The 72,089-nt window shown below is 32.2% G+C and overlaps 2 long non-coding RNA genes across 2 annotated transcripts; both read left to right on the forward strand.

The window, feature by feature from the left end:
• Positions 1–14,718: 14,718 nt before the first annotated feature.
• On the forward strand, positions 14,719–21,546 carry LOC143056946 (uncharacterized). The gene is made up of 3 exons (XR_012972575.1): positions 14,719–14,864; positions 16,898–18,573; positions 21,141–21,546. It is a non-coding gene; the product is annotated as an uncharacterized LOC143056946 (long non-coding RNA).
• Positions 21,547–34,074: 12,528 nt separating this feature from the next.
• LOC143056106 (uncharacterized) lies at positions 34,075–47,481 on the forward strand. The gene is made up of 2 exons (XR_012972243.1): positions 34,075–34,130; positions 45,701–47,481. It is a non-coding gene; the product is annotated as an uncharacterized LOC143056106 (long non-coding RNA).
• The last annotated feature ends 24,608 nt before the right edge of the window (positions 47,482–72,089 follow it).

Here is a 72,089-nt window from a genome sequence, read left to right on the forward strand (position 1 = left end):
ACATTTCACTATTCTTTATATTTTTTTTATCATATTTCTTTATTCTTAATTTTTCTGGTCCATATTTCTCTAATCTTCGTTTATTTTTTTGTCCATTATTCTCTTTTCTGTAAACCCCATCCAAATTCCTCGTATAAAAATATTGATTGATTAAATACATTTTCCATGGATTTTTTAAGATAGAAATAAATTACGACGGTGGACTTTTCAAGTACATATATAAGATATATATGGTGTAAACATTTAATCATGACTATATGATATTAATTAAGTGGTTCAAAGAAGTCTAAAAGCAAAAACACTGAATGTTTACGGTTTCAAAAAAATCGAAAAACTAAGAAAAAAAAAGATAAATATTTTATGTCACATGATATTTCTATAACTGTTAATGATGTATGTTAATTAGGACCAGTTAAAATAGTGGACACCTGTAAACATGTTATCGAAATAAAGTGTATAAAGATAACTATTGTAAATTACCAGATGTGCTTTATCTCTGAACCTAAAAATTTGAGGTGTCAGTTTAATCAGGACCATATGATATAAATCAAGTGGTTCAGAGAAATCGAAAAGCAATTATACTGAATGTTTTACGATTGTCATGTTTATAAGATAAGAAAATCCAAAAACTAAAAAAAAAGAAAGATAAATATTTTATGTATTGATATCAAACTTTTTAATCCAATTATCTTTACAGGTGCATCTATTCATAGTACCGCCTACTAGATTGAGTGACATATTTTCTGATTAATTGATTAAATATAAATAGTGTATCTTGGAGAATTCTTACAGTTGTTATAAGCATATCTTAGTAACAACTTATTAAAGTGGTCGAACTTTCGTTATAGTCTACTCTGGTTCAATGCAAGGCTTGTTCTGGAACGAAGACACTGTTGATGTGGAAATTATTGCTTTTCAGAATTGTCACAGACTTATTATCCAGTGGTCGGGTTTCGAGGGTTAGCGTTTCGAAAATACGAATTCGCGTCCACTTTCTAGTATCCACCTTAGAGGGTAGCCTAGTCCAGGGTTGTAGGTTCGCGTCCCATTTTCAGGGTTAAACGTTAACTGTTTATACTTGCGCGTTTTTAATTCACGTGGATTTTAAATCCTTGCATCTCACAAATAAACACGTTATAATAATTTAAAGGGACAATTAATAGTTTTTCTGAAACGTAGACTACATATAACTTTTATATAATATTTTTATTTAGTTCCTGCCATGCAATAAAACTAGATATAGCAGTTTGTCTGTACTCATAGTAGATTTTGAGGCCATATTTTTCAATTCCTTAAGATCATAATTTTTAAAAGAATGATTTTTTTTTGGGATCGAATCAGTCAATCAATGATTTACCTTTGTTTAACTTTCAATGTCGAATAAGTTGTCAGAACAGAAAAGATAAGTTATTATTTTAGAAAAAAAAAATCAATGTTGACATTCTTTTCCTATAAATAATCAAACACGCACACAATTCATGCGTTATCAATCTCTAGCTAATGCGTTAAATTGAAGTGCACATGCATAGGATTCAATGAGGTCGAATTATTCACTTGCAAGTGAAAAGTTAATCATGAATGTTTTTTTGCTTATTTTGAAAAATTTGAACCATACAAGCGAATTATTATTTCACTTTCTCATTTTCCTTAATGTATGAAAGAAAATTTCTGTTGTATACTTTTTATGTATCTCGTAGCTAGTGTCCCTTTAAAACATGATCATAACAAAATTTAAATGTTATCATAATATTAATTATGTTATGCTGCTTTAGTATGGATTGATAAGTCTTTGCTTAATTTTTGTATATACGAGTTGTCGAATGTTTGACTTTCCTGTGTGCATGCAATAATATAAATTCTACTCGTGAATGCACTTTTTAGCTTTTCTCATCTAATTTCAGGACACAGTAGTAAGTGCTTGGTATTTGACTTTCAAGCACCAGCATCATACTTACGGTATTCTGACCCTTAGCTGTTTCTCATTTGTTTTTCTTATTGATCCACTGTCCTTTTATACACTTTGACATTTTCGAAAGGCTAAGGATTTTCTACCTAAAGGATAGATTATTTAACTTAGTACTTTATTTGACTTTTGTAACTTTTTTTCATACGAGCGTCACTGGTGATTATTTGTAGATTTAACTCACGAAATATTGAAAAATTGGTATTTCCAGTAGTGTCTGTGCATTTACTCATGAACCGCTCAAGCAATGCTTATTAAATTTTAATATGTTGTGACTGATGAAAAAATTGAGGTCAAGTTTGATATTCACGATTTTCAGTTTTACCAGATAGGAGTTTTGGTCCTTGTTATATTGATAAATGTCAGGACACAAATAAATGTTTGAAAATCCTGTTTACTGTCATTCTCCCACCTCTTGTTCAAAATTGACCAATTTGTAACAAAGTAACAGGATGATCATTTAGTGGAGTGACTCCTTAACTTTTATACTTACTTGTGTAATGGGAGACAACTCACTTAATCAAAAGTCTTTACAGTAATTATTGCTGGCCTACATCTTGCTCGCAGAACCTACCGGTTGAATTGATGTTTATTTCCCTTGTTGAATTTTCATAATAAATGTATGATTGACACTGGATATTTTAAAGCAACCAATCAATCAAAAAGGCTGAAATTACATCAGCAAAAAAAATGCTTTCTTTTATTCTAGGTAAGTTTTAAAGGTTATGAATTATCTATAAGAGAAATCAGAGTGCCTGGTCTTTCTTTCTTCTTATACACTGATAGAAATAATTTGCTTGAATTCGATTTCTTATAAATATATATATATGTTGTGTACAAATTATAATTTGTATTTTGACTTTGTACAAATTGTAATTTGTACAAAAAGTGCTTGTACAAATTACAATTTGTACAGAAATTGACAAAAAGTCACTTATAACTTGTACAATAGTTCATAAAATGGCTTTTGGTGAAAAAAAACATTGATACACATTATATAATTGCAATTAAATGACCACACAGTACACCTTTGTTATAAAATTCAAAAAGTAGTTCTTGATAATTTGTTTGAGCAGGTGATCCATTTTTTGAGTTCTACATAAATCACCAAGTTTTCTTCTTATAAATAATCTGCCTAACCAATAAATAGCAAATCTGTTGACAAATTTGCAGATTTGGGCAAATAACTAGACCGATTTTGTACTTGGATTGTACAATCCAAGATGGCAGTATACCATGAATCTACCTTAATTATAAATATGTTTGAACGTCAAATTGAGTTGAATTGTATGTCTGTGATATATGCTGCTGAATTCCAGATATGGCCACATTAACCATTAGTATGTCTGTTTGCATTGCTACCCTTAACATTAAACAACTCTCATACAAATGGGCGTATAAGCAAGAAAGAGAGCAACATTAAACCCTACATTTACTAACGAATGCCTATGCCAGATCAGGAATATGTCAGTTGTTTTTCAGACTTTTTTTTATTAATGTTATTTTCCCATTTTTTGCAACAACAAAAAAAAACGCAAGGATCTTTGTGTTTAGATATGCCTGTGCATAAAACTTAATGGATATCAGATAAGACAATCTAAACTTGAAAAATTAAATAAAACTTATGCAGAATGGACAACGGACTGTTGTTGTTATATGAAAACTAGTCAGTTTAGTATTAATATCAAATAATCAGACCCGATGGCATTGAACCATCAATCTAGCTATTCAGAAACAAAAGTGAAGCGGAATAAGTCGTGTAAATTCAAACTTTTGATATACCTATCTCAGCTATAAATCATCACTTGTTTAAAGAAAGATTTGACAGTTTTCTTGGACTTTTTGAAATAACAAATTAGCGGCAAAAGTGTAATTTGTTATTAAATAAGGTTTGCTGTGTTGTCATTAATTACAATTCTATCATGTGAGTCAATGCTATTTTTCACCAAAATCTATTTTATAAATTATTGTACAAGTTATACATGTTATAAGTGAATTTTGGTCAAATATTGTACAAATTGTAATTTGTACAGGCATGTTTTGTACAAATTGTAATTTGTACAAAGTCAAAATACAAATTATAATTTGTACAATATTTTTGTACAAAATGATAACTTTTACACAACATATATATACCATTACAAATGTGCGATATCAAGAGTTCTCTGATAAGAACTACATTACAATGTATTGTATACATCTTTCTTTAGCTGTTTCTAAGAACACCTGGATTGAGTCATTCTCTTTTTGTTTATTCAATGTTTATCAATTACTAGCACGAAATTAACCTGGGAATGAAATACAAATAATTAAGCTGGTAGGTAATTTCATCTGCAGACATGATGGTTATCAGATTTAAGACACGCATTTGGTCTGTACAAGACTCATCAGTCTATTACAATGATAAAATCTACTTCAGAAAAGAGTTTGAATAGAAGAAACTAAGGATCTACAGTTTTAATCAATGAAGGTAAGATTTAAATAGGTGTGTATTTCATGCAAATATTTTTTAAGTGCAAATGTTTCCTTTGAAATTTTGTCAAGGAATATACCATTAAACAGTAGATACAAATTTTGTTACATACAATATTTTTTTAAATGAAAATTGAAGCCCCTCTGAATTTACATTTTGTAAATAAGAAGCAGTGCTGTCAAGCATGAATCAGACAATTACCAGGTAGTAAAGTTAAACAAGTTTTAACAAAAAATCAAATATGGAAAAATAATAAACAAATGTATTCTTTGCTGACACAGTACTGTGCTTCAACTACCCTTGGGACATGAAACATTATAAATTAAAATATGAATATTCCGCTAGTTTCAAAAATTAAGTTTGAATTTGGCATAGTGTCAAAAAGTAATTTGTATAGCCCTGATTAACCTTCACTGTTACTTCTACAAATTTTATGGATCAAAAAATGGTTCTCATGCAGTAGGTTTTTTTTCGTCTGGATATTTTGTTAAGTTTTTGTACAGTGCATTGCAATTAGCAAATGTACGCATTGTCTGTAGTACATGTATTATAACATGTACATGCATACCATTTATCTATAGCACATTGACAGATATAAATAAGAAGATGTGGTATAATTGCCAATAAGACAACTCTCTAGCAGAGATCAAATAATATAGTAGTTATCATTTTTTGTGGTAATGTTAAATGGGTTAGCTGAAGCTAACATGTAGCTGAAAACATGATAAAATAAATATCATGTGCTGTTTCAAGCTTTGAGTTCAATTTCAGTCAAAAGGTTCATTAAAAATAAGGAGATGTGGTATGAATGCCAATGAGACGAATATCCAACATAGGCAAATTGACATTGAAAAAAGGGTAGCATGCCATACAGGTCGTGTATAAATAAATATCATACTTATTATGTCTCCTTGCATGACAGTTAAATTTTCAAATTTTAAATGCGTGACTCATCGAACATTTTGAATATTAGATTTTAACTGCTGAGAGTTAATGCACAGGATATCGTGATGAAGTCTTGTTTCACTAATGATTTTACATGTTAAGATAATATATTCGTGTAAAAGCAAACTTTTTCTTTCTTTTTTTGATTGATCTGCATAAAGAAATTGGTCTTGCTATCTGACATTTCCGAAAATTGTTTTCCATTTTTGTAATGTCACAATAGCGTAATCAGATTTAACTTCACAGCTGAAGCTTGACCAATGAATACAAAAGACATGTAAGTCATTGTAAAAAATATAATTCATTTTGCAGTGAATGTATTTTGGCATTTTTCCTTGAAATATGACTTAATTGATGGAATAAAACTAGTGTTGTCAAATCGTACACTTTTGCCTAACCGGTTACTCGGATAATCGTTCGACCGATTAACCGGTTAACCGGTAGTTTGAGTTGGTGCTTGCAAGCCTTATCAGTAGTATCCTTCACATGGATATAAGATGTGGTATGAGTGTCAATTTAACAACCTGTTATCTAAGTCATAAATTTATGCTTTTAGAATTGAAGTTTTTCCTCTGGCATTATCAGGCTTGTCTGTGAGGATTCTTGCGAAGTTTGACTTTTGATAAGCAACTACACCGTATCAACTATAGCGTTTGTACTAACTTCAGATTGAAAAATAAAATAAAAAAAACTACTTGATGTCGTGGAATTGAATGTGTTTGAAAATTATTATTCTTTCCTTTTCACTTGTTGTCTCCGAAAATGATGTGGAGTGTTTCATTTTGAGTGATTAATTATAAAAAGAAGATGTGGTATGATTGCCAATGAGACAATTCTCCACAAGAGATCAAAATTACACAGAAATCAACAACTATAGGTCACCGTACGGCCTGTTTCTTTACTTTGTTTGCATGTTACTCGTATTATCACGTATGCATTGAGCACATTCACATTGGTTTGCATTTCACAATTTTTGAGTTAGCATTTCGTTTAAAGTAAGACTAAACCTTGCACGACGGAGGTTGCACATTTAGATGTAGGTGTACACAATATTAGATCAGAAACGAAATAATGAAGTAAATCGTAAAATTTAATCGCATTACTGATTTAGAGTTACTGCTAAAAAAAAACAAGTATACTAATTATGTTTCTTTAGATCCTGCCCCGAGCTGAGAGACAAATTCTAATTAATTTTATGTTGATGGGATTAACAATAGCAATCAATTTACAGTCAAATTAATTACCAAGACGACATTTTTAAGTAAAACCTAACCTTTAAATAATTTCAATACAAATTTATATAAAATCTATCAAAATTGAAAAAAAGTCCGGTTAACCGGTTAGCGTTTTTGGTATTCGGTATTCGGTCGTTCGACCGATTAACCGGTTAACCGGTTAACCGTTGACACCACTAAATAAAACGTCTGATTTGCAAACCTTCCTTATTATCTCAATAGGCTATTATAACTATTTGATCTACTCTTTATTTAGAAAACTTTATTAAAATATTAGAAGTTGCAATTTTTACCTTTCATACCTTTTGTTTCATTGATACAAAATAATATGAACACGTCCAGTGTCCGGTTTTATGTCATTTGAATAACTGTACACATTTGTGTACGTTCTGATTTGATAAGTGAAAATGTATTAAATAAATTAACAGTTTTCAGGTAAACTATTAACAAATGAATTCAATCAAATTGTGTAAGACACAAAAATACCGGTCCACACCATAAACAGTGATAGGGGTACAGTGGGTAGGGAACACGAGTTATTTTTAGTTCATGTTTGTGCAATAACGAACAATATTTCGTCAAACAAACGGTTTGCTATAATTTCGAAAATTTGCTATAAGTTCAAAAACTGTCGTTTTGTATTGGTATAGTTTTCGGATCTTTCATTTCCGTATTTAATGTAATAGAAAGTTTAGGCTTCAAAAGTCTATATAATAATTGACTTTCAACATTTCATGTGTCTCAAAAAGTATATAGATACAAAGCAAAATCATTTCTCAAAACATTACAAATAAAATCATTCTAAATGATACTGTGGTATTTTCATAAAATGGATACAAATGAACCGTTGTATAGCAAACATAAAATTCCCTCACAAAAAGTGATCACATACTATAGTTGTTGTCTAAGGCGTACCTTACACTTCAGGGAGATAACTCTGTAAAATCAGATGCACATTTCAATCACGTTGTTTTGTTAAGGAAATATTAAGCATCTCAATGATCAAAATGATTGTTTATCAAACTGCTATATATCCAATATATATATATCCGAGAAAGTAATTGGTTCAAGTTTAAAAAAAATATATTTTTTTCAAAGGTTCAAAGTAAATATTTTGTCAAAATTTTATGAAAATTCTACGAGCCAAACTAATTTTAGTCAAAGTGTAGGGAACCACCTTAAACGATATCTTAAGTTTATTTGGTTATCTAGTCTTTTTCGCATCCACGTTTACTCCATACTTCACTTTAATTTAGTCAACTAATAGTTGTCTCAACCACGTTTACTATGTATCTCATGTTTATTTGGTTAATTAATTCACGGAATATATATTGATTGTTGTATCTGTTTATATGTCTGCTTTAGTATGGACTTGATGGTTGATTTAATCGGTGTTACAGTACGTTACATTTTCAACTTTTCCAATCACTCTTTTTATGCATTATATTGGATGACATTGATGCTATCAAATCAGGGTATACGGCTTACAAAAAGGAATTTAAATAAATGCTATCCTAATTGTCATATTTCAACGTTATAAACAGGATCGACAGAACTGAAACTAATCCAACAAACAACAACTAACTTGAGTATTTGACGTGCATCCTGCTATATAAATATGGCTTTCATCTGATGAAATTGACCTGGGTGATTTTAATCTTTAATCCATAGAGAACATTCGTGTATATCATATTATAGTGTACCATATCACTGCATTCACCAGAAAAGAAAAAAACTGTCATTTTAACGTGGACATAAAATATTACAAAAACTTCGATTGTTAATGAAGTCCATAACTGTCCAAACAAGTCCATTTTTATCATAATTCCTTCAGACTTGATGACGACAAATAATCTACTTTTATCGTATGAAATACCTTTATAACAGTTGTTTTTGAAAAAAAATCGTGGTCTGATAGATAATTGATCGTATTAATTATTCCGATTCTTGTTCAAGTACTGCATAGAGAAAAGTTGGTTTGCATGGACCGAAGTTTATTATAAACAAGTATGGATTGTTTTGGGCTTACATACTAGGTTTGGCCTGTTGTATAGTCAAATTAAATCTATTTTGAATGAAACACTATTTAGATTTAACACACAAAGATAATTTGAAATTTAAATTAAAATTTACGCATAACATATTTAAGATTGATATTTTTGCAATACCTGATGAAACAACTGATAACGATCGACCAGTATGGATTTATATATCGTTAAGGACAAATAGTTATGTCACTTTTATTTAATTGTAAGTATTTCATATATTGGTAAAGATAAGCAAATAGAAAGAGAATTATATGGTTGCATCTGCATTGTAGCAAAAGTTATCATTATTTCGTACGAGTTTCTTGGCACCTTTTCAAATATTTCACTTATCATTCATATTTTTCATTCATTTTCCAAGCATTTTTTATTTAACATCTCCAACCTCAACTCGACACCTTAAAACATTGTAGCCCACCGTCAAGCGGGGGCTGGTTCACTGCCAGGAATGGGCCGTCAAATGAAGCTTCGCTTTGTCATTCTTTTGTCAGTTGTGTTGTTAAAGTTGAGCGTAGTGGCTTGTCAGCTGGTTTACTTTCCAGGAAAGAATCGCTTCCCGACAAGGTCCTGGATCAAAATTATTCGTAAGATAATTTATGATTTCCCAAGGCCAAACGATTTGATATGTTTTATATGTTTAGTAATGGAAATACGTTTTCATTTTATTTAGTGTAATTTTCATAATAAATATATTACATTAAAACCGTTTCGTTTAGTAGCAATGGTTTCGTGACAAAGTTATTATTGAATCTGCAGTATACTGACACTACACTAAGATAACATTCACCAGACAGGATCTTTTAACACATTTGACCTCAGATTTTTAACAGATGTTAAAGTTTAAAACTGTGAAGCTAATGAGCATATCGACACACAATTTTTCACAGTTTGATGTCCTGCGAAGATTCTCATACTACATGTAACTGATTGATTGATAATGGGAATCAAATGATTATTACAGAGTCTACAATGTCAAATTTCTCACAAATCATATTGTGCTATTACACATGTATTGCAAACTGCTTAACATGAGACTTATGGTTTAATCGACATTGAAACCAGCATCACAGTTGGATACAACCTTTAATAATATTAAATTTTACATGATTTCACTTCGACTATTGAACTATATTTAGATACACAGATTATTATGTGGGAAACTCGTGTCATTCTCGGATATAAAGTTATTGGGTAATTGGATGGGATGCTTACATGGTTGATCGGTTGTTGGTGTAGTTCAGTAGCAAATATTACATGCATATATACACGACGGGAAAAACATAAAACATATGTTGAAACAAAATTTCGAGTGTCAGTTTTACACAAATACACACAGGAAAAAAGAGTAAATAAATGGTAGATTATAGAATTGTACAATCATGGTTGATAGACGAGTTGATTATTACCAGCTGTTAAATGGTGCTGATGACTTTTCATTCACGTTATTTGTAAAAGCTTGTTTTTTATGCTTTTTGTAAATTATCACAAAATTATAACAAAACTAACTGCTTACATTTTAAGTTTTATATGACTATGTAATTCTCATGAAATGTTATACGTTCCACGTATAGAGAACACTATATTAAGTCATCAAACATGATGAAAAAGGGAAATAAGTCTAAAAATGGCTTTTGCAATGAAATTGGCAACCAAGCATATTATATATTGTTTTGTTTTTTTATATTTTGAGAATGCGTGTTGTTTCTGAACTCTACCTTTTGGTTTTGTTCTTTTTGTAAAATTCTATTTGTCCCTCATTACAAAACTTTCATATAAAGGATATTTGTTATATACATATAAAATCCCTTTTAAATACTTTTCATTGAATACATACTGTTATCAGCTTGTTTAATGTAAAAGAAAAGAAAAATTACTCACAATTTGTATTATAAATATAAAAGAATTTTATAGTATTAGAGTTTCATATTTTATAGCATGCAACTTATTCAAACTTGTCATACGAATTATCCCTTGCTTTAAACTAATGAGTGTCTTTAACTTGGAACATATTTGTTCATTTATGATCTATGAAATGTCTAACATGACATACTTTAAGGTCATAATTGAGTAAAATATGAATGTTTTTTGTTTGAATATTAGTAAAAGTGCAATAGTGAAATGATAGATCGCGTTTAACAGTATGGTAAAGACACATCACCATCGTATGCATGTGGCTTTCAATTTAACCCATTTACCAGAGATTGGTACTAGTAATGCATGTATTATCCGTTATGTTCAGCAATTTAAAAAAAATGTCAACTTTAGAAGTGAAACAAATGTGAACCAGTTTGTTGCCTGATTCGATTCACACAATAATAATAATTCTACAAGTAAACAAGAAATTCAACGTCTTTTTCCATCTATAGCATGAAATCAAACAGAACTTTAAAGGTTCAATTGCAGGAGGTCTCTATCTATTAATTGATATGTCTATGTTTATATCGTGTAATGTGACCATCAATAGTCTTCGAAGATCATCATAATGGCTACTAAGATGCTGTAAAGACTAAAATACTTACCAATGCGAATATGTAATATCGAGTCTTGTTAATTGTTTATTGCAGACTATAATTTGAAATAATATAAATCAAATATGAGCTATTGAGTCAAATTGCTAAGCACTAACGCAACAGTTAAATAAATGAGTACTTTAAATAGAATTAAAGAAAAATAATTATGGTACAAAAATCAATGATATGCGAAAACAACGATTTGTTTTTGTACATATATGTTGCATCACATCATTGTAAATCCTGTCAAAGTTTTATGACCCCGTTCAAACTAGGGACCTTGTCAATGATTGTCTTTTGTTATACTTTAAATGGTTTTTAAATACTCTCCTCCCAATTTAAACCTTCTGTAACTCCCACGGATTTTCAGAAGGTGTTTATTGAATTATGCTCTAAATTTAGATAGCCACAAAACATTGTTTGAAAACTTGTATTTCAAAGACAGTTTTAAATCTTAACTATTCAATAGACTTTTCATACTGTATAACATAATTCTTATTTTATACAATTCAAATTCTTAACATCGTTTGTAAATGTTTTCATGTTTTGACGACTTTCAGTTTTCCATTCGTGCATTTACCATTAAAATCCGTACATTCTAATAACTTATTATTTATTGATGTCCTTTACACGATCTAACATAAGGTAAATCATTCAGCAAAGTCATAAGACATGAGAGTAGGATTGGAACTGCTCAAACAGATTTTGACTTTGCCTATCATCTTACATGAAATAGGAATAAAGTCATATTAGAATCAGGTTTTACTTATTTATTTGAAAACCGAAACGATTATTTAGATTTCTTTATATGTACCCTATCCTGTAAAAGAAAATAGCTACTGTATTCACCATGGTCGTATATGTTTCTAATATCTTAGTTTAATTCTGTTAACGTGCGACGTAACCACGTTAGCTATATTCAAAAGATCTTCCTTCGTATGGACTGTTGACACTATTGTATCGTTCTCTTTTTCTGATATGACACAATTTGTAATGTACAAAAATGCCATACGAAAGCCAAAAATGAAAATTATTACTACAAAAGTGTGTGAAAAATAAAATTACAAAAATATTGAACTCCAATGAAAATCTAAAACGGAAAATCCCTAATCAAATGGGAAATCAAATGTTTAAACACATAAAACGATTAGACAACAACTGTCATATTCCTGACTTGGTACAGGTATTTTCAAATGTAGAAATTAGATAGACACATAATCATTGATTAGGTAGCAGGGAATTCATTTTTTTCATATAAATATTTACGTATAACCTGCTTATAGCATTGAAAAAAGATTAGCTTGATTTTGCTCTGACTCATTGCAGTATAAAGTAGTTAAAGACCAAACTAACATATGCCTGTTTTAATTTTTCCGTTAACTAATGAACTATTAATTGTTTTTATTGTTCGTTACGTTTAAATGAAATAATGTCTTTACTTGGAAAATTTTGATTCGCCTCGGTTTCAAAATCTTTCATAAAGTTTTACTCGAATTTTCCCTAAAATTCGAAATTGATTCGGGCAATACGACGGATTTTACATGTTGAACATGATCTGCTTACTCTTACTTAGCATCTGAGACGACTTCCCGTAAATGGAGGGGTTCGTGTTGGTAATGCTTTTCATGTTTTTTTATGCTATTGTTTATCTTTTGGTCCATAATCGTATTTTACCACTTTCAGTTCTGTTTCAAATAATGTGTTTTACTTTGAATGTCGTTTGTATTATTCGCCTTTCGTTTACTTCACAACTGAAATTGGAATGGTACTTGAAATTGTTATATCACTTATAGACAATGAGTTGTTTTGTTTTATTCGCATGGAAGTTTTGGAGAAGAAGAATTATCAATTTTTGAAGTGTTCAGATATACATCTACATTTGGTGAAAATGCACAAACGAACTCAACTACAATATGTCTAAACTACGCCGACAAAATATGTTTAGACTCGATGGTATCTTACATCCGGCAGGATGACGGAACATCATTAGACAGAGAAATGGTAGGTTTCTGCTTATTTCTTTATTTTATTTTTTAATATCGAAGAATGTATATGCATATACAAATATTTTCTATTGTGAGATGTTATATTTTCTACAAGCGTTCTAGATTTACGGAGATATCAGTAAAAATGCATGTCAAAATAACGAATTGAGCGAACCTTGCCTCGAATTTGTTTAATTTCTTGTTATATTATTCCCATTTTACAGAAAAAAAGTACAGAAAGAAAGATATTGACATGGTTTTTGCAAAACTAATCACTTTGATCACCTCAATACTTGTAATTCTGTGTTTATGGAATGCAAGAAATTGGTCATGTCAAAGTGGAATAAACCGGTTTTTTCAATGTGTACCACCCGGTTTTGTCCTAGATTTCACAATGCATAGCTTTGTTTTGTCAAAGAAAAAAAAACCAATAATCGTATTGACAATTCTACTTCAGCGTTAAAAAGGAGTTTGGTGGCTCGTTGGAAAATGAATTCTTTCAGAGGACATTCTTATTATTTATTTGAATCTCAGATCAAAATGAATAATAAGTAACATTTAAAATTCGAATTTATTCATGCTATTAAAACAAGTATCATGCATTTAAAAAAGATTTTTATAACTAATGGTAACTTCAAACTAAGTATAAATATATCATAATTCTGTTGGTTTTTTTTTTTAAAATAAATTGATAGATAATTGATTGGTATAATCATTTTGAATCTTGTTTTGCCATTTCAAATCATGCAATAATCAAATGGATTAAGATTTCTACATTTCATAGAAGGTGATTGTGATCTATCATATGATTGTGATCTATCATAAGTTTCAATTTAACATCAAACATGTCATATTCTGAAACATACTTGTGGAAAGCTAGATTTTTAAAGACAATCTATTATGAAATCTGAAACATTTTATCGTATATAATTTATATTGAGTTAGTTGACATGTAATTGATACAATCTAAGCCGTCCGTAGATATCGAAGATGACATTATTCTGGGAAATCCTTTTGATACAATCTGTATATATATATAGAGTCTATGACTTCGTCGAAGTTGATGGACATTGAAAGAACAGGGGGTTCTCCAATTATTTATGCGGTCTCAGGTAGGTTTTCACTATCTATTTCTTTTTTTGGGCTTCCATATATATTTCTATTTATATTTCTAAATGTTTCAAGAGTGATCGGATTTTGTTTTTGTTTTCAGAAATAAAAGATATAAAATCATAGTTTGATGACGTTTTATTGATAAACATCTATTTATATAAAGACAAATATGCGACTTACATAAGCTTTGATAAGGGTTTACATTCAGGACAACGAAAGTTTAAGACAATTAAAGGTTTCCCACGTATCTTTCAACAATGAAAATCATGCTTTGAATGTTATCAATTATTATATTTTTTATGATTTTCAACTAAATTGGAATATACATGTAAAACCGACTGTAAGCAGCTGGTTGGATATTGAAAATCGAATATCGAATATCAAATAACGAAATACTAGGTTTGACATGTTGTCTAGTCCATTTAAATTGATTTTAAATGAAATGAAATACTTTTAATTTAACACACAAAGATAAAGGACACGGAAATCAATATTTACGCATAACATATAGAAGATCAAACAACTGATAACTGTCGACCAGCAATGGATTTATAGTATCGTTAAGGCAAAATATTTATGTCTCTTCTATTTAATTGTAAGTATTTCATATATTGGTAAATATAAGCAGATAGATAGAGAATCATATGTTTGTATGTGCATTGTAGCAAAATTTATTTTTAATATCCTTATAACAATGTTCATGGAAATGTTCTAGTATCCGCGGTCATATCTATAGTTATTCTATCGATCGCCATTGTTTTTAAAAGTGTCGACAAAAAAATAAACATACTACATAATGCATATGTAATAATTTCTTTCGGTATATAGATATAGGAAGATGTGGTGTGAGTGCCAATGAGACAACTCTCCATACAAATAACAATTTCAAAAGTAAACCATTATAGGTTAAAGTACGGCCTTCAACACGGAGCCTTGGCTCACACCGAACAACAAGCTATAAAGGGCCCCAAAATTACTAGTGTAAAACCATTCAAACGGGAAAACCAACGGTCTAATCTATATAAACAAAACGAGAAACGAGAAACACGTATATATTACATAAACAAACGACAACTACTGTACATCAGATTCCTGACTTAGGACAGGTGCAAACATTTGCAGCAGGATTAAACGTTTTAATGGATCCAAACCTTCTCCCTTTTTCTGAAACAATAGCATAACATCACAACAAAGAAAAAACATAGATTGTTATTAAGGAATTATATTTCCGAAGGAATCAAAACTAATTACATGTGTTTAAAGAAATCTAACTGACGTAATTATTTGATTTTTCATACAGAAGGGGCCAAACGGAAGGCGCTTTTTTAAATTATCTATTCACCTAGATAATCATGTACACCAGTTTTGTTTAAGGATGTACTTAGGTGAGGTTTTTGAATTTGTGTCAAATGTTCAGACTCCTTGGTGTTTTTCCATACAAGACAATGTAAAATAGTTTGCCCCATAACACCCATTTATGTTTTTCATATTAGACTTAATAGCTCATGAAAGGCCATTTACCAAAATTTGAGAAGATTCTTAATTTTCTTTCTTTTGTTTTGAGATCCAAATAATACCAATGCAAATATAAGGTAAAAGTCCGAGTCAGCCTTTTTCCGCCATATTTTAAATCTCAAATATCTCGAAAAGGAGGTCCATGACCTGTCAATATTTTCAGCTTATCTTTATCCTTAATTGATGCTCTACCAGCTCATAGTATCAATTTTAATTTCTTAATTTCGTAATTGTTACCTAACCTCACCTAAGTACATCCTTAATTACGTGTTAACTATAGGCGGGTAGGTAGTATTTCCTGGCCCATAAGGGATAATGATAGCCATTTAAGGAATTTTCACCACTTTCTAACACTGGCAAACATTTACTCACACAGTTAACTGAAGTACTTTCATTATACTAGTACTAATCAGAAATGAGTTTTAATACGTTTCATGGCCTTTTACTTTTTTTGCTATTTCTCAAAATCTTAGACTAGTGCTTTTATGTTTTTTTTTTATCATGCAGTGAATACAAAAAATAAACAAATCTCAATAAATCACTTTCACCTGTATGTAAAACTATTTCATATGATTCTACACTTCGTTCATCCCGGAAAGTATGTTCAGTTAGTACTGTATTTTTCGTCCAATCACACTGTTCACATACACTGACTTAATTAGGGTACACAAAAAAAGAGCAACCTATGTTCCGGAATGCAAATACAACCGTGCTACCTTAACTAAGACATCACAAACTTGAAACCAGTCATGACACCTATGATGCATAGCCCTCTTACTTTGAATCATATTACAATAATGAATACAAGTCAGAACTTATTTCTCACCAACAAAATATAAAAGATTAAACCCCTACCACAGCTGGTATATTTTCACTTTTTTCATCTTAACATTTCTTGCAAGAAGTGATCGAAACCCAAATATATGATGTTTCAAATCAATACTTAAGTAAAACATGGTGATTGAGGAGGGATTATTGGAATGCCAACTCTATTTCTAGTTAATTCGACTGATAGAAACAGTGTATTTCCATATCTTTTATACATGCACAATTAATTAGTTACGACATATCATACAATGACAGTAAATCCTATTTCTTTTCTGCTCTTTTAAGCGTTAAAATATGGACGTAAATGATAAAAAAGATCTTTGCAGTCCATGCGAATTCAAAAGCAAGACAGAAACAGCTAGAAAATGGTGTACTGAATGTGAAGAGCCCCTTTGTATTACCTGTTCTGAGAACCACAATGCAAACAGATATTTCAGGAACCATCATGTGATATCAGTAGAAGGTAACCAGTTGCTAGCATCACTACATATACCTCTCAACGAATACTGTGAAGTTCACGATAAGAAAAAGGACTTGTACTGTTCCTCACATGGAGAGATTATATGTTTGACATGTACGCAGACTACTCATGGAAAATGTGTGCCAGCTGCACGTTTGAGTGATGTCAGTAAGAACGCTAAAACTTCAACATTTGTCACAATGTTAGAATCAAATATAGCCGACGTCGTAGATCAATTAAGAGACATTATAAAAGATAGAGAAAACAATAAGGTAGAAATTGAAAAACAAAAAAATGAAATCCTTGAAGAAGTTAGAAGCTATAGAAAATGTATTAACGATAAGCTAGACCAGGTAGAAAGTATAATTATTGAAGATTTAAATAAAAAATGCCAAACATTTAACCTGAAAATCGACAACATTGTTATGTTTCTTAACGATCACCTGAAAAAGTTTGATGAAATACGAAAACAGATGGATACTTTGAAGGAATATGCTTCAGATACACAAACTTTTATCGGGGCAAAAGCTCTCGGAAAAACATTGCATTACAATGAGTCTATGCTTACATCGGTTTTAGAGTTAATCCAAAACATTAACATAACTTTGGAGGTGAATCAAGATATATTCGTTACGTGCGCAGATATAAAGTCATTCGGGGATATTCGAGTAAACACACTAGATACCGGTTATTGTAATTTGCAGAAAAACAGAGGACAATGCCCCATTGACCACCAATTAAAACTATCCAAAGCGTTAGAAATCAAGATACCACAGGAATTTTTTTTTAGAAGTATCATATTAAGTTGCGTCATACTTCCGAACAAACAGATGATTTTTGTAGACTCACATGCTCGTAATAAACGATTAATAGTTCTAAATGAGGATGGAACTCCTAATCGCAATATTAAATTGACCGGTAGGCCATTTGATATCGCCGTGATTGGCAGTAACAAAATTGCAATTAGTTTCCCATGGTGTACTCGCAATAGAATCGGAATAATCGATTTGACAAATAACAAATCGGAGCCCGACATTGTTTTTAAAAACAAATGTTATGGTATTTCATACGATAAAGATAGATTGTTTGTCGTCGTCAAGACTGAAGGAATTTTGATAATGGACTTAATTGGAAAGGTAAGCGCTTGCTTACCGATTGAAGGTGTGGGAATATTTTATGTCCATGTTGAAAATGAAAGACTTTACTGTTCTGACGAATGCAATGACACAGTACAGTGTTATGATATGGAAGGGTGTTCTATTTGGACATATAAAGATTCAAATTTAGTATCACCCAAGTCAATTTCATCAGAAGAAAACTTTATTTTAATAGCAGGATGCAAAACAAATAATGTTGTGTCCATTTATTTTAATGGAAGTTTTGCAAGCGTAATTTGTGACACAGATGACGGTATAATTAATCCAACAAGTATATATTTTGACTCAGGCAATCTTTTAGTATGCAATAGTTCAAATGCAATGGCAATTTTATGCAAGAAAAGGTAAGATTCTTATTATTTATTCTGTTTTATTATTATAATCTCCGACGTTTGTTTACAACATTTTTCGGATAAAATAAGATACTTTAATCTCCATAAATCAGGTTTAAAGACGCACATATCCGACCCTCTCTCCCTTTTGCCAGTCTATTTGAACAAAATCAGATTAAAAAGCTTTACATCGCTGGAGAGTGTTAAATCTTGTAAAGACGTTTTATATAAGTTAACATATTGCGCTCACATCTATGTTTACACCCATACTTCATGTTTATTTTGGTTAACTTATGTCCAAATTTATTGTGTTTAACTAATCGCTGTCTAGTCCACATTAACACTATATCTCATGTTTACATTAACTTATTGTTGTCTCATCGACACTGTGTTTGGTCCACGTTTACACTATATCTCATGTTTACATTAACTTATTGTTGTCTCATCGACACTGTGTTTGGTCTACGTTTACACTATATCTTATGTTTACATTAACGTATTGTTGTCTCATCGACACTGTGTTTGGTCCACGTTTACACTATATCTCATGTTTACATTAACTTATTGTTGTCTCATCGACACTGTGTTTGGTCCATGTTTACACTATATCTCATGTTTACATTCACTTATTGTTGTCTTCTCATCGACACTGTGTTTGGTCCACGTTTACACTATATCTTATGTTTACATTAACTTATTGTTGTCTCATCGACACTGTGTTTGGTCCACGTTTACACTATATCTCATGTTTACATTCACTTATTGTTGTCTCATCGACACTGTGTTTGGTCCACGTTTACACTATATCTCATCTTTACATTCACTTATTGTTGTCTCATCGATACTGTGTTTCGTCCACGTTTACACTATATCTCATGTTTACATTCACTTATTGTTGTCTCATCGACACTGTGTTTGGTCCACGTTTACACTATATCTTATGTTTACATTAACTTATTGTTGTTTCATCGACACTGTGTTTGGTCCACGTTTACACTATATCTCATGTTTACATTAACTTATTGTTGTCTCATCGACACTGTGTTTGGTCCATGTTTACACTATATCTCATGTTTACATTCACTTATTGTCTTCTCATCGACACTGTGTTTGGTCCACGTTTACACTATATCTGATGTTTACATTAACTTATTGTTGTCTCATCGACACTGTGTTTGGTCCACGTTTACACTATATCTCATGTTTACATTCACTTATTGTTGTCTCATCGACACTGTGTTTGGTCCACGTTTACACTATATCTCATGTTTACATTCAATTATTGTTGTTTCATCGACACTGTGTTTGGTCCACGTTTACACTATATCTCATCTTTACATTCACTTATTGTTGTCTCATCGACACTGTGTTTGGTCCACGTTTACACTATATCTCATGTTTACATTCACTTATTGTTGTCTCATCGACACTGTGTTTGGTCCACGTTTACACTATATCTTATGTTTACATTAACGTATTGTTGTCTCATCGACACTGTGTTTGGTGCACGTTTACACTATATCTCATGTTTACATTCACTTATTGTTGTCTCATCGACACTGTGTTTGGTCCACGTTTACACTATATCTCATGTTTACATTCACTTATTGTTGTCTCATCGACACTGTGTGGTCCACGTTTACACTATATCTCATAGATATAGGAAGATGTGGTGTGAGTTCCAATGAGGCAACTCTCCATCCAAAAAACAATTAATTAAAAAAGGTAAACCATTATAGGTCAATGTATGGCCTTCAACACGGAGTCTTGGCTCACACCGAACAGCAAGCTATAAAGGGCCCCATAATTACTAGTGTAAAACCATTCAAACGGGAAAACCAACGGTCTAATCTATATAAAAAAAAACGAGAATCATGTTTACATCTAGGTCATGGTGCAAATGATGCTATTTTCCCATTACAATCAGTTATTTTTAAATATTTTGGTTTAAAGAAAAAAACTGTATTGTTGTTTTATAGATTATAAAAGTGCATGTTGACAACTTGAATAGAAATATTTTATATTTAAACTTACAAAATGTGGTATGAGTGGTGAACTATTTTCAAGTATAAAATCTGTTTGTGATAATCATGATAATACTGTGAGCTGTGTAAAGTTAAAAGGAGAATTGTTTGACATTTTCTTTGTAGAAAAGGGAGTATTACAAGGCAAACCATTATCACTCATACTACTTTCAATGTTTTAAATGATTTGAAAATGAGTTTATTGATAGCTTATGTCTGCCAGTGGAGGTTAAAGAACTTTCAAATTATTGAAGCTATGTATATCTTGGAGTTATGTTGCATTATAATGGAAAGTTTATATTTCACCTGTTATATAATATAGGGGTTATATAATGCATCTAATTTAAAAAAAAAATCTTCATATAGAATTCTGTAAACATATTTTGACTGCTTAGAAATTTAGATATGAACTGCTACTGCAATTGTTGATTCTGGTTGATAATTTTAAATTACAGTTTACTTGACAAAAAAAAAAAAAACCCGTATATCTACACTGTATTAGATTTTAAATTAAGTATAGACTTTGTTCACACAAGCTAAAATTGAATATTGTAGATTCACAAAAAGAGCAAGAAATGAAAGATCAGGTATTTTATGTAACCATAGTGATATTGAGGATGAATTTCATATTATTTTATAATGTCAAAAATATAACAATATAAGAAAATTGGTTTATAAAAAAGGTATTAATATACAAATACATCTGTTTGTAAATTAGTTTAGGTATTGTCAACAAAGAATGTAAAGGACTTGTCTAATTTAGTTAAATATTTAATATACGCCACAGATATAAAATTTTCATTACATTCCTTTGAATGATTTATACTTTGTAGTCTTGCCTCCGATTGCATTTTAAATGTTTTGTTGTGACATACATGTAAATGTTAATGATATACATATCAACTGTATTGCTTCTGGTTAGAAATGAACTATTAAACACAAAATCGCATGTTTAAATAAACTTATTGTTGTTTCATATATATTTCTTTTGGTCCACATCATATTTCATGTTTAAATAGTTTTATTGTTGTCTCATCGACACTCTTTACAAGTTGGCATCTGAGTTTTTGAATGTCCCTTTTCCCGCCTTTTAGATCTTCTTCAGATAAAGGAAAGACAAGTGACGATAATAGTTGTTTTATTTGAGCAACATGCATAAATGGAAGGCGTCACAAATGATTCGTTTGTAATATCTATATAAACACTTACGAGACATATCTAATCATTAACGGTTGAAGTTTCATATGTAATATTATATCTCCTACAATAAAGCATAGTTTTGTTTCCCCAAAATAAATCCTTAATTCTATAGCTTACTCATTTAGAAGATTGCTGCTTAGAAGCAAACTGAAGGGTTGCTTACATGCAAACTAATTTGATAAGGGTTTTTATTTCTACAAGTTAACTGTTCTAATAAAGGGTTGCTGCTTAGAAGTTAGCTATTGAAAAGAGATTACTTGTAGCAGCTTTCACTAAGTTGTTTTAAATGATAATTTACAAGTAAGCTGTTTTCTCAGATTGATATTTTCCATCTATTGTAGCCACGATACCATCCTCTGTTCCTGGTTTTTACTTGAATACGAATATTCACCTGGGGTTTACTCATATAATCACCACTATGGATCCACTAATAACTAAGGAACAGTCTATTTTTCTATGGAATATATTTTGACATGATTGAGGTTTCATCTGATTTTGATTTTGTTTTATGAGTTTTATGATACGATATTTTACTTTTAATGTTAGTGTTGTTCCATCGGCCATGAGCTTCTCTTACGCGCGTCAGGAAATACATTGATTGTATATCTATTTCGAACATGCACGTTTAGTCAATTCGCCAATAAAGGTTTAGATGCTGTAAATATTAGCAATATTTTCCATCAGAAATCTGTACAAAAATCTATACCCGATAACTTCAAAAATAAAGCTACACCTGTTATTTCTTAAGCCTCGGTCACACCTTACCGGATAGCTCGAACGGACGCCTAACGGATAAAAAAAAAGTTATCCGTTGACAAAATTTGTATCCGTTGGGAGTCCGTTGGTGTACTAACGGACATGTAACGAATGCCTAACGGACACACAACGGACATTGAACGTACGTGAAACGGATACGTACCGGACAGAACGGACGTCGAACGTACATCCAACGGACGAGTACCGGATAAAACGGACACCTAACGGAAGCGTAACGGATAAAACGGGTGAACAAAATAATCTGAAAATTAAAGGCAATAAACCATCTAAAAATTAAAGGCAATAAACCATCTAAAAATTAAAGGCAATAAACCATCTGAAAATTAAAAGCAATAAACCATCTGAAAATTAAAGGCGCGTCAGATGGACATGGTATATATGTTATAATATTTGCTTCTGAGAAAGTGTGGTCAGTAGGACAGGTATCAAGGTCACATGTACCAAACAAATTGAACAATTTATCCGATTTTTTTTACGTGTTTACACACGAGGGTCACTTTAGTTAACTGGTTTAGTTGATTTTATTTTGTATTGCGTGATGTATAGCATGATATATGTGCAAATATAGAGCTCCTCTGATTAAAAAAGTCAAGGTAGAAGCAGTGTGGTAATTCATTTTTATAGAGTTTAAGTTGATTTTCTGAATTTGTTTATATTATGTAACTCTGGTATGAAAACGGATATGGTGTTATGCGGAACTCTCCATCCGTTCTGCATGCTACGATATTTTGCTCCAGAAGCAAGATGTCTAAGTGTAATTGCTAACTTGAGTCCTGGTTCCAGCGGATTTCTGTAAAAGGTATACTGCTTGGCTATGCGAGGTCCAACCCGCTGCAATACCTCGTCGAACATCTCTGTGGGCATTCGAAGGAAGTGTACGCCGATCCTCCCGCCTAAGTTCGGTCATGAGTTGGTCATATAGACCAAAACTGCGTCGTCTTTCAGGACTAAGCCATGGTCGTGTCCACCATCTCCTTTGTCTTCTCCTTCTTCTCCTTTCGACAGCTATAAGGTTTATATTTGCTACATTTAAGTTAAGTATGGCCTGAATAAGGGCTGCTTGGAAGCGAAGACGTGCTGTTACTCCAAGATCCATCACGAATAATAAATATTCATGACACTTACGAAAATCTAGCATACCAATTATTGGCATTTCTGACGCGAAATTTCAATAGGCATTTGTCCGTTTTACATCTGGTAGGCATCCGTTTTATCCGTTATCCTTCCGTTAATGTCCGTTTCACATCCGTTTTATCCGTTAGGCATCCGTTAGGCGTCCGGTAGACGTCCGTTGGTGAATTGGTCTACCGGATCTCCAACGGATGCATAACGGACACGTAACGGATACAAAACGGACGAGTACCGTACAAAACGGACGCCTAACGGACGCCTAACGGACTTTCAACGGACATTTTATCCGTTGGACGTCCGTTCAAAGTTTTGAACATGCTCAAAATTTTCCACCGGACAGAACGGACGTCAACGGATAAAACGGACGCTTAACGGACATGCAACGGATATGGACGGACGCCTAACGGATAAAAACGGACGTCTAACGGACATCAACGGATTGAAAATAAGTTATCCGTTAGGCGTCCGTTCGAGCTATCCGGTAAGGTGTGACCGAGGCTTTATACTTACAACAAGTCTATTGCATCCAAGATTTTCAACCACAAGATGTTTTTAGAGGCCTTTAACCTCAAGGATCGTGAAATCCAAACCTCCGGATTGCTCATGTGCATCGTCACAATACAATTATAGTCCAGCTGGTCATGTTATTACTGGTGACCTTGGCATCGTTATCAATGAACAGATAAGAGAGTTGTTAGCCAAAGACTAAAATATAGAATTCCCCAGCCCATCAACTGGAAAAAGAACTGTAAGTTACTGATGGATGCAGTTGAGGACTATGCAAGAAAATGGGTAAAGCGCGAACCAGACGAACCAGAACTGGACACTTTGTCTGAATGGATCAAAGCTATTCGATCATGCATTCAGAAGCGCATTAAAAAACTACGATGTACTATGAGCACAAGAGTTACTAACCCTTTCAATACTCCGGATGTTGTGGATGCTTTATCCTCTTTGCATGACAAATATGTCGTTGTTCCAGCAGATAAAGCCTCCAATAATATTGTCTTCATATGTAAAAACCATTATTCATGTTATTTGCAATGTCTCACAACAGAGCTTGGAATAAAGATAATTACTGGTAATCCTACATATTCTTTAACATCATTTACCAAGGACGAAATTTTACAACATCACATTTTTTTTCCCTTCTTTCTTTTGGTATCAATATCAAAGAAAACGATACATAGCTGGGTCATCAAAATGTTAGACTAAACATTTTTCTAAAGTATTGACTACTATTCTTTCTACAGTTAAAGATGGGCTACAAAAATATTGTGATGAGATATATTCTACCAGTGGTGTTAACCAGATGTGGATTATCGAAAATTCGAAAGATCTACTGCTTAATCTTCGATCACAATCTTTGCAATTTTGCAGCAACATAAAGACTTTTGATTTTCTACGCTTTACACTACTATTCCCCATGCTCAGTTGAAAGATCGACTTCACCATCTCATTAAACAGAGCTTATTCTATTAAAATGGGAATCGTAGATACAAATTTCTTGTTTTGGGTTAACATAATTCATATTTTGTGAAGAACCACACGGAATCTTCCAGAAAATATACTGTAGATGATATTATCAAAATGCCGGACTTTTTGATCGACAATATATTTTTTTAGTTTGGAGGATTTATATTTCAACCGACAGTCGGTATTCCAATGGGTACTAATTGTGCACTCCTACTGGCCGATTTGTTTTTGTACTCGTATGAAACAGAATTCATTCAGAACCTTCCAAAAGACAAAAAGAAAAAGCACCTTGCGAAATTCATTTATTTTACTTTCCGATATATTGATGATGTCCTATCATTGAATAACCCATATTTCAGCCAATACTTACATCTCATATATTCCAGTGAACTTGAAATTAAGGATACTACTGATACTAGAAGGACTGTTTCATACCTTGATCGTTTCCTCAATATTGACACAGATGGACGACTTCCCACGAAAATCTATGATAAACGGGACGATTTCAACTTCCCAATTATCAATTTCCCTTTCTTTGCAGTAGCATACCCTCTGCCCCTTCGTATGGTGTTTACATATCTAAATTGATACGTTATTCTCGTGCATAGTCCCACTATACGTACTTCATATACAAGAGTGTGCTCCTAACGAAAAAACTGCTCTAAACAGTTATGAGGAGGACAGATTAAAAATGACACTCGTAAATTTTACGGACAACATCACGAATTGGTTGATCCATACGATGTGTCTTTGTCCAAACTAACTAAGGACATTTTTACCACGTGTTAGATTGTGGTTTGTCATTACGTCGTCTGATCTTTTGATTCCCGAAAGTGACTTATTCCCGATTGTGACTGTTTTGCTGAGTGTGAATTCGAATTGCTATAAGACGTGTCACGGTACTTTTCTATCCCAAATTCATGTATTTTTTTTTTATGTTATTTTTGTTATTCTCATCGGATTTTGTCAAATGTCTTAACGTTTGTAGTTGTAAATCTTATTATTTTCTGTTATATTCGTGTGTTATGGTAAAGATAATTAATCACCCGGTTCATTTGTTAGATTTTAGTTTGGGTCAACGAAATTTATACGATGGGTTTGGTTTACAGTTTGATTCGGAAGAAGCACCAACATGGCTAGAAGATGCAGTTGATTGTCTGATTACTACCACAGTTTGATATTGATTAGTATTGTGGTTTTTGTTGTTGTTGATAAATGTTATATCGGTGTTGCAAATCTAATCTTGAATTCTGTCCTATTTCTATCTTGCTTTTTGGGAAGTTTTTTTAGAAATTCGAATGTGACGTCGATTTGTGCGTTGATGGCTTTGGCTAACTCGGCTGTGTATTTTTGTGTGCTGGTTTGGGTTGTTTTATGTGATGTGTCCGTTTTTATTCTGTAGTTAGTCGCCACTTCGGTTTTATCATGTATATCTATTATCTAGTCATTTTATAAAATTTACTGTTTGCAAAAGCGTGAGTTGTTCTAAATAATAAGGATGTTCTTGTCCCGGGCAGAGGATCCTGGCCGTATTGGGCACAACTTTTTCGGAACTTTTGGTCCTCAGTGCTCTTCAACTTGTACTTATTTTGGCTTTCGAACTTTTTTCATCTGAGCATCACTGGTTAGTCTTGTGTGGACGAAGCGCGCGTCTGGCGTATTAAATTTTAAACCTTGTACCTTTTGTTAGCTATTATTCGTGTGTTTCTCTGTCCTATATCTTCTCCCATTTATTTGTATTGTAGTCCTGTTATGCAATGTTGTCATTTTAATGTTATATTTAACATTGCCATAAAAGCGGGTGGTTTGGCATGCCACAAAAACAGGTTCAGACCACCATTTTTCCCTTAAAATGTCCTGTACCAAGTCAGAAAAATGGCCATTGTTATATCATAGTTTGTGTCTGTGTTTGTTACATTCTAATGTTGTGTTTCTGTTGTGTCGTAGTTCTCCTCTTATATTTGATGTGTTTCCCGCAGTTTTAGTTTGTAACCCGGATTTGTTTTTGTCTCAATCGATTTATGAATTTCGAACAGCGGTATACTACTGTTGCCTTTATTTATCTGCATTTTTTTTTGTTAAATGTATAGTGATGTGCGAAATTTTAGTGTCTTGGACTATTGTATATTTTCTTGCTTTTTTACACATGTTCAATGGGGTATTTATCTTTCTAAAAAAAAAAATAACATTAAATAATTCAAAAAGTTTATTAAGTTGATTTCCAAAATGATATCACTTCCTTTAAAAATGACGATTTCTGAAATTCGGGTTTCGTTTTGAATGTTAGACCTAGCATATCCTTAACACGACGGGTGCCACGTGTGGAGCAGGATTTGGTTACCCTTCCAGAGCACCTCAGATCAACCCCTGATTTCGGTGGGTTTCGTGTTGATTAGTCTTTGGTTTTCTATGTTGTGTTTTGTGTAATATTGTATATCTGTTTGTCTTTTTCTTTTTTCACCATGTCGTTGTCAGTTTATTTTCGATTTATTAGTTTGAGTATCCCTCTGGTATCTTTATTCCCTCTTTTTTAACGTTCTCAGTCATGACTGGTAATGTTACCAAAGTGAATGGTTTCGAACTGATTCTTCCTGAAAATATAATACTTTTGATTGCAGTCATCACAATTCTTTAGATATAAGTTATCTCCTTTTCAAAGTGAGTCTTGAAAAAAGAGAAGACAACACCCATAAATAAGAAATCATTTGTTGTTGTCGGAAATATTAATTTGTTCGATTGTTATGTGCCATATCATCGCGATCGTTTATCACCTATTTTTCCGTCTGATCTTTCGTCAATGACATATCACCGTCACTTTTTTTCAGTTTTTACCTATAATGATCAAAATGACTTGATATATAGTTCAGCACTTGACAGGGATGGTATGACGAAGTTTAAGCGATTTTTCGCTTTTCGGATCTGTTCGACAAATTATTCCTCTTTGCTAATATGTTGAATCGTCAGTTTTTGGAATCAACATTTATTTCTGACACATTTCTCTAGTACTACCGAAGCATGATTTGACTTAATATTTCGTCAGCAGCTTCGACAGTTGCTTTTCGGATCTGTCAGACCCTTTCTGCCTATTTCTTAAAAGTATGGTTTGTATGGTACACTAGACCGAGTGAACAGTCTTGTTTCGTTTGGCAATTGTGTTCTTAACAGTTTTAAATCAAGGATAAATTAAACGGGGATTCTTCTTGCATAATAACCAATCCATTAACTACATGTATTATGTAATTCATAACTTTGAGAAAGGGTTGTGGTATGTGTTGCGGACCACTTCAAACTTTGTCCGACGTCTTTTTTCCCCTCACAATTGGTTTGTTTTACCTTTCGTTATTTGCAAACTTTTCCCCATTCAGCTTGAGTTTAGTAACAGCATTGAAAAGTTCAAGCATATTGTAAATACTGTTACCATATGTGTTTTAGAAAACCTTATTGAACTTTTAATTGTGTGACCAAGTGTGAATGCTACCGTTCATTGATTAAATGCTGATGTACAATTATTGAATGTCTGCATGTATCATTTTTTAACACTAAGTATGCAGGTTTTGAACATGTCCGAATGATACAAAAGCAAACATCGACACAGGTAACATTTTTGTTGCACTCTTTAAACATGTTAAACACGCACTACACGAGCAAAGGTTAAATGTCAAGATTTAGAGCAACTCAAGTTCACTTGCATAATTTTATTGAAAGTGTACAAAATGATGGTTGTAAAATGTCAAGCATATTCTTGGTTTTTGTTAGTGTTCATCAATTTGAATTAAAAATCTACTTAATGATCTATAAAAACTATATCCCATTCAGATGCAATTGGATTAAACAACAATAGACACTTCTTCAAAAATTAATTTTCACTATTATAGCAAATGAACATATTGATGCAAAATAAAGTTCATGTCTTTTTTAGACATCTAAAATAACACCAGTTTATAAATACCACAAGCAGTTTTTTTTTTTTTTTTATGAAATTGACTTCACAGGAATGAGATATTCGCCCTCACAAATCGACAACAAACTGACAACACCATGACAAAAAAACCCGGAAACAGACGAAAAACGTCTACTAAACACTATATAAATTAATTAAGACTGGGCCACACGAACCCCACCAAAAACATACATGCTCGAGAAGGGTAAGCAGGTCTTGCTCAGTATGTTACACGCAATGTGCTGTTAATGTTCTTGCGAATGTGGTATCAAGTCTAATTATGTAAGTAACATTTGAGTAAATATTGTGGTTACTACAGTTGGAACATAACCGTTGTCACCAATTCTTGATGGGGTCCGTAAAACTTTCCAAAGGTGACTTCACCTTCTCACTTTGGAACTCCTGGTTAATAGCTATTTACAGACATAAATAATTTAAAATTAATTTAATTACGTGTTATTTGTATGAAAGGGAATAACATAAATACACATATTATTATTTTCGATTGTGATATGTGATATATTTAACAGAGAATAATACATGGCAAACTCCGTATCATATGTCGTATCTCCCCGAGACTTCAATATCAGCCCAAGGGCCTTTAGGCCCGAGGGATGATATTGGTCGAGGGTGATACGGCATGTGATACGGATTTTGCCATGTATTATACACTTTATCATATATTTCAACAGAAGAGTATTATATTATATGAACTGTTTTCTGATCCATAGCACTGGGTTACCTTCAGTTCTACTTTTGTCTTGTTTCAAAGGCCTTAAAAGAACTGCTCAATTACTTATCCGACGCACCTGGGTTACCCCCACAATTTGCGTGCTGTTGTTTTAAAAATATTTTGTTTATTATTGTATTAATTTGTGTGTTTTGTATTTTTCATAGTTGCATTTAGTGTGCCAAAAAATATGAAAACTTGACGTTCGTGACGTCACATACAATATGAAAACTCGACGTTCGTGACGTCACATACCAAACAATGACGTCATTCAAAAGTTTACCTATTTTGAGGAAAAATTTTCTTAAGCAAAAAAAAAAACCAAAACTGACTTTATGTAAAAAAAAAAAAAAAAAAAAAAAAAAAAAGTAGGGGTGTGATAAAGGGTAGGGGTGTGATAAAGGGTATGCGATAAAGGGTGCGCATCAAAGTTGCGCGATATGGATTAAACAGCAGGCTATTTATCACATATGCAAAACTACTGTATTTACTACTAAACATATGATAAAAAGTAATAGCAATCCAGTAGTTCATGTATTTTAGGGTATAAATATGCATGTTGATAAGGTATTTCAGAACTTACATTGCCTATCATGATTACCTCTGATGGAGGGTTGCTGTGTACAATAATAATGGATCAGTCACCGTACTTGATATAATAAACTTTTGATTCCAAAAGTTCTTTGCAGGGGTAGTTAAGACACTGCATATTCATCAGCTCAAAGTGTAATACTATTGATAGGAATAGAGGGTTATTGAATGTTTATTGATAAATATAAATGTACCGAGGAAGAGACATTTATACTACTCTAGGTTGCGAGCTCAGTATATATCCTACGAGGTATCATATTCACAAATATTCGTTATCCGTATTACTCCCTCTTGAGCTTCTAATAAGTTTAATCTATTTATGTTTATTCTGTTCTGTCAAACCATAAATTTCATCGTGCGTCAAAGCGTATTGTATATAAAGGTAAAAATTTAGAATAATTGTCAATGATAATTCTCCACCAGAAACCAACTGAAAAAGAAGTTAACAACTATAGGTCACTGTATAATCTACAACAGTGAGCAAAACCAATTAAAGTCATCGAGAAATGTTGACCAGTTCAAAAGAGAAAATTAGCGTCTGGATTTGTGTACAAAATATTGAAAGATAAATATATATGATATACAGCAACAAACGAAAACTACTGAATTGACTCGGTGGAAATGTTAACAAAAGTCTTCGAATTGGCAATCGTTTTGTTTATTTTTTGCTGCTGTTTAAAGTATGCATTGAAAGACTTTTGTGTGACTTCCATCGTTTATCACTTTTCATGTCCGTCTGTTCTGTCGCCTATTTATTAAATTTGTGTTAACTTTTGCTGATTTGAATGGCTTCACATTTGATCAAAACTTTACAGTAAATCGAATTTTTCTACTCTAGGGATAATTCTGTTTGCTTATACTTTAAATGGTCTAATATGTTAAACAGACTTCTATTGTTTTAGCATGCGAACGAGTGCAACTTCTTGTTTTATGTGCGACAGATTTCTCTACGTATAGCTGTTTTTTTAAGATTGATGAAATGTGAAATGACGATTCACTTTGAATAATAGTCAATGCATTAATCTATTTAATTTATCAATTTAAAATGGCAGTATTATGTGTTACGCATATCCTCTTAATTTGCCATTTGTCCATCTGTTCTCAATATAGGTTTTTTACATCTTTATCTTCATCCATTTAGCTTGCCTTTAGAGACAGCATATCAAAGTTCAAAAAGGTTCTTATCACTGTTACTATAGATGATAAGAATTTAAACTAATCAATGAAATTGTATTTTCTTATAAAACGAAAATTTTCTACATTTGAAAATGCCTGTACCAAGTCAGGAATATGAAAGTTGTTCTCCTTTTCTTATTTGACTTTGCCATTTGATTATGGTCGTTCCGCTTGAATTTTCCTCGGAGTTCAGTATTTTTGTGATTTTATTTTTTTCTATTTTAACATTTAGTTTTGTTGCAATGTGTAAATATTATAATTTATCAATTGAATGATGAGGATAAACTTTTAAATGCTAGCATATATCATTTTTAAAGCTACAACATCGACGCGGTCATCAACTGTTGAACACACGAAAAAACAGCCAAATTTAATGATAGAATTTAAAACACATAGGTTACGCTTACAGTATAGTCTTATCTAAGTTAGCGGAACAGTTTTATCTTTAAAACTACATTGCTATCCAAATCTTACAGGAATGTAATCATCTTCAAGTAGATAATGTATCTGCTCTTCACCGATTTTCAAATCGTCTATAATCTGAAGTGTAAAGGAATGTATGATAAAGCTTTTTATGGAGTTATTATATTCAAATATGTTACATGAATAGATGTTCCTAGACACGAAATACAATATAATGACAATTAGGTAATTATTTATACATGTTAAACGTTTAAATGGTGTATATAATTGTAAAGAGTAGATTTCTAAATATTTACAATTATGAATGCTCACTTCAAATACACAGTTTTTTCGAGCAATAACTTAAAGATCAAAACGCGAAGTAAATCGAAAAAATTTGTATATATCTTTCGACTTGCAAACAGTCTCAAAGATCATTGGATAGAGATGCAAGTTTTTGACATGTTAAAAACAACATTTCTCCAAGTTAGTATCGAAAACCGCTCATAAACCGAAAGCAACAGTAATTTACCATCCGAAAACTACTCGAGGGAATCCCCAATTCAAGACAATTGTTTTCTTGATTTGTATTTCTGTCAGTTTCCTTTTTCGTACAGATAATTAATTGATTGTCACAAATGCTTCCATATTGTTCACGGTTTCATTCTGGTGATGTTAGGATGACTTGACGGATTAAAAAGATAAATGTATTCATAACTTGTAATTACGAACAATTTACAAAAAGATGGTTAAACTTTACACATTCTTATGTACTGTTTGCGATTTAGTAAATGGTACAAGCGTGGGGAAAACGTAAGACTTGTAAATACTCGCAACTAGCACGAAATCATTCAAAATAACACATTGACAGGTCGTGATGAGCACGTTGATTCTTCGATGAATGGTTTTAACAAGAGGTCTTGAAACTAAGGTTACTACATACGGAAATAATATCGGCGAATTAGAGTATTAGTTTAGAAAATGTATAATAGATAATACTTTCCACTTAATTTAGATGAAAATGGTATTAAACTATGCCAAAATAAAGATAGGTAACAGCACGATATTTATTAAACTCATTAGATGGTACATTGTGGTATACGGCAGCTTATAAAATAGATTTTACCCGTTATTTTATATAGAGGTGGAAGATGAACTCCATTTCGTAACTCTCGAATGAAAATTCTAAATGTAATTCTGATATTTTGTCTAGTTTCATTTTTATGAATTAAAAAAAAAAAAAAAAATTCAGATGAGAACAAATATGACAAACTGATGATTTTTGTTAATAATACGAGTAAAATGTACAATAACAGGAACAACATTTACAATAGTGGAAAAACTGTAAAAAGTATGGTTTTATATGGATACTTTTTTGATTCTTTAAAAAAGAACTCAAGGAATGACGATATAAGACAGGAACGCAACATATTTTATATGTTTAATACTACTCTAAATATATATGATGTTTATTCTCATTTCATGAGAATCATTTTGTCAAGTATTAAGATTAACTAAATCAAGGAAAAAGTAAAATCACAAAAATACTGAACTTAGAGGAAAATGAATTCGGAAATTCCATAATCACATGGCAAAATCAAATAACAAATTTAAAACACATCAAAAACGAATGGACAAGAACTGTCATATTCCTGACTTGGTACAGGCATTTTCAAATGTAGAAAATGGTGAATTAAACCTGGTTTTATAGCGCTAACCTTCTCACTTTGATGACAGTCTCATTAAATTCCGTTATATTTACATTGATGCGTTAACTAAAACACATAAGATCATTTGTCTGTTTGTGAATGCAATAGATTTTTAATTGTTTGTTTGTGTTACCAGTGTATTAGCAGAATTCCTTCTGCTTCGATTTAAAATTGACGGTTGTATAAATATCTCTTAATTTATATCATGGTTTTCGATTGCTACATATGATATTATTTCGGACTTATGTTCAATCCAGGTAAGTTAATTTTGAATAAAGAACAAGGACACACGATTGAATGTTAACACATAAAATATTTCAAGTTTAAGATACTCGATAGAACAACTGATAACGACCTAGATTTATGATATCATGAAAGAAAATATTTCCTGTCATCAAGTATTTGATAGGAAGGTATGTATACGCACATACATAAAAACTTTTTGTTAGATATGTATTGTAGCAAAATGAAGCTTTGATACCAAACATTTTTTGGTAATTTTTTAATAACAAAGCACACCGAAATGTAATGGTATATAAATCCGTTTTATGTTGAATTATTTTATAGACGCCATAATGCATAATGTGTCGATAGATTAGAACATACACGTAGTATCTAGTACAAATGCATAATTTTTTCATTTATAGATTTTTACTCCGAAACAAAACTTCAAAATTTTAGTCGGATGATATGTTTTCAGAAATCACAAGAGCGCATTTATTATATTTGTTTTGAAGGGAGGACCATAAGAAGGCACGTCTGTTTATGTTATCATTACTCTGAGGAAAACATATAAATCTTTATATTTTTCATACTTGTATTTATTTCAGACTTGAATGCTTCTTTTTGTAACTTCATTGGGGTGTAACAGTGTTGCCCAAAGTACAAAGTACCGCGGCAGCGTTTCATTCTACAAATGTGCGCACGGTCAACACTTTTACAACCCTATAAAATTTCAAAAGGCAGCATTCAATACTAATATTTACATGTTTTAGCTAGGATCATGAGAACACGATTTTTATCAAGTTTTATTTAATTTACCTGTGCACTTTATTTTGGGACCTCCTGTCATCATGAATGGTAAATTTTATTGTGTAATGTAGTTGATTAAGGAATAACGCTAGATTGCAGTGTAGCCAATCAGAATAACGTATTATAAAGACACATACATGTTATGTAATAATTCTAGTAAAAAAAAAAATTACCGTGTGTATTTGGAGCTCAGAATCACAAGATGTGACCCTGGATTTTAAAATATTTGTCATTGTATACAATTTATCAGTATGTGCGAAAAAATGAAAACACATCTTTTTTATATTTTGATCTGGAAACTGATTCTGTTCAAAATTGAAATTTCATTGTATACAATTTGTAAATAATCCTAGATTCCACCGTTGCTGGATGCGTCAACATTAAGGTTCAGTCAGTGGTTACATAGTTTTTAAACATCAATTTTTGTGCCAATTCTTCATAGAATTTAAATAAAGTTGAACAGAAGCTTGTTTATAAGCAAAATACATAAATATATTTTACTGAAAAAAGGGCTTTTTTGTTTTGCCGTTAGTATTCAGATAAGAACATATTTTTACATTTAACAAATAAACACAGTCTGGTGTAAAAGTGTGATACACTTGTGTACTAATCGTAACTTCAATTGAACATAAACCATTTTTTGATATAATACAAAACTCTCACATGGTACTGTACTAGCCACTTTCAGAAGTCAAACGCAGTTTTATTCAGATAATAAGTACACGTAATTTTTCATTTCAAATCAAATGAATGAGCATTGTTTGTCTCTATATCTGTATATAGCACATTAGTATTTGTGACAAATCTTGATCAACCAACGTGTAAATAAACCTTTTTCATAATTACTTATTCCGAAAAAAAAGCCTGTAGCACACTTGACTGCAAGGAATCGATTGATTTTAACTACTATCAAATATCCGTGCATAAAATTCTACCCGTATATCTTTATTTATCCAATCGAACAACCCTATCTATAAAAAGCATAATCCCGTTTTCCTTAAAACACAACAAACTTGAATCGATATATATAGATTTTTTATGCCCCACCTACGATAGTAGAGGGGCATTATGTTTTCTGGTCTGTGCGTCCGTCCGTCCGTCCGTCTGTTCGTTCGTTCGTCCGTTCGTCCGTTCGTCCGTCTGTCCCGCTTCAGGTTAAAGGTTTTGGTCGAGGTAGTTTTTGATGAAGTTGAAGTCCAATCGACTTCAAACTTAGTATACATGTTCCCTATGATATGATCTTTTAAATTTTAATGCCAAATTAGAGGGTTTACCCCAATTTCACGGTCCACTGAACATAGAAAATGATAGTGCGAGTGGGGCATTCGTGTACTGGGGACACATTCTTGTTTTTAAATATAATTATGCGTAAACTCAACAGTACATTAAACATTTATCAATATAAAACAAAATTATCCCATAAAAGTAGCCACTAGCAAAAGTAAAGTACATTTTTAGGGGGAAATCAACGATCGGGCAAGTATATGATCATTTTCTAATTAAAAATCCCTAAATTTTGAATTATAATGTTTTTCTTTACAGTTGGGTGCAGACCATGCATTACATGTAGACGGGCCGAAAAAGTTAACGCGGCGTTTACTCGCGTGCACTTCATGTAAACGACGAGTTAACTCTGCGTTAACTCCGAAATGTAAGTAGACATAAAAAGTAAACGGGTGTTTACATTCGCGTTTACCTCCGCGTTAACGCAAAAACGGCGCATCTTCTAATTTTGTAAAGAGTAAACGGGCGTTTACTTTCGCATTTACTTCGCGTTAACGCGAAAGAAGGCGTGTCTTCTATTTTTGTGAAAAAGTAAACGCACGTTTACTGTTTTAGTAAACGTACGTTAACGCAGATTGTCATCGTAATTAGCTCTTTAATTAATTGAAAATTAGTCATTGCATATAATAATAAAATGGATATTAGTCCTTTAACTGTAAAATCTAAGATGCTTTCAGTTTATATTCGTGAAAGGAAAGTTGCATGGTATAAACTATTCCGGCCGTCAGCAGTCTGTAGTTGAAAATACTAAATAAGAAGATGTACATGTTGTATGATTGCCAATAAGACAACTATCTACCAGAGACCAAATGACTTAAAAATTTCCGTACGGATTTCAACAGAAACTGAGAGCTATAACATCGATAGTAAAATTGTCCAATCGGAAATGATTTAACTTTAGATGTTAAGCGTCTTCTGTTTGGCTAACAGCGGTTTGTTTATCATCTCATATACATAGATTTGTCATATGATCGTACCGTCATCAACGTATTGTCATAATTTACGACATATGTACGATTGCAGTTACATGTTATGATATAACACCTCTTATATTAATTGAAAATAAGTCATTGCTAATTTACAAAGGACAGATGGTAATTTTGATGTACCTTATCATGTTATATGTAAGTTCAATGTATCCAGGATACGATGACAATTAGTCATTGTACTGAAAATCATACTTTGGCACGATTTTCTTAGGTAGTAAGATTTCAATTTTTAAACCGAGATGAACTTGTGTTTTTTTTGTTTTTTTTTTTTTGGGGGGGGGCATTATGTCCTTCATCAACTCGTTTACTCGAACAGTACCCGGCCACGTCCACTCTGTTTTTGTTAGATTATTTTTTTTTCCCGTCTGATGAGTTAAACCTTTTTCAACTGATTTTTATAGTTCGTTTATATGTTGTATTGTTACACCACTGTCTCATTTTAGGGGGAGGTGTACTCCCACCAGCATGGTTAACCCCGTATTCTGTATGTATCTACCTGTCCTAAGTCAGGAACCTGTAATCCGATGGTTGTCGTTTGTTGATGTGTTACACTTGTGTATTTCGTTCATTTTTTGTACATATATTATGACGTTAGTTTTATATTTGTCAACTAAGGGCTTTTTATGGTATTTGCTCATTGTTGCATGGCGTACGGTACCCCGGTGAACTATAGTTGTTTTTAATTTCTGTGTCATTAAGTCTTCATGTAAGTAACTAGTATTCGACAAAAAACTTCACAAAATATATTTAGTTTGACAAAATGTTAACTACTCCGTGTCTCAATCATTATATATTTTGTTTGAATAAATTTATCCCACCTTTTCCGTTAAATATAATGTATGTACCAAACAACCTTAATACATTGTATTACCTTTTCTTGGTCATTCGATGGACAATGCAAATTGTCCATTTGGTTGTTCGGGTTGTATAATTTTCCAAAAATTTCAAGAGTGGTAACGTTATTTCAGATGCCTCGTGAGGAGAGAGTGCCACGCTCTCTGCAGGTTTCGAACCCTTTGCAAGGGCGGCTGTCAGTGGCCTTTTGTCTGAGCGTGTTGCAATGTAAATAACTGCCTTTTTTCAATCTTCTTTTATTGTCCAGTGTCAGTCCAAGTTTCTTTGACTTATTTTAATCCCGGATGATTTCTATTACAGGACCTACCTATTGCATTTATTGTTAAATTTCCTCGTTCTGTACATGCATGATATGTTTGCCACTGGACATTAGGCAAAATCATAATATTGTAATGTTGTTCAATTATTTGTGTCGAAATAATGGGGTGTGAGACCAATGGGATGTCGGACTATTGGAGTGTCGAACCAATGGGATATCGGACTATTGCGGTGTTGGACCAATGGGGTATCTGACTATTTGGGTGTCGGATCAATGGGGTGTCGGATTATTGGGGTGTCGGACCAATGAGGTGTCGGACAAGGTGGATGTCGGACCACAAGGGTGTCGGACCAATGGGGTGTCGGACTAATATGGTGTCGGAATAACGGGGCTGTTTCTCTGAGGTCTTGATGTCATCATCTTAAAAGTTAGCAATGAACAGCAATATTCTCGAGTGGTATGATAACCTTGTGGATGACAACCTTAGTCTGTATATTCTGTTGACACACACAACTAAACATTCACCTAAAATCTTCATCCATATGCAAAATACTGCCAATTTGCAATACACTGCCAATATGCAATATACAAGTACTAGTTTCCACGTCATTTGAATGAATTTTAAAGCTCAATAACCCAAATATACAAATACCCGACAAACGTGAGAAAAATATATATACACCTAGATATATTCATATAACATATAGAAAAGTAAAATCATGAAAAATGCAATTTTATTATCAAAACTTAAATTGCGAAAAGCTATTTAAATCATATAACAATTAGAATGTAATCATCAACAATATTATAATAACAAATAATCATTTCTGATATATAGCGCCTGTACTCATTATACTTATATAAAAAAACGGAGAACACTTTGATCAGAAACTTCAGCGGTATAGCTAAACCAAAATTAAAATATTCTACATTTGTTCTATGCTCAAAATAAATGTAGGAGATGTGGGAGAGGGCTAATATAACATTTGATTTGGCAATGAAGGAAAAAGGTGTTCCTCATCATCTAAAATTTACAAACTTAACACACTCTGAGTTTGTTTTTGATTTTGTTTCCTTTACCTATTCCAATTTCTCAGTTTTGTTCACTCATACGGAATTTATTGAGCATTGTTAAGACGCCGATTTTGATCCAGAGACACGGAATTGAATACTCACGGAAACAAAACCTTTCAGTCTTGAGAAGTTTATACAGATGTACAAAAGAGCAACACACTAAAAGACATTTTAACAGACTTGCTATCGTATTTTTTCATAATATACATCTTTTATAAATTGTTATTTGGATGGAGAGTTGTTTCATTGGCACTCATACCACATCTTCCGATATCTATATCTATATATAAAAATGAGGTTCTGGGGGATCCTTCATTACTCTATTGTTTACATTTTTGTCTATTATTCTGTTTTGTGTAAACCCTAATCCAAACCCTCATACATTTTTTCCTGTCTTAAATAGACAATATATGAAAAGGAAACATAACATTCGTTTATTTTAGCTATTGCATGTAAGAATACCTCAATATCAGTTTGTAGTAGTCCGGCTTTCATGAAAGCAAACTTGTCAAACGATGAGAATGTGCGTGTAATATTAGTCGCTGGAATATATATGGTCGGCCTTCGCAACAAGAAACAGTGTATTAACGTAAACATTTAATTTGACATGAAATCCAAATGAACGTTCGCTAATGTTCAGGTTTTTTTATTGACTATTCAAAACCCTAATTTCACGGTTGATTTTATTACTGTTTTTCGACTTGCATGTTTGTAGAATGACGGCCATACAAGTGGGAAGTATTCTGTGCATACATAAGTGCCTATGACAAGACTATTCTAACTATGTTTGACAGATAATTGCAAGTACATGGCTTCAGGTTATGATAAAAAAAAATCCTAGTTCTTATTTTAATTGGGATACAGGCAGACAAGAGTATGAGTACGAATTTGATTAAGTTGTTACACTATCTTGGAAAATAAAAGAAAGTAACCAAAACTTTGATTTGTCTCCAAATCAACCTCAGCGAGATTTAGGTAGGGAAATAGCATGATTTTTTAATGTTTTTTTATTAAGGGTTCTGGACCAGCACCATTTTTAAAACAGACTAGCTTCATTCAATATAATATTACTTCCAGTTTTAACGTTTAACAAACACATTCAGTAACATTTCAGTAAAAATAACCCACTACAGTGGCGGATCCAGAACTCTTTTCATAAAAGGAGGAGGGGCGCTGACTGTTGTGAAGTAATTCGTTACACTAACATTAGAATAAAACACAAACTCAACTGAATAATATGTCCTTTAATAATCCATTTGTATCATGTTACAGCATTTTATTATTTGTTAACATCTCATTAAGATTATCAATGTTCTTGTTTATATATAAAATATATCTCCGTTAACTCCGTTGCACGATTTTATAATGAGTAAAAAACAAAGAAAACATACAATTACAGGAGTCATTAAGCAATTAACGGAGTCAAATTATATTATATTCAAACGGAGTTACAGGTAAATAAAGAGGAGTTGGAGTTTTCTAACACTGACTGACCATAATGGGGGCCCGCTCCTGTCATGCTTCAGTGATTCCCTTTGTAATGTTTTTCCACAAAATTTCGGGGGGGGGGGGGGGGGGGGGGGAGGCCCCCTTAGATTCGCCTATGATTTACATGATACATGTAATGGTGCAATCAATTTGAAGAAACGGAATGAATAAAATAAAACAAAAAAAAACCTACATGTATCTGTATATAAATTTGACCAATAATTAACTTTTAGATTAACAGATAATGAGCTACGGCATATAATCAAATTATTGTACGATATGTCATGTGTTTTATTATTTGAAGGATAACCTAGTTAAGTCTCCGGTAAAGAGTAGTGACCAATAACTAGTGATACAGTTTACAACATAATTTAACATGTTACGTATGTACAATGTTTTGCAATATTTAATTTTGGCATATTTTTTTTCAAATATGTAAATTCTGAACAGAAAACATAGAAAATCCGCTGTTGAAAGTTTTTTGAACTGATTTTTCTGCATTTTTGCAATTAATAAACGTTTTTATTTCTAATTAAACGTGTTTTTGATTGTACGGTTTTAAATAAATATACGTAAAATATCAAGTCATTTTAACAAAATAAATAAATGTACAAATGCCCACGACGATTATTTTATGATTAAGACAATTAGTAAACGGGAAAAGTAAACGCGCGTTTACTTTCAAATGCACGTAAAAATACAATTGAGAAATATGTAGTAAACGCCAGTTTACTTTGAAGTGCACGTAAACATAAACTTGTGAAATCTGAAGTAAACGCCCGTTTACAACTGACTAAACGGACACAGGGTAAACGCACGTTTACTTGAGTAGACATTAGAAATTTCCATTTTGACCGCGTTAACGTAAATGAAGTAAACGGGCGTTTACTAGTAAACGCGAAATTTAAAGTTAACTAACAAAATATGTGCACACCGCGTTACTTGCGTTTACTTTATGTAATGCTTGGTCTGCACCCAACTGTACATAACACTCTGTCATGTTTTTGAAACTCTCTATCTGATTATCTGACATAAGCCGCTGGATATGACCCTCCAGAACGAAGTGAATGTAATCAAAACTTGGTCTTATCCAATCGATTGCTTCTATCATTTCCAATAACAATTACCTTCCGCTAGTTTAAAAAAAATTGTGACAAAAGCAACGTATTTTGTAGACTTTTATTTTTTTTGCAATATATCATTTGTCAAAAAATAAATCTGTAAAGATCTATTTTAGCTAAGAATATGTAATAAGGTAACAGCTTTACTTGACATGTATTCTTTGCTGCCTTTTCTATATTTGTCCGTTTTGCTTTTTTTCAATAATGATCGACACATTAAGGGCATACAATTTTTGCTCCTTCTGCTACTTGTACAACAAGATCAGAAGGACACGGATTAACAAATTCTTGCATTCTATGTGAAAATTCTATTGTATATTTAACTTCGTCTCCCGTTGAAGCTGAACACACGTTTTACCAGCTCACATTATAATTACTTGCTGGCATGCTGCTAACTGAATCATATTGTTCACACCATTTACATTAAGCACTGAAAACATCTTCTTGATTTTTTTTGTCAAGTGCTCTTTTAAACAAATATCAATTTCTTTATCAGTTTTTGTCCATCTTCCCGTATGAAACACATCTAAAATGCGTATAATAAAAAGAGAATATAAGTGATTTGATTAAAAAAGCTATAAACAACATAAGCCAGCTTACTTTAGTGTTCAGTGGAAACCTTGTGAAATTATGTCATATTGTAGCCAAGCGTGTTACTTTCTGATACGTTACATTAACTGTGAACAAGCAGTGTCATGTAGACAAGCATGGTGTTTGTTTGTTTCAATCGGCATATTTGTATTGTTTTATTTTTGTCCAAGCAGCATTTTTATTTTTGTACTCTAGGCAATCGACATACCTTCATCAGTATTTCAGCCAAACGGCAATTTGTATTTTTATTCTTGCCAAATGGCATATCTTTATTGTTCCTCTAGCCAAGCGGCATATAGATAATCATGGTGTGAAGAAAATACCTTAACCATAACCAACGACACACAAAAAGAAGATCGTTTTTAATACATTTTTATTATTATTCATAATTCAATCAATTATTTCAATATTTAGTCACAACCCGTACGACAAGTACGGTGCCTTTAGCATGTTTAAATCATGTGAACCGAACAATGATTTCTTAGATTAGAATTATGAATGTAAATATTTTTAATATCTTTGAATTCATAACGTTGGCATAACATATTATTCCGTAATTACAGACTGCCATTGTGGTACAATAAGAGTAACTGAAGCTTTAAACGAAAAACGTTGTTTAATAACTCTGCATACTGAATGTATAGGAGGTCCAGCCAATTGTTGTCACCCTTCCAGTCAAATGAGAAGGCATCTACGCCTGAGGAACCTGGTGTATACAATCTCAAATTGAATAATTAAATTTTCTTTTATTTTTACTGTCGACAAATCTATCAACTGAATAAGGTTTATACATATAATCTTTAAATTAAAAAAAAACCCTCAACACTGACACCTTAATCGTCAGAATCGAAAATCTTACTTATGGCATTTGCTTTAATTTTTCCCTCTTCATCTATATATCCATTAAATATTTATATTAATAAAATTCTTTATAGATTTTTCTATATTAACTAAAAAAACAGCATCAATTATCGTCTGTGTCACGAAAACAAAATCTAAAAAGAAAAAATCAAAATCAAAATTAGAACCTATACCATCATCTAAATATAAAATAATACGGAGACTATTTTCATCTTAAACTTAACTTACGGCAGTAGACATTTTGTGAACACATATAAACTAGAAGACAAGTCGAATGGTAATATTGTAAACATGCCAAATTTTTCTTCCCATGAAAATCTTAAGTAGGTTTGTGATAGCAAAATGATGATAACCAGACCTCAAATTTAATTAAAGTTAAGCTAATTTTCTCAAAACGCTACCCTCCAATCTTCAAATTTTACTTTGTTTTTCCAAATATGTATATCAATTTCTAAAATTAATCTTTAATTAATTATATATACAATCAGACCTATCTATAAATAGGATAAACACGTGTACCGTAAAACACAACAAACTTGAATCGATATATATATATACTTTGATAAATATAACACAAATACTTTATCAAACTTTCCTAGAACTTATGAAACTTTTGCAGAAGCTATTGAGATTAATAGATAATGTCTGAAGTAAACTTTTGAAAATACATGTTCTCATTTTCAGTCTTTTTTCTGATTGGGGGATGTACATTTTTACAGATAATCTTGGATTACACAGTTTTCACAAGATACATTTGTAAACATCCAATGAATGTTATGAAACTTGAACAGAAGCTAATCGTCAATACCATGAAGTAGTTTCTAAATAATTGTTTTATTCAGTAATTTACCCAAAAAAAATCTTTTTAAGGCAAATTCGTTAAAATTAGGAAATGTTTTATAGAATATGCGAAAAAAAACTTGCTACAAACCAATCAAAATCAGTCCTTTTTTTATGGTGTAATTATAAGTTATAAACCACTACATTTCAATATATTCAGTTGCTATAATGTGTTTCCACTATGTGTATTAAAACCCAGATCGTAATCATTCTTGAATTTGAAGGCTCGTATACAGACAACTGTGTACATTGCTTACATCTCATGTACCAGTAGCATTGTATAACAGTTAACTTATTTGTGCTCTGCATCAACGCAGCCAAACACAACTCAAGTCTAAAAAGAAGTGTTTATTTCTATATCTGTCAAAATGTACATACAATTAGGCCTAAATTAAATATTGTTTGTTTATTTTTAGTATAACAGTCCAAGGAAGTTATAAAAAATATATCATGTAGAATGTGAGGTTAATTCATATACATTATTATTTTGTTTTCAAATATCAAAATATAGGGCTGTGCAGCATATTGTTAACGTTTTTATGACTGGAACTTTTAAGAGTTTTAACTTGAACTGGTATTCTGTCCTACATACATGTACCTTGTACGCTTAACTCGACCGAAAGGTTTATTAATATCATATATCTTCCTAGCATGGTTTGTGAAACAGCTGTACAATGTGCAATCTATAGCATGTTTCATTCCGACATTCTACCAATTTTATTAACTTAAATTATCAGAAATGATATCTGTGAAAAAAACGAATATTTGACTAGAATATAAAGCCACTGCCCAGCAGTGCATTTCCCACCATCATCGCCATGCAACCAGTTAAAAGAGCTAAAACTAATCATTTGTCTTACTTTACTTACAACCCTAGAGACTGGGTATTTAAATTTTTGTGTGTCCCGGTGTTATCAATAAAAATTTAAAAGACTTGAAACTCAATTGTCACGTATTTTACATCGCATTTATAAATGGTCTGTAAGGAAAACTTGGCGATTTTACTGCCAATTATTCTCCAATTTACAGGACTTCCATTCATGTAAGATATAAATAAAAAGTCAAAGCCGGTAGAAGGCAGCGTTAACATAATCATCCTAATCTACGGATCACCAAAGGCATCCCTACATCACTGTAAATAGATACAACGTCCGTTAACAAAATATTTTGTACACACGTTGATAATTTTGTAGTGGACGAACTTTTTTGAATGAACCCTGCTCTTCAAATATAAAGGGCAACGTTTTCATACTTTCAACATCGACTTCAATCAAATGCTTTGAATCTCTAAATGCAAGTGTCCATGCAAAACGCTCACGTGATACCAAACGGACTTAACCTTATACGGGAAAGATAAAACCCAAGGATTACGGTAAAACAGTTTTGAGCGCGAAATACAAATTTAAGATTTTCGGTAGGAACGAAAAAAAAACAAAATATTGCTGGTAAATAAAAATAAAAGATTTGCAGTCGGAACGAATTAATAGGGTCCGTCGGTAAAAGGCAAACAAACAATATTTTAATTTAAGCCTTATATATCGATCTAATTATGACAGTAAATATAAATCCTTTTCTTTTATTTATCATAGAGTTGAAATATGGATATTAATGACAAACAAGATCTTTGCAGTCCATGTGAATACCAAAGCAAGACAACACTAGCTACACAATGGTGCATCGACTGTAAAGAGCCTCTTTGTGTTAGCTGCTACGGGAACCACAATGCACACAGGTATTCAAGGAACCATCATGTTATATCAATAGAAAGCAACAAAATGCTACAGTCCTTAAAGATACCTCTAAATGAGTATTGTGAAGCACATGATCAAGAAAAAGACTTGTATTGTTCCTTACATAACGAGATTATATGTCTGACATGCACACAGACTACTCACGGGAAATGTGTACCAGCTGTCCGTTTGAGTGAAGTCAGTAAGAGCGCCAAAACGTCGACGTTCGTCTCAATGTTAGAAACGAGTTTAGTTGAAGTTGTCGATAAATTAAGTGTAATCATTAGAGAAAGAGAAACCAACAAAGCAAAAATTGAACAACAAAAAACTGAAATATTCGAAACAGTTAAATATTTTAGAAAATGTCTAAACGATAAGCTAGACCAGGTAGAAAATGTTATAATTGAAGATTTAAATGCAAACTTGGAAAAACTTAACCTGCAAATCGACAACAATGTTCATTTCCTTAACGATCACTTAAATGAGTTTGATGAAATACGAAAAAAGATTGATATATTGAAGGATAATGCGTCAGATACGCAAACTTTTATAAGTGTAAGAGCTCTCGAAAAAGTATTTCATTACAAAGAGGTTAGGGTTACATCATTTTTAAAGTTAATCCAAAACCTCAACATTGAGTTTGAGGTGAATAAAGATATATTTGTTGCGTGCGCGGATATCAGGTCATTCGGTGATATTCGAGTGCAAACATTAGATACCGGTTATTTTAATTTCCTGAAAAACAGAGGACAATACCCTATTAACCGTCAATTAAAACTACCCAAAGCATTAGAAATCAAGATACCACAGGAATCTTTTTTTAGAAGTATCATACTAAGTTGCGTCATACTTCCGAACAAACAGGTGATTTGTGTAGACTCACATGCTCGAATAAACGATTGATAGCTTTTAATGAGGATGGAAGTCATGATCGCAATATCACCTTGACCAGTAAACCATTTGATATCGCTGTGATTGATGATAACAAAATTGCCCTGAGTTTTCCATGGAGTGCTCGCAAAAGAATAGGAATAATAAATATGAGCAATTCAAAATTGGATCCCGTCGTTTTGTTAAAAAACAAATGTTATGGTATTTCATACGATAAAGAGAGATTGTTTGTCGTCGTCAAGACTGAAGGGATTTTGATAATGGACTTGTTTGGACAGGTAAGCGCACGTTTACCGATTGAAGGACAGGGAATATTCTATGTTCACGTAAAAAATGACAGAATTTATTGTTCTGACGAATGCAATGACACAGTACAGTGTTATGATATGGAAAGGTGTTCTATTTGGACATTTAAAGATTAAAATTTAGAATCACCAAGATCAATTTCAACAGACGATAACTTTATTTTAATAGCAGGATGCAAGACAAATAATGTTGTATCAGTTTATTTGAATGGACGTTTGGCCAGAGTTATTTGTGAATCGGACGACGGGATAAATAATCCAACAAGTATATATTTTGATTCATAAAATATTTTAGTATGCAATTCTTCAAATGCACAGGCATTTTTGTACAAAGTAAATTAGGAGATGTATTCATCATCATTATTTGAGTCTTTTTCAGTTAATTGTTTCATCTTATGCTCATGTTTAATAAGTTTAATAAAATCTGTTTGGCAAAAATAAAAATGCATGTAACTTATATTATTGGCCATACCTTGATTTGATTATAGATCAATTTTGAATTAGATAGCGTTACGTTGCTGGAGAACGCACACTATTGTAAAGACGTTTTTTTATACAACTAATTGCTGTCACACCTTTGTTTAAACCTATATTTCATATTCATTGAATTACCTTAAGTACACATTTATTAGGTCAACTGATAGCGGTCTATTCCTCGTTTACACCTCATCTCGGGTTTAAATTAACTTACATTGTCTCATCGACTTTGGTTCACATTTACGCCCGGTCATGGTACAACTGATGTTTTTTTTTTGCTTTACAATCAATAACTAAATTTCGGGTTTACAGAAAAAAAACTTTGTTCTTTTTTTCGAGGTCTTAAAAGGTTTTCTTTCAAATTTAATGGAAATATTCAATAATTAAGCTTGCAAAATGTGGTATCATTGGTGGACTATTTTTAAGTATAAAACATGTTTATGATAATTTTGTGGGCTGTGTAAAGTTAAAAAGAGAATTTTCTAACAAGGGTATGTCAAGGAACGTCTCGTCCTTTTTCTAAACACATCTATCGCAAGATACCACGACCTACTTGATAAAAGAGGGGCGAAAGATACCAGATGGACAGTCAAACTTATAAATCGAAAATAAACTGACAACGCCATGGCTAAAAATGAAAAAGACAAACAGACAAACAATAGTACATATGACAAAGCATAAGCAACACGAACCCCACCAAAAACCCCAAAATATACTCCCTTTATCAACTCCACAAATGGTACACAATGGCGTCTTGAGGTTGCACTTTGTAAATACAGCTGTTTCTCAAACCACGCTTCTTTTGGGGAGATTTAGAATATTCATAGAAAATTAATTGTGTTTACATACTGGTTCCCAGTTATGCTCTGTGTGTTCCATCTCATAGAGACATAACATGGGAATGTTACTAGTAAAATGTACATGTGCATATTGTTTACATTAAAATCTGTGGTAACCCTTCATTCGAGGTAGGGGTAGTTAAGATAATTAGTGTTAGTTTAAACTCTGAAAAGTTCAGGGCATATAAACGTTGAAAATATGCCGCACAGCCCTATATTTTGACCTTTGAAAGAGTTGTAGTGCATATAAACTTTCAATTCTAGGATAAGATTTTTTTTCAAAACTTCACAGTAAAAGTGGTACAGTTTTAGCCGTAAAATGAGTTCCTATGGAAAATTGAATTGTCAATATTTACAGAAATGCAACCTTGAAGTATAGATTCTGGGTAATATTGTTTTTTATCATCTTTATAACGTGTTACAGGTCACTGTTTAGTCCTGTTTGATACACATAACGGTGCTGAGTACTTATACATGCCTCCATTGCTTAATTGTTTTATGATAATTTTTGTATTCTTGATTTTCATTTTTGCCAATGTTCTTTGTCTGTATATGCCTTTTTGTGTTTCTTTGAGACATATGACGCAGCTCTGATTTTATACATCTTGTCATTATATAATTGAGAATGGAAATTGGGAATGTGTCAAAGAGACAGCAACCCGACCAAAGAGCAGAAATCAGCCGAAGGCCATCAATAATAGAAACAAATCAAAATGACAATGATATATAAATTATCAAAGGACTACTATCAGTTACTGACATACCAGCTCCAGATCTTACACTGATTGAAAGATTGTGTCTTCATCCGATGAATATCATTTCTGTATTTTTAGTTTTTTAAAATATGCGTTGTCTGTATGCCTTTTTGTGCTTCTTTGTAACATATGTTGTTGTTTTTAAAGTGATTAAATTTATAACACAATGATGACTGCTGTTAATATAAAAAATAAGATATAGCATGATTGCCAATGAGACAACTGTCCACAAGAGACCAAATTGACACAGACATAAACAACTATAGGTCTCCATACGGCTTTCAACAATGAGCAAAGCCCATATCGCAAAGCCAATTACGAATCGTAAGCAATTAAAAGCAAAATATGAAACCGTTCAAACAACAGATCCCTAACGGTCTGATATATGACAAAACAATGACAGGAATAAGAAAACCGCAAGTTCAAGAGGGGGGGGGGGGGGATAGAACCTTTATCGGGTTTCCGGGATCAGGTGTTTTTAAGCTCGGGATTACGAAATTGACCCTTTTTGGATCCGGGAATTTTTTTTTTCGGATTTCGGGATGTCGGGATTAAACTTTTTTAAACTCGGGACTTCGGGATTTCATGTTTTTGAGCTCGGGGTTTCAGGCCAGGACCCCTCCTATCCCCCTCATTCAAAAGATAGAAAACAACGACAGCCACGAAATAACAGCCTTATGACAAGGAACCTGTTCAAATAGAATCTGAAGGGTAGAAAAATATATGAGATCTAATTCCCATCCAGAACTTGCTTTGAAGAAACAATCATGTCAAAATTGTTTGTATTTATCTAAAATTTATAACAAATTATATTTCAAAGTAATAAGATTCTCTCAAAAAGAGAGTGGTTCATTCATCTTTACTCTTTTCAAAAGTCCAACAGTCCAATTAAGTGCTCATTATTATTTTACAGTATCATCTATTTGCAACAATAGTTACACAATCAGATGCAGAAACCTATTCAAGGGGTTGAATTTCATCCTGAAAAGACATTTGTTTTACTCTTTTTTTTTAATTATCTCATTAAGATGAAATCAAATTCAATCTTTTATATTTTAAAACGATTTAAGAAGAGTAATATGAATCATTTGTTTCAAGATACAGAATACAAAGCTGCTGATTTTATCTCATTATTCATTTTCAAAAAGATAATTGCACGAGATGAGATAAGCCACGTGTTTCATTTACGCGCCTACACGCTTTTGATTATAAATGAGACTATAAAACGGTGACAAAGGGGACAATCTTTGATATCTATAAAAGGTTTACGAAAATGAAAAAAAGAGTTATTCATTCGATGATACAGAATAAAATGCTGCTTATTTCCCCCTCCACTGAATTGCAAAAAGATGATAGCAAGAGATGAGGTAAGATATATGTTTGTATTTAGAAGTTTTTTCCTGTTTTATTATCATTACACATCGGTTCGTTTCTATCTGATGTAGCACTCTTTATGTTTTAAAATATCAATTAATATCACTTATTCTCACTAACGGATATTTTAGTCACATGACATTTCAGCACTAAATATTGTGTGGTTGAAAATTAGTAATTAACATCAATTTCGAATTTGTTCAACCTGCAGTGTCTGATTTGGACAAATTTTTTTAAAAAACTTATTCAAATATTATGAGGTTGCTTTCTTGTTGTATGAGTATGAAAGAAGGTGAAACTTAGAAATAAGAAATTAAAATAAGAAAAATTAAACAATAGACTTAAGGTGGTATTGGTGTCTTTCACCATCTTAGATTGTAAAAAACAGCCAACATAAGGTACAGATTTTCAATACATTTAGTAATATTGCAGCAATGTAAATAGCTAAATTATGTGAATTTTCACTGAACATTTTGTTTTAGAAGATTAAAACTTATATTATAACGAATTTAGATTTATTTTTGCTTGATTTTTCATGCTTTTACAAAAAAATGGCATTTTAAGGGTAGGTTACTCTGAAACAGTGAAATTTCTGACTTAATGCACATAGACTTTGCTATTCTGTATTTTAGCCGGGATAAATGCGGGTGATCCAATCTTTTATTTTGATATTCTCAAAGCATTTTCTTAAGCTATCTTCTCGTCTTTTATTTTACAATTCATTCTATCACTTAGTTTAGCTTGTAATAAAAAAAATCATGTTTTCCTATGTATAATCCATACAAAATTTGTCATTTGGCAAAACCAGTAGCTCCAGAAAAATGCAAAAATGCGCGGTGATCTATCATTTTTATTATTATTTTTTAACCTTTATAAATATATACTACGTTTTGGCAAAGTATGAACAAATTCTATCTTCTTTTAATTTATACTCCCATACCACCTTAAACATTTTATGAAAAAAGTTTTCACACATATAGTTCAATAATAAATGTGTTCGATTATGGAAGTATTCGGCTGGGTTTGTACTCGTTTTTCTAGGGTTCTAAAATTTATTTTTATTTTTAACAGCAATATATAGGTAAATAATTGAAGTGACCAGTTTCGACAATGCTGTTCACCTTTTTTGTGTTCCAAGTTGTTTTATACATTTGGCAGTGTGAATGCGAAGTGTCTTGTCCGGATCTGTGTTCCTGTTCAACTAAAGAAACATCGTGTATCAGTAGAAATTTTACGTCAATTCCTAGTGGTATTTTCGAATACACCGAACGATTGTAAGTATATTTCTTGTCTTAAAAAGTCATTTTAAAGCGGATGTCAAATTGATTCAATATTTTACATTTAACTGACATTTGTTTGTCATTATTCAACAATCAGCATTCAACATTCGTTTTCAATATGTAATATTCGTTTTCAATATTGAACATTCAAAAATCTGTCATGTTCATTTTTGTTTTTGTTTTCGATTCATTGTTCGATGCTATATTCCCATGTGGCAAGTGTGCTTTTCATATATATATAAATAATTCAACATGCATAAATTGTCAACGGAACATGAATATTTATAACATTGTTTTTTTTTGTGTACCAAATTCTGCCATCCTGTCAATCTAGAACCGTGGAAAAAACAAATGTACATAGAAGAACATACAACACAAATAATTTTATCAAAAATGATATAGTTCAATTGCCTTTGTATTAGGAATATTTACAAAAAATAAGATAGTATCACAGGAAATAGGCAATTACTGGAAAAAAAGTTTAAAGTACTCTTTCTGTTGATCCGCTAATAACTATGCATTCATTTCCTTGGTTTTTGTGTTCAAACAGTTACGCTATTGACAGTGCCGGAAAAATGACTTTGTGTAATGCCCATGGTAGAAAAATTGCAACAAGAACAACATAAATATATATCATAAAAATTCTTAATGTTATTTAAACAAAAAGTAAAATCACAAAGATACTGAACTCCGAGAAAAAAACATGTTAATATCAAATCTAATAAACCAACTAACAACATGTTGATATCAATCCTAGACTATATTACAGTGTAATTGTAACCATTTATTGAATAAAGTCAAATCGAAAAAAATGACTCAAAAAACGCTCTAAAAAGTTCTCTTTGTACAGTACTAATATCAGAACAAAATATTATAAAAAAAAAACTGGAACTTACAATGAGTAAGTGTGTAATTTATACTTATAGGGTCCTAGAATCAAATAGCATCAAAGATATACAACAAGGTGTCTTATCTACATTACAAACATTGGAGCAATTGTAAGTATGCAATCATCATTTTTTGCGAAAGCGGACACACAGAGAGCAACTCTTTCTAAATTTCAAGCTGCTATAAAACATAATTTGTTTGAAAAGATACACATTTGTTTGTGTTACGGTAAGATCTTTATCGACTTATTGGCTCGTGAATTATACAATAAGTCAAGTCAATCTATTTTTGTTTCAAATTAATTTACTTTGATACAATGTGATATTCATTTGCTCGAGTCAAAGTCAACAAGCAACTTCTGACTAGAGTAACAACATATTGATTGAAGGATAGACAGTTCAATAGCCCCGAATAATACCAATACTAAGGCTTTTCTACAAAAGAGTATTAAAGTTAAGAATCAATCAATCATATTGCATTGTTGTGTTTCTTTGTTACATATGACGTGACCCTGTACTTATACATCCCGATATTTTGCTATGGTGATTTTTTGTATCCTTGTCTTTGATTTTTGATAAATCAAGGTTTTAATCCATTATTATGCTCCTAAGAAATTGTATTTACCAAGTCATAAAATTTTATATGAATATTTAGTTTGATGTGTTTGAGCTTTTGATTTTGCCTGTTGATTACGGGTTTCCTCGGAGTTCGGTATTTTTGTCATTTTACCTACATGTATTTCATTGCCATTTAATCTTCTGTAAAAATTGAATAGATTTAAGGTAATCCTAAGTTGAAATGTATCTTAGGTCAAATTGTGAAGAAAAATATAAAACTTCAATCTTTAAAAAATTCCTACAGTTGATTTCACTATAATATTTAGGAACACTATTTATTCCAATGTCAAAATTGAAGGAGAATCATTTATCTATATTGTTTGACATTTTGGTATTTGAACAATGCATAGCTATACTTACGTGAACACACATGTAGAAAAGTCAGTCACCAAAATCCACTCACTATATAATAAGTACATGTACATTAATAATATAAAAGTGGGACAAAAGATACCAGAGGAACAGTCAAACTCATAAATCGTAAAATAAACTAACAACGACATGACTAAAAATTAAAAAGACAAACAGACAAATGATAGTACATAAGAAACAACATAGAAAACCAAAGACTGAGCAACACTAACCTCACACAAAACTTTGGTTGACCTCAGGTGCTCCAGAAGGGTAAGCAGATCCTGCTTCACATGTGACCCCCGTTGTGTTGCCCATGTTATTAGAAACCTGTAAATAGTATAATTTAGTAATGTTATCTCTTTCACTTATTTGATATAGAAACAATATATATTTTTAGGATCTTAACCAAAAATGACATTGAAACAATAAGGAATGATACATTTAGTGATTTGGGTAAACTTTTAATCTTGTAAGTATATTTGTAGTTTGTATGTTACTGGTAAACTGAATCCCAATATCATTTGTTCTTATCAATTAAGCATAAATGTTTGTTTTTATACGAAAATTATTGTTTACGATGAATTTGAGTCTTGCCTCTTCGAATTGATGCTTTTGTTATCATTAACTACGTATTTGAAAATATAGAAATGAGGAAAAATTACGATTTCGTCAGGATTCAAAATAATAGAAATCCAGGAATAGCATACATTTTTTGTTTTTAAATATTCTTCTTCTTTATAAAAAAAACTTGACTTAAACTAATGCTGTTACATATGATGATACATAAGATTCAATATATCTTATAGATATTTGGACTCGAATAGAATAAGAGAATTGCCAGCACAAGCCTTTAGCTCTCTAACAAACCTAAGAATACTGTAAGTAATGCTTAAGAAATGGAATAAAACTCTAACTTCTCTAACTTTCTGAAAATCTTTGAAAAGGAAGGATAAACAGCATTAATGAAATCGATCGCACCACTATAACCCGTGTATTTCGATAATATTCCAATCTCAATAGTTACATTTAAATTAATTAAAAAACTTCATCAAGCCTCGCGCTTTTAATATTAAAACTTAACTGTATTGAGTGGAGAATTATCGTAACACACTTGTTGCCATGACGGAATCTATATTTTACCATCAATATGTTCTGAAAATCTACAATAATACATGTTTTTACTGCCAGAATATAAAACCTATGTCATCGTACAATATTTATGCCAAAACTCTACTTTTTACTAAACATGTTTGTTGCTGTTTAAATTTGATTGTTATACAAACTTAGCTACAAAACCTTTATGATATAAAGTACTTGCAGTAGATGCCATTACATCGTCAAACAATGATTGCTATGCTAAAATATTGTACAGTTTAATGCATTTGTAAATTGTGATGTACATAGTTTTTTTTTAAACTGTAATGCCTCTAGTTAGAGTAGATTAAGAAATTACATGTTTATCGAAAACAAAGCTTATTAGTTACTGACGCCTTCGTATTAAAGTGTAAATAATTTTCCTTTTTTGAAGACATTTAGCGGGAAACTTCATTAAAGCTATTAAAGACGAAGTGTTTTTTGGTTTGCATAATCTTAACAAACTGTAAGTATATTTTCATTTGTAATTAGTCTTTAGCTAATACAATTTTGTCAGTGAAATAGTTATTAACTCAATCTATTAAATGACGAGACAAAATTTAAAAAAAATGTAGTAAAACCAGTTGCAAGTATTTTGATTTATCATTTAACTGAATCAATTAGAAATAAAATATTTATTTAAGTTTGAATTTGCATAAACGTGTTTTTAAGCACTGTTTGTCTGCATCTATAACTTGTAGATTGGTGTTATTGTTCCCTTTAAATATGTATTTCTCTCGAAATTTGGTGATACAGGATAGAAATAGCCAATGTGAAAGTTCATTCAACATACGTTGTGTTATATATATATATCTAAATTGAAAACTACGTTCAAACCTATGATTGCGTTGGATAAAAACCGCAATTTTTATACGTTACTTGTAAAACAAATTTCGTTGTAGAAGGGTCTAAAAACAGCACAAACAACATTTTCCAAAAGACCAAAAAAGTAAAAAAGTATATTTAAACAAAACGCATTTGACTAACAGGTCGAACAACTGATGTTCCTTAACCCTGCTGACTGCCATTGGCGATTGCCAAATAAAATTGATCACAATATGTTACAAAATGGATCTTAATATAAATTTAATACTAAACAGAAAGAAAAAAAATTAACTTGTGGCCACGATGTTATGCCACAAACATACGTTGTCAATACTTTTTTAGTACACTAGATCCGGATATATATATATATATATATATATATATATATATATATATATATATAAGTACGTCTGAGTCAGTGACAACCCTACCACAGATGTATCCATCGGATCGATCATCAATGATGGTGATACATGGCTGTGTACATAATGTATATACAACTCGTCTAAACATCAACCCAACAATGTTAGATCTGTAAATTTGCATTCGCAAATTTTTGGTTCTTCCCTCGCCGGGACACCAAATCGCCTGCACCGTAGCGGTCCAGCTCGACCACACGACCACCTGGGCTTCATCTAAAATGAAGCTTTCGGTGGCCGGGTGTTACCTTTCCACGTTAGTTTTAATCTAGCGTCGTACTACAGTACATGATATATAAGGCATGAAGATGTTATTCTTACAGATCAGCCAAATCATCTATAGTAAAGGATCCTACAAATTAATGTAAGATACAGTCATATCATTATTTTCTGTGACTATCGACATTAATTTAACATCTCCATGACTTATATATCATGTACTGTAGTACGACGCTAGATTAAAAACTGACGTGGAAAGGTAACACCCGGCCACCGAAAGCTTCATTTTTTATGAAGCCCAGGTGGTAGTGTGGTCTAGCGGGACGGCTACAGTGCATGCGATTTGGTGTCACGATATCTCAGTAGCATGGGTTCGAATCCCGATGAGGGAAGAACAAAATATTTGCGAAAGCAAATTTACAGATCTAACATTGTTGGGTTGATGTCTATCCCAAATTCATGTATTTGGTTTTGATGTTATTTTCGTGGGATTTTGTCTGATGCTTGGTCCGTTTCTGTGTGTGTTAGTTACATTGTAGTGTTGTGTCGTTGTTCTCCTCTTATATTTATGCGTTTCCGTCAGTTTTAGTTTGTTACCCCGATTTTGTTTTTTGTCCATGGATTTATGAGTTTGAACAGCGGTATACTACTGTTGCCTATATTTAGACGAGTTGTATATAGATAATGTACACAGCCATGTATCACCATCATTGCTGGTGATCCAATGGATAAATCTGTTGTAGAGTTGTCACTGACTCAGACGTACTTATATATAAATATAATTATTTTCTGTGACTGTATCTTGCATTAATTTGTATGATCCTTTACTATAGATAATTGGGCTGATCTGTAACAATAACATCTCCATGCCTTATATATCATGTACTGTAGTACGACGATAGATTAAAACTGACTTGGAAAGTTAACACAAGGCCACCGAAAGCTTTATTATAGTGAAGCCCAGGTGGTCGTGTGGTCTAGCGGGACGGCTACAGTGCAAGCGATTTGGTGTCACGATATCTCAGTAGCATGGGTTCGAATCCAGGTAAGGGTAGAACAAAAAATTTGCGAAAGCAAATTAACAGATCTAACATTGTTGGGTTGATGTTTAGACGAGTTGTATATATGTATATATATACATTATAACTTTAGCATATGAACAAGCAGATAACTAAGTGTTCTTAGCGAAACCCTTTACGAATACTAACTATCCTAGTCAATTAAGATTCAAGTCGAAGTCGCGTGTCCAATGTGGAATTTGAATTCACAACCTTAGTGTGGACTGGTTAGTTATTCGGTAGTTTGACTACTTAGAGCAGCCAAGGGACCTTTTTCTAAGACATCTCAAATTAAACAAAAAAAAAATTGAAATACATAAATAATGTATATTAACAATACAAGTAATAATGTATGTAGTAAAAAGACCACTGTTGGTCATTAACAATATGCATTTAACAAAATTCGATCACCTTTTTAAGATTGTTGTGTATTAACATTCTTCTCTCTGTGCTTATAGATTCTTGGGTGGCAATGACATCGAAATTATTCATTACGAAACCTTCCGTGGAATGCATAGCCTGCTAGTGTTGTAAGTAGTTACACTTGATTAATGAAATGTTCCGTATACTGTGATGACGCGTTGTACATGTTGTAAGACCCTAAATGGAATATAAATATATTATTTATCTGATAGAACGCTAACATTGGGATTATATACTCTACACGAAAAACGATTAAATGATTATGTCCTTGAAAAAACAGACAACATCATCTTCAAAAGAAACCGGGCTGCTTTGAATAATAAAACCATACACTCTTAGATTTCACAAGATTAGTATGAAAGACACGTTTCTCTTCCAATTTAAACTTCTTATTAAAAATAATCTGTAGTCTTTATCTACAAATACAACAAATTCATAGATAATACAATCCAAAGACTTTTTGATTGTGCTTATCAATGTCAATTCCGAGTATAGTTGTTTCCGTTTCCATCGGTGTTGTATCATATCTTAATATTTCATAAAACAAGTTGTAGAACAATTGTTGAGAGTTTGGGTTTTTTCATTGTTTCGTTTTGACCGGCATTCCTTGAATGTACAAATTTTGTAAATGTTATGATAAAGATTTATATACATTATACTGTTACTTTTCCCGTTTAAATGGTTTTACACTAATACATTTTGAGCCTTGTATAGCTTGCTGGTCGGCTTTAGCCAAGGCGCTGTGTTGAAGACTCTACTTTGACCTGTAATGGTTTACTTTTACAAATTGTGACTTGGATGGAGAGTTGTCTCATTGCCACTTATGCCATATCTTCTTATTTATATATCACAATGACACATCACATCAGTATATCACAGCTCATTGATGGGAGGGGAACGTATCGATAGCAGGTCAGTCCATTAAAAAAGATGACAAAGCATACGCTACTGAAATACAAACTGGTCTTGAAGATACATATATGAATAAAATGAGGTATGAGTGTCAATGAGACAAAAACTCTCGATCCAAGTCACAATATGTAAAAAGTAACATATTATAGGTAAAAAAAAGTAAAATCACAAAAATACTGAACTCCGAGGAAAGTTCAATCGTAAAGTCCCTAATCAGATGGCAAAATTAAATGACAAAAACACATCAAACGATTGGACAACACCGAAAGACTTTCAACAACAAACACATGGCTCACATCATACAGCTAGCTATACACACAAGGCCCCAAATTGACTAGTGTAAAATAATTTAAGCAGGAAACAATTCTATATAAAATACGAAAAACGTGAAACACTTATTAACCACGTATTTGCCAGTATGATGCTGTTTGTCCGGAGATTGACTTTTAAATTGGCTATCGCAACATTATGTGAATCTACAGGTATCATGAACCATATCCATCACTTTTCCTATAAAAACTAAGGACAAACTATATTTTACTGAGTTGCTAGTCAGATTCCATAAATATTCAGAGAGATAACCCTAATTGACTACAATCGATTTGCAATATTAATATTATTCATTCATTTTCCTTATCAGTGTATAGAGATTGTCAGAAAAACCAATTGCAGTATATACCGAACGGGGTATTTGAAGATTTGTCCAACCTTGAAAAACTGTAAGTTTATCTAACCGTCATTGTATATTGCGATTTTGTTAATGCATTATTATAGTTAACGTTTAGTTTCCCTCATTATCGATGTTATGACAATTTGTAGTTTATATTTGCTGTTTTATATGCATCGCTGTTTTTGTCTCGACTGAGACCAAATTTAAAGGCGGTGAGTGGTGCTTTTCTAGGGGTGGCTTTGACAATTTGTTTTTCTGTTTAAGTCAGTTGATAGGTCCAGTTACTTTGAATTAATTATCAATTAATTAAAAGTAATTGACCTCTATTCTATCTTTTATCACTCTTTTTCAATGTTACGATTTTTGCTTCAGTCAGAAGTGATAGAAAAATACTTTTCATACCGTATAATTATTATTTTGATGAAACATTCACACAGGAAAGTAAACAATGAACATTTAAAATACGAAATGAAAATCAGAAAAAAAACGTGGTTTCCAACCTTCTTTTATAGTAGGTGATTTTTTTTAACCCCAAAACAAAGCATCATTGTACAAATGTAACAGTACGAGTGTACTGTTATATTCTGCTTACAATTACCAAATGAGTATAGTATATTCTTTATAATGCATATTTCCCTACATTCACATTGGCTGGGTTTTTTTGATAATAAGTAGCGTCAACCGGACGAATCTTAAAAAAATAGAACGTACATGATTGTACATTGTACACAATCGAATAAATATTATATATTCAACACAATAAAGTATACTAAGCATTAAATAGAACAAAAGGCTGTTTGGACTATGCAGACCTAAACATATAACAAATAATACACGTAAGAGTATTGAAATATACTGCATTAATTAAGACACGAGTTAGAATAAAAGAGAGGCGAAAGATACCAGAGGGATATTTAATGTAGATTACAAACTAACTTACAATGCCATGGCTAAAAAAGAAAAATACAAACAGACAAATAATAGTACACAAGAAAATTAAGACTAATCAACAGGAACCCCATCAATAAATGGGGGGTGTTCTCATGAGCTCTGGAAGGGTAGGCAGATTCTGCTCCACAAGTGGCACCTCTGGTGTTGCTCATATAATAACACTCTCTAGTGACAGCTGCTGCAGTGGACTGGAACATCAATGCGGTACGTTTCTGTACTGTTATTTCTTTTTAACTGTTTTAAAAATTAACATCACTCAAATACTTAATTACTTTTAGCAACTTACAAAACAATGATATAACAGATTTTGATGAAGGAGTATTCAACTATCAGTTAAGACTGGTGAATATGTGAGTTATTGTTATATTAGACAGGGAAAATTGTTTATTGAAAATGATAAGATTGCAAACTTTTTCATTTTTTCATTTCATTGTAAAGTGTTCATGTAAATAGATATAATCTTGTACATGTACATCAGGCTTGTGAATAGAGACGTTTAACAGTTCATATATTTCAAATAACAAATGAAGTTTCCTTTTGCCTGCAAGTCAATTAAAAAAATCATCTTGATTCGTATCAATTTTTATGTTAAAACAAAATAAACTTCGGAGCACATTTCGAAACCATTATTCAATACTTTTCTTTTTGTTTTAGACGACTGAAATTGAATCGGCTTCATATTTTGAGAAATGGAACTTTTGAAGGAATGTTGCATATTCAGATCATGTAAGTAGCTTTTGTCATGTGTTTGACGGTATTAACATTTATGGAGTAACTAAAATAGTCACAAGAATTGTGGAGCAGGCTTAGACAACCATTCGAGACATCTGAGATCACATCTCATCCGTGTTGTCTTTGTGTTTTTTAAACCGTTCTTTTGTCCATCGGTTGTTTTTAAGTTTTTGCTTGGCTTTACTGTTTCTTTTTCAACTGATGAGTTTGAAGATCATATTGATACTTTCTGCCTCTCTTTTATGCACAACTTTTATTAAACGGTACTTTTTGTGTATCATGAGTCTATGAATAATAGATTTATTATTTCTTATGAATGGGTTGGTTTTAATCAATACTAAAAATAAAAAATGAGAAGAGGCATTATTGCCAATTATACGACAACTCTCCGCAAGTTACCAATGGCACAAAGCAATAACAGCTATATGACATACCTTTTATTACGATTTGAACACATTGCATCATGAAATTTACCATGGAAACAACACTTCGTGATAAACCTTTTGTTTTGTTGTATAAATTTTCCATTTTCACCAACAGTAATGATTTCAAAAATTTAGTTTTGTTTTTTCCTGGCAGACACCTACCAAGAAATGAAATTAACCTGGTAGAAAAGGGTACGTTTCAAGGACTTTATGAATTGGAAGAGCTGTGAGTTGCAGTTTTGAATACTTTTCGAATTTAACTAATTGTATATTATGATCCTTACGATTGGAAAAAATGTGAGTTGCAGTTTTGAATACTTTTCGAAGTTAACTAATTGTATATCATGATCCTATGTGCAGGATACATACAAACAGTTTTCGTTCGTTGAACATTGAGAACTAACTAGACAAAAGATGAGTTATATTCAGAAAAAAAATCGATGAGTTTTTCATAACACAAACTTACTTCGAATATACTCCTAAAACATATTTTATATAGTTTTATTTTGCCTCAACTTTGAGCAAAATTCCAAACTCAATATTTCAGAGGCAAATTAAAACATCATTTTCACCCAATCTCAAATGCATTCAGAAAATCTCAAACAAAAGAGAAACGGCGGTTAGTTTACGAAAATATCATGACCTTTCAACTAATTTTGAATGCAAACAAAATTTTCAGAATTATACTTCGGTTTAATAAGTAATAGTTAGTTTATTTATTAAGCATTATGCCTGAATAATTATTGACGTTTTTTAATTCTGATCTGCAGATCGATGGGCTTCAATAGCTTGAATGATATATCCGGTTTGTTCGAGGATTGTAAAGAATTGAAACACTTGTAAGCTTGTAATTTATGAATAAATACATGTAGTATACTGAAAGACAATGTTGATTGTGTTGATTGTCAAAATGGATGCTTGCATATATATTGTAGAACCTGAAAGGAATATAACAGCATTTCTCAATATAACTTTATTTTACTTAGTTTTTGTCATACCTAAACAAACAATTCATCTAGTTCCCTTATACACATAAAGACAAAATTAGTATATCACTGTTAATATAAAATAGTCATAGTGCTATACCGTATAGCGGATTATTTTCGCGATTTTCATTGAATAAGGTATACGAAATATTTTTGCGGTGCTTATTATGGCGGATTCAAAACTTTTATCAATACCTTTGCATGTACAATTTAAAATGGCGGAATTTATGTTGGCGACTTTATTCTAGCCGCGAAAATAAGCGAAAATTTACACCCATCGAAAATAACCCGCTATATAGTACACATTAGATTTACTCAAACTTATTACGATAGTGCAATTGATATAAAAAAACATGTGGTATGAGTGTACATGAGACAACTCTCTATCCAAGTCGCAATTTATAAAAGTAAACCATTATAGGTCGAAGTAAGGTCTTCAACACGGAGCCTTGGCTCACATCGAACAACAAGCTATAAAGGGCCCAAAAACATTACAAGACTTAGTGTAAAACTATTCAAATAGGAAAACCAACTGTCTAATTTATATAAAAACGAGAATCGTGAAACACTTATGAACCTCATCAACACACGACAATTACTGAACATTAGATCAATGGCTGTTTTCCTAATCTTTACAATACATGGCATATTTCCTGAACAATAACATTAATAAATATGACTGACAATAAATAGAATATCTGAGCAAATAATTGTGTGTAGATCTAACGAATGAAACCCTTTTCAACTGACTTTTATACGCGCGTGTAACTATTTACACCACTGGGTCGATGCCACTGCTGGTGGACGTTTTGTCCCCGAGGGTATCACCAGCCAAGTAGTCAACACTTCGGTGTTGACATGAATATCAATAAACTTTGAATTTTTCGAAAAACTAAGGATTTTCTTATCCCAGGTATAAATTACCTTATCCGTATTAGGCAAAACTTTTTGGAATTTTGGATCCTCAATGCTTTTCAACTTTGTACTAGTTTGGCTTCATAAATATTTTGATATGAGCGTCACTGATGAATCGTATGTAGACGAAACGAGCGTCTGGCGTACTAAATTACAATCCTGGTACCTTTGGTAACTATTTACACCACTGGGTCGATGACACTGCTGGTGGACGTTTCGTTCCCGAGGGTATCAGCAGCCCAGTAGTCAACACTTCGGTGTTGACATGAATATCAATAATGTGGTCATTTTTATAAATTTCCTGTTTACAAAACTTTGAATTTTTCGAAAAACTAAGGATTTTCTTATACCAGGCATAGATTACCTTAGCCGTATTTGGCACAACTTTTTGGAATTTTGGATCCTCAATGCTCTTCAACTTTGTAGTAGTTTGGTTTTATACATATTTTGATATGAGCGTCATTAATGAGTCTTATGTAGACGAAATGCGCGTATGTCGTACTAAATTACAATCCTGGTACCTTTGATAACTATTTTATAGTTTGTTATTGTGTTGTACAGTTTCACAACTATCGAGTTGTCTCATTGTCAATCATACCACATCTTGTTTTATATTGATATTCCGTGTTAGGGACGAGTTTGTTGCCGAAGTTTTGTTTTGCCCCGCCACATTCTGTTGTTGCCTGTCCATAGACCGGAGCTGCCTGTTTATTAGTAGTTGTCTTTTGTTGCTTTATATCTTATTTGTTTTTGTTCATTGTTTTGTACATAAATCAGGCCGTTCGTATTGAATTGTGATGACTATTTCAAAGTCGACAATTACAAGTAACCTTCTTTATTCTATTTACAACAAGTATTGTGAGTGCTGTACATGATATTACTCTTAAAAATATTAAACTTTTTTAATAGAAAGACAACACTCTATTGCTAATTCAAAAACATTGTAAATTGGAGGTCCAATATAATTGACAACAACTAACGTTGTATTTTTTCTAACAAATGAACTTAGTCTGATAATGTTTTATTCTTGACCAAGTACACGCAGTATTTGAAGAAATGAGTTGGTTTAACCTGTTTTAAATGTAACTAAATCTCCCACTTGTAAAACTTCACTTTTAATTTATAAAATTTTATCTTTTTTCTTCATATTATAAGAGGCTTGAGACACAACCTGATAACATCTGTAGATATGAAGACGTTCAAAGAACTAACAAAATTAGAGTATTTGTAAGTATTTATAAAATTTTAAACAATTCCTTAAAGAACATTTACATTATAGATAGCTATAAGATGTGGTATGAATGCCAATCAGATACTTCTCCATTCAAGTCTCAATTTATAAAAGTAAACCATTATAGATCGAATGTCGGTCTTCAATGGGAGCATTAGCTCACACTAAACAGCAAGCTATAAGGAGCACCACACAAATCTCTAGTGTTAAACCATTCAAACTGGAACAACTGAACATCAGATGCCTAATTAGTTATCAAAGGTACCAGGATTATAATTTAATACGCCAGACAGGTACAAGCAATTGCAGCGGGTTTAAACTTTTTAATGGTATATATCATGTTATAATCAAGAAAAGAAGTGTATATTGTAATGGATCCATTTTATATAAGTGCATGTTCTTATTTTAGTCTTCCCTTTTAAGGTTAATTGGGAAATTTCCATGAATAAAATTGAGAATGGAATGGGGAATGTGCCAAGGAGACAACAACCCGACCATAGAGCAGAAAACAGCAGAAGGTCACCAACAGGTTTTCAATGCAACGAGAAATTCTCGCACCCGGAGGCGCCCTTCAGCTGGCCCCTTAACAAAACTGGTTCAGTGATAATGAACACCATACTAAACTAAAATTGTACACAAGAAACTAAAAGTTAAAATGATACAAGACTAACAAAGGCCAGAGGCTCCGGACTTGGGACAGGGGCAAAAATGCGGCGGGATTAAACATGTTTGTGTGATCTCAAACCCCCTTTTACCTCTAGCCAATGCAGAAAAGTAAACGCATAACAATACGCACATTAAAATTCAGTTCAAGAGAAGTCCCGGTCTGATGTCAGAAGATGTAACCAAAGAAAATAAACAAAATGACAACAATACATAAATAACATCAGACTTCTAGCAGTTAACTGACATGCCAGCTCCGATCCTCAATTAAACTTATTGAAAAATTATGACTTCATCATATGAATATCAGGCACAATCCTCCCCGTGAGGGGTTTAGTATCATACCATCATAACATATATGAGAAGAACATAACCCGTGTCATGCCAATAACTGGTTTATTATGAATAAATGTGTTTAGTTCTAATGCAAAGACCCTATAATTGAATCAATATTAAGGCCAAAATATGCAATCTTTAATGACCTGACAACAGTATCGTAACTATATCCCTTCTTAATAAGTCTATTTAAAGGTTTTGTTAGCTTCTGAGGTGAATACTGACATTTTTGTGCTTTATAAAGAATATTTCCATAAACTATTGGATGTGAAATACCTGAACGTATAAGAAGTCTGCATGTTGAGCTATATTTACGAATGATGTCCTTATTCCGATGATAAAATTTAGTAAATGTTTTGACTAGTTTGTGATATCGAAAACCCTGGTGTAATAATTTTTCAGTAATACATGTTGACATTTTCATGATCTTAATTTCTTCTTTCTTCTTTTTTAATATCAGCAGATTAATTGTTGTAACTAATCTATTACAACGAGAAGTAGAGATTTGTGAACAGATTTGTTGAAAAAAGAAAAGATTGTGTCAATATAAATGAGACAATGATAGATCAGGTCACACACACAAATGTAGTTGCTATAAATTAAAACACCAAAGTTTTTAATTATTTCTTTTTATGACGTTTAATGTCATGTTTTGATATAATCTTTTTCGTTATATAGATTATGATTATTACACAAAATTGACCGCTGTTCCTCAATTTTTAACATTATTACATAACATATACTGATGTTTTGCCTACACATTTCTGTCAATATAGTGGAATTTGATGCGCCACATAACAGTAAATGTTAAGCTTGCTACAAGAAGAGGTGAACTCTCCTATTTCGATATCATGAAATGCCTGTACCATGTCAGAAAAATAAAAATTGCTTTCCATTCGTTTGATGTGAATGGGTTTTCGATTTTTACATTTGCAAAAGGATTTATCCGTTTAAATTTTCCTTTGAGTTCCATAATGCAATCCATAATTTTCTACATATCAAGATAATGCATGTACCAAACCAGGAATATGACAGTTGTTATCAATTCGTTTTATGTGTTTGAGCTTTTGATTTTGCCATTTAATTAAGGATTTTTCTTTTTGAATTTCATCGGAGTTTAATATTTTTGTGCTGTTTCGTTTTAGTGTAATATGGTCCTGAAACTTCAATTAAACTGACAGTTTGTCAAGGACTTTTAGTTATTTTTGTTTTTGGATCAATATAAGAATGTATTTTTTATAACCTAGTAATAATCATTATGACTCTTTTTTTTTTACATTTCTGTTTATATTCTAATTAAGGAATAACTGATGTTTACTGAAAGATCTCCATTCAATGGAATATTTTTAATACCTTTGCGGTGAATTCAGCTTCAAATACATTTTTGAGCTTTTTCACTCTATATGATAAGGTAAAATCGGACATAAGTAAAGTTATCGTGTTGAACTAACAAAATTATTTTAAAACCATTTAAATCAGTATAGACATCATCACAACTGTTAATCATCCATAAAAACTTAAGCCTCGGTCCCACTTTACCGGATAGCACGAACGGACGCCTAACGGATGAAATAAAATTTTACAAAAAAGTTATCCGTTGGAAGTCCGTTGATATACTGTCCAAATAAAACGGAAGCGGAACGAATACATAACGGACACACACCGGATATGCAACTCACGACAAACGGAATCGTACCGGATGGAACGATGTCGAACGTACATCCAACGGACGAGTATCGCATAAAACGGACACCTAACGGAAGCGTACCGGATAAAACGGATGAACAACATATACGGAAAAATTAAAGGCAACAATATATACATGTAAATCGCATAAATATTCAAAATATTTCTGTGTAACTAGTTTTGGTTTGTTCTTCAAACTTCCGCCAAAGAGCAGTGTCTGACGTGAATAAGAGCTGCTTGATTGTGAAGACGTGGCCTCACTTTAAGATCCATTATTAATAATAAGAATTCACGAACCTTTAGAAATCTGACCTTCCAATAAATAGCTTTTCTGACGCGAAATGTTCAATTGGAATTTAGCCGCTTTAGATCCGTCCACAATCCGTTTTATCCGATACACGTCAGGTAGAAATCCATTTCACATTCGTTCAACATCCATTTTATCCGTTAAACGTCCAGTAGACGTCCGTTGGTGAATTTATCTGCTAGACATCCAACGGATGTATAACGGACACGTAACGGATACAAAACGGAAACGAAACGGACGAGTACTGAACAAAACGGACGCCTACCGGACGTTCAACGGATAAAACGATCAAACGTCATTAGCTTAATTGGGCATACAGTAAAAGCTTATCTTTTTTAGGAATCTTTCTGAAAATCCGCTCATATGTAACTGTGCGCTTGTTAGCCTGAAAGCGTTATATATTGTTCTAAACCATGGTGATGGTATTAAATGTACTGAAATGACAGGAGCAGATCTTGGGAACGTTCCGGATTATGAACTGTGTACAAACAAAGGTAAAATTTGTTCTATCCTATTTCTTCTTTTCTTCTTTTCTTCGCAAATTTCTGCTTATCGGAGCAACCATGTCACACGGTAGTTAAATTTAAAAATCTTCTCTTTAAAATGTTAACTATAACTTTATCTGTCCAATTCAGAATACCTCTAGACCATGCGTGATTCATAATTGGAAAAAAACAGAAATGAATTTCAAATATCAAATAATAAGATATTTTTTGATTTAGCAAAGGTTTATACCAGGTAATCTTTCATTGACTGCTTTGTAATATCATTTCTTCTTTCCTGTCTGTAAAAATCTACGATCTAAAAGACATTAGATTTGTATGTCTCTGTACGCACACTAATATAAGAGTTTCTGAACAATATCGAAGACAACCAGAACAACTTGATCGGGTTTTGCCAATACTTCGTAGATAAAAGAGGGACGAAAGATACCAAAGGGACAGTCAAACTCATAAATCTAAAACAAACTGACAACGCCATGGCTAAAAATAAAAAAAGACAAACAGAAAAACAATAGTACACACGACACAACATAGACAACTAAAGAATAAACAACACGAACCCCACCAAAAACTAGGGGTGATCTCAGGTGCTCCGGAAGGGTAAGCAGATCCTGCTCCACATGTGGCACCCGCCGGATAAAGGTCGAATAAAGACTATATGTTACGTAACCTCATATTATTATCAATCAAATTACACATATACTCATTAACATCACTTCTTTGTTACAATTATCAACCACCCTATAGCTATATCTGAAGAAAAAAGGAATTGAAAACATGTTTATTTTTGTGATGTAATCATAGTTCATAACATCAGTATGTAGTAGGAGGAGTATTTGTTAAAGTACTCGCAAATGAGATACTGTAATATAATGCACATTAAAACTGACTATAGCATGTTATGGGATGATTTGACCGACATCCATTTTAATAAACAGTACCAATCGTATTGCACCAGATGCACTATTTAGCAATACATAAAATTGAGAATAAAAATGGAGGATATGTCAGCAACCCGACAAAAGAGCAGGCAACAGCCGAAGGACATCAATGGGACTTCAACGCCGCGAGATAATTCCGCAACCGGAGATGGACCTCAGCTGGCCAGTAAACAAATGTATACAAGTCAGTGAAAATGAACGTCATACTAAACTCCAAAAAAATATAAATAAAATTAAAATTAAAAAAATTAACAAGACTAAGAAAGACCAGAGGCTCCAGACTTGGGACAGGCGCAAAAATGAGGCTCGGTCAAACATGTTTTGTATGATCACAAACCTCCCCTACACATCTAGCCATTGTAGAGTAAAGAAACACATAACAATACGAACAGTAAATATCAGTTTAAACTAATTCCGAGTCTTTGAACTGATGCACGAGGCCGAAATGAATGAAATACCTAACTCAATGCAAACGACTTAGACCTGGTCAAAATATGGCCAAATTTCGATAGAGTTGCAAAAGGTTTTTTTTTCAGCTTAAAATGATTTCAGTTTAATATTAACCTATCTTTATTCTCAATTTGTTGAAGGAGATTACTGCAGGCAAGAAAATGTCACAATTATAAATGGCCATTTTGTTGATACTGTTTATGGTATCAGTGTCATCAGATGCGCATTCATGTGTGACGTTAATCAAGAGTGTAATGCGTTTCAGCACCTCGACGATATGGAACAGATCTGTAGTCTATGGAACATCAGAGATAAATCTTCATGGTTAACGAATGTAACGCAATATGTAGATCTCTTCAATCGATGTTAACACTTTCAATTCTGTTATTTTTAGCTTAGTACTTTGCTTTAACTATATATTTGTGATAACATTTTGTATCGAAAGACGAGTACAATGTATTATACCATAAAATTAAATGGCTGATTTCGAATTTAAATAAAAGGCAAAAGATACCAAATGAATATTCAATCTCATTTATAGAAAATGAACTGTCTAAACCATAACAATAATATGTTAAAACAGAGATATATCTCGCCTTTTTGTAATTATGCAAATGTTGAATTTAAAATAGCAATACTTTAACATGTAAGTTATGCAAACATTCAAATTCAATGAATCATGATTGGAAATGAGGTATACCAATTCTCATACACCTGTATACCAAATACTTTTGCTTTATTATAAGTTGTTCCCACTTAACAAACCTCAACACAAACATTACCTTGTAAACTAGGTAAATATTCAAAATCCATGAACCACGATAAATGGTTGGGCTATATAATTTCAATGGGAATAAGACTTGCAAAAGCCAAAACATTTGCATACAAAATAACACTTACAATATGCAGTTTATTTTAAAAGAGGGACGAATGATACCAGACGGGCAGTCAAACTCATAAATCGAAAATAAACTGACAACGTCATGGCTAAAAATGAAAAAGACAAACAGACAAACAATAGTACACATGCCACAACATAGAAAGAAACTAAAGAATAAGCAACACGAACTACATCAAAAACAAGGGGTAATATAAAGTGCTCCGGAAGGGTAAGCAGATTCTGCTCCACATGTGGCACCCGTCATGTTGCTCATGTTATAACAAATCCGGTAAATGGTCTTATTCGGTAGGTCACATTCGTGATAGGGAAGGGGATTGTAGTGACGACGTAAGGAACACATCCGATATCATTTGTAAAACGGTTATTCCATAACGATCAACCAACTTGTAATGGCGTCCGTAAAGTTTATGAAGGGATAATTTCAATTTCACCATTTGGAACTCTTGGTTTAATAGCTTCCATGTGAGCAACAATCCTCTATCAGGAAAATCATGACAGGAATTGCAAGCACGGTATTATCATATCAATTGGGAGATATATACTCCGGTTGCAGGTGCTGCTGGAATGTTGCTACTTACTTGTAAACGGTGGATTACACTTGGTTTTATAGCTAGTTGAACCTCTCACTTGTATGGCAGACGTATCAAAAACCATTATATTGACAACGATGTGTGAACTAAACAAACAGACATCATAGGTCAAAATGTCCAAAATAACACAAACGCATAAAAGGGAATATAGACAAAGCACATTAGCAAAAGTAAAGAAAAGAATACACAAATGTACCATAGAACAATAACTAAATGGCGGGATGAATAATTAAAGGGTCACGTCATATGTTTCAAAGAACTACGAGTCAAGTCATTTAAGATGGCTTATTTCGGCTTTAATATTTATTCACTAATAGTGTCTTTGATTTGGAAACAAACACATTTATTCTAAAACTAGTTGTTGGCATGATACGAGTTATATTCTTCTCATATATTTTATGATGGTATGATACTTAACACCGAATAGGAGGGATTATGCTTGATATGTATGATGAAGACACAATCTTTCAATCTGTTTAATCGAGGTCTTGCGCTAGCATGTCAGTAACTGCTCATAGCTATATGATAATTTATGCATTTGCTCATTTTATTTTTTTTTGTTACCTATTCTGACATCGGACTCGGACTTCATTAAAAACTGAGTTTCACCGGGTATTTTTGTGTGTTGGTTTTGTCTAATTTTAGTTGTTTTTATATATTTCGGAGTTAAGTATGACGTCCATTATCACAAATTTAATACATATTTTTGTTTGGGGGCCAGCTGAGGCACGCCTTCGGCTCTTTTCTCGGGTTGTTGTCTCTTTGATACATTCTCCATTTCCATTGTCGATTTAATATAGACAAATTACAATAGCAAAAATGAAAAACGACTTTAAAATGTTTTTTCAATGGCACAATAACATAATGAGAGGATGTTAGAGTACAGAGCCGCGTCATATATATCAAAGAAAAATAAAAAGGCATTTAGACCAAGAAATGTAGCAAAAATGAAAGACAAGAATACAAAGATTATCATAGAACAATTACACAATGACAGGATGTATAAGTACACAGCCACATCATATGTATCAAACAGACCAAACAGGAAAAGTAATATGCATAAGACAAATACAAGAATACTATAGCACGTTTTTGAGATAATAAACAGCGTCAGAACCACCCAGAATATATATTTCAAGACATCACTATGTACTATTTGTAGAGTTGATACGGAATAATTATCAACAAGGT

This window comes from Mytilus galloprovincialis, chromosome 13 (genome assembly GCF_965363235.1).
Source record: "Mytilus galloprovincialis chromosome 13, xbMytGall1.hap1.1, whole genome shotgun sequence".
NCBI lineage: Eukaryota > Metazoa > Mollusca > Bivalvia > Mytilida > Mytilidae > Mytilus > Mytilus galloprovincialis.